Here is a 60,948-nt window from a genome sequence, read left to right as displayed (position 1 = left end):
CGTGCTTAACTACATGCATTGCATCGCTAGACGATAAACGGTTCGATTGAATCATGGGCAACTTGGCTAGCTGGTGGACCGAGTAGCGAGATGAGCTGAGGCTGACCCGAAGGATTCAAAAACAATTCAACCGAGATGCATATGAAAGTCAAGATAAGTAAAGTACCTAGGTAGGTAGTAGGTAAGTAAACACTGATTTATTGGTATAAATGTGGTGAGATTCCGAGAATACGTCGAAGCGAAGCGAAGCCTGGCCTCTGCGGGCCTATTTTCTGCCTTCTTCTTTCGATACATGTCCATGTTAATACAGACGTGGACGTGCATGGTCAGCTCCACTGAAGATAAGACAGTTGCACAAGTAAACTACCAGTTTTAATATCTTCGACTTCAACCGTTTTTGCAAGTTTAACTAGTCCTCTACCTTTTCTGCTCGAGAGTTATTATATATCGCTAACAAAACGCGCTTTAGTTCCTTCCAACCCCCAGCTGGTCGGAACTCCCAAAAATGACTATATCCTCCATCTTCCAACCACGTCCTTCAAACCCCTCCGTCGGCCTCTGGGGTCTCCCAACCTCATCCGTAAACTGGTGTGAATCAGATTACACCATAACCTTCTACATCGCCGAATTCTTCAACTCCTGCAGTTCATTATGCATGGTATCATTCGGTCTACTAGGCCAATGGTCACTTTCCTATCTTTCCAAAAACGTCAATAGCACGCCAAGACCCCGTAGACCGGACCCAGAGATCTATGATCCTTTACAAGAACATCCCAGGTTGATCGGTGTGAATAGGATATGGTTGACATGGTTTGCCTTGCAAATCGTCGGATGGGGCTCTGTGGCGTTTCATGGAAGTCTTCAGTGGTGGTCTCAGGCGTTCGATGAGGTACCAATGGTTTGGACAGCAATATTACATTTATCGACTGGTCTGGTGGGGAGATATGATCCATTTCCTTTAGCGACTTCATCCTCATCGTCATCTCAAACCGAATCCAAAGGGTGGGTTGCTAGTTATTTGGTTCCACAGCTTCGCCATAGTACCGGTATACGTAGTAATGGAGAACCATATACACCGATTATCACAGCCACCTTTTTAGCACATGCGGTAACCTGCAGTTTATTACTAACTTTATTCCGCGGACCGAGTCAATTCGTCATCTTTCACATCCTCTTCGGATCCGTGGAACTAGCTGGGTTCTTCCTAACCTACACGATCTCAAAGGAGGCTTCTGACCCTGATCATCCACGTGGTGTTGGGTATATAAAAGGATGTCATTCAGATGCAGTTTATAAATCACTGCTGCAAAGACACCAAAAAGACGTTAAAACGCTTCACAAACGGGGGCTTTGGTTCTATTGTATCGCAATCGGTATCTGGAGTACCGATCTCAATTTCTGTGAATATATCAGTCGGATTCCATTTATTTACCCCTCGCTCAATTTAGAAGGGTTTGAATGGGTTTATACGACGTTCAACCCGCAAGGACACGCATGGTGGCATTTACTCGTCAGCATTGGGTTCTACCATCTTGGCATTTTGGTTACATATGACCGTATGTTGGCAGGATACAGAACCTTTTGGGGGGGAGTGGAGAGGAAGGAACCTGGCTGTTTGGAGTTATTGAAGGAGGAGAAGGTCAAGGGAAGAATAGTGGGACGGAAAGGAGATGTTCCTGTTATTGAATGGATTTATGGATTGATCCCTGTGGTTGCAATGTGGAGGCCACATGTCTATCGGTGAAAAGATCGCGAATTCATGAAGTTCGGAATTGACTATAATGCACGGGAGCTGCCATTACAGAATATATAATATACTTTAGGTAGTTCTTGTATCGTACATACATACTTTCAGACTAAATTACCAAGTCACACGACGATTTCAATCCACCCCGCCTCAAAATTAAATTATAAAATATCCCCAGAACCAATCCACCGATAGGTGATCATAAACACTACCCCACTATCCACATCCCACTATCCACATCCTACTATCCACATCCCACCCCTTATAACCACGCTCACACGCACATATACATATAAAAAACGAAGAAGAGCCCATTCACTCAATAAGTCGGCGCACCAGCTACGCCCACAGTCAGCACCATCGGAACACGTTGTTTCACACGATAAGTCATCAACCTACTATTCCTCGCCCAATCCAACCAACTGCCCTCATAACTAGCCACATTCTCATACCCCGCCGATTTCGCAATCCTAGCCGCCGAATTACCCCTAATCCCGGCTTTACAACTAAACACCAACTCGGTATCTTCCGAAGGTTTTGAAAATCCAAATCTATCTTCGAAGGAGTCTGCGGAGAGGAACCATGCGTCCGGAGCTGTGCTGAAGGGCACGTTGATACTGTTTGGGATTATTCCCGATTTTTGGAGTTCGTGTGGTTCACGGACGTCTGTATATGTTAAAAAAAATGTTCAGTATAAGATACAATATAATAAATACTCTAGAGAGGATTTATACATACCGACAATCAATCTTTTAGGATCCGGATTATCAGAAAGCTTCTTGACCTAACGGATTACAACAGGTATCAGTAAACCAACCCACCCCAATCACAAACTTATATAAAGTACTTAAATATAAAGTAGAATAGAATAAAGCATACCTCTTCAAACGTAACAACCTTAAGAGGCTCCACCTCATCCGCCTTCTTAATATACGTCCTTACACCCATCGACTTCGCTACCACCGGTGTAACAACAGCATTCGCACGAACCGGAGGCCTATAAACCGACAATCCCCGTCGAGCCGTCATACACGTACATAACCGTACAGCAGTCGTCTGCGACGGTCTAGACGCAACAGCAACCAAGGATCGAGAAAGCGGTGAACGGATTGGAAGCATGGCTAATGCTTTATATATAAGGTTGGTGATATATGTATATGTATATGCGGTATGTTCGGATTCTTTATGGTAAGTTAATTGAGCCAATGGTCTGTTAAGGCTATACGTATACTGGCTATAGGAGGATGTGGGGTGGGTGATATATCGATAGAAAAGGCGACAAAAGAGTCTAAGAGGCAGTGGAAGAACAATAAGTTTTCTTTTTAGTTATTCGAGGATAATACCTATTACCAGAAAGGCGCAGCTAAAGCGCTCGAGAAATGGTCGACTTCTTATGTACTTTGGCTCCGAGCTTGCGAAACGAAACTTGAGGTCATCGAACGTTGAGAGCGACAACGCAGGTCAAAACGGTCGTTAATTACCAGCTGATAATTTGCTTGGCTTACATGCGCTAGGCTGGCTATGGCGGTGCAGGCTCGAACGTTCCTGTACAAAACGGAGAAATATTGTACTACAGGCCTTTGTCTTCCATGTTATTTCAGGGGTGTTTGGATAACGGTCAGTCCGGGGAAACCAATGACTGAGAGTTTTAAAATATGCACGCCAGATATGGCTTTTTTTTCTCCTCGTCGAGTCGTATGTTAGCATACTAACCAGTACTACTTACTCATAGTACGATACGTATACCTTCGAGAACGGCATAGTATGCTACGTTGTACTTACCAATTGGAAAAGAAATTATCCCGCTGGAAAAGACAAGATAGGTGAAAAAAAAAGAAACCGTTTCTTTGGACAAGTGAAAGCGCAAAAATATGTACATTACAATATACAAAAATAGTTCAAGGTACTATTTCATGGGTGGGCGCGCGAAGCAGCTAGCTGGTCGATAGTACTCTTGGTTCGTAAGAGGCGTATATACTGCTACTGTTCCATGCAGACAGAGAAAAAAATGTACAAGTTTTCAGCACAGTCTGCAGCAAACTGTCCTGAAACCACCTCTCTCCACTTCTATCCGATGATATCCTTCTTCTTAGATATTTTTTTTTTTTAGGAGACGATATCACCGACATCAATCACCGCTGGCGTAAACGGCAAACCGGGGCCCCCGTCCGTCTTGCTTGGCAAATCAGCCCCGGAAGCCGGACTATACAAGTACCACCCTTTCAAAGCACTGATAGCAGCCTTAATCTTAGCCTCCGGCAAGCTACTACCCTGACCTTCACCTAGCTTTTCTTCTCCAGAGTAAACCCCGACAATGAACACCGCATGTCTGGAGTACCGACCGGTTTCCTTTTCCAATCTTGCGATTGGCTGCTGGAACCCTTCCCTAACACACAATCTCGACAACTCTCTGGTAGGCTGCTCGAACTGGAATAATTTATCAACATCCAACTTCCTGCTCAAGACATGAGCATGCACAAATTCCTTCGTAGACGGTAATCCACCACTGTGCAAGTATACGCCAGCAACCGCAGCCCTAACAAAGCTAGCCATGGCGAGTTGAAGAGTCGTAGCATCCTGTCCGGGTCTCTGAGATTCCCTCGCAGCTTTCATCTCCGGGGTTTCAGCCGCAAGTTCTGCATTAACGGATGGGTTATTTTCGAAATTTGGTACCATTCTATTCCTTTTACGTGGGATATTGAACCCGACTCCACCCTGGACTTTATATAACGGTGTTCCTGGTGCTACTCTGTTGAATTGAAGTAATCCCGGATCAACAGTTTCACCTGGTGCGAATGCTGCTTCAACACCCCATCCCGTACCGACTGCAGCGAGCGCTCTAGGTCCGATATAACCATCCATAGCAGTCTTGAGAATTTCGTAAGGTAGACGAGGATATTGAACCATCAAGTATTCGGAGGCGTAGTAGCCCAGCAAGACGTTTCCGAGATTAGAAAGGCCGTCATTGTTGAGATGATGTTCTGATTCTGCAGTTGGGTCTATTAATGCCCTGCCGAGAGTTGTGAGAGGGTATCCATTCGGTAGACCGAGACGACCGTGGAGAGCAGCTAGTTTAGCTGATTGTGTCGGAAGGAGACTAGGGATGACGGCTAGAGATGATGTTGTAGAGAATGGTCGTGAGGTTCTCGGCTTTAATGATGATGATGAAGATCGGATAGTGGGTATCGATGAAGGACGAGAAGTGGCACTAGAAGAAATCGATGTTGATAAAGACGATGATGAGGAAGAAGATGAAGGTGAGGAGAAAGAGGAAGAAGAGGTGGTGGTGGAGAAAGAGGAAGACAGAAGGTCGTTAAGGCGGATTGGGTTGCCGCAGACGCATCGTCGAGGGACGGCGAGGGAGTCCCATGTCGACCGCGAGACTCTCCTCATCGATATATGTGAAGCTCCAACGGATGATATAACAAATGAATGAATGACTGACAAAAAGAGGATCCCGTCTTATTTGTCCCCTTCGCTGACGATTACTTTGACCTTTTCCGATAAATCATACCAATTGGGTCAGTACATATCAATTTAGGCGGGGGAGTCGGATTGAATATATCCCACCTGGATTGTACCAAGTAGATATGTGAAGCCAATTTCATCCGCCAATGTTCACTCACAATTTGACAGAAAAAGAAGAAGAAAAGGCACTCGTCAGTTCATCAGGCGACCAGCGACATACGACAGTCTCCAGCAATATTACAAAAGAAAAGATGCCGGGAACTGGTCGACGGGGTGGGGTTCTCTTTCGTATAGTCCGATGGGAGGAGGTTAACGTTCGAGGTTAGAAGTTAGAAGTTAACAATTTTGTGTCGAGTGCAGTGTCCCGCCGCAAGCAATTTTTTTTCGCTGCCAAAAATTCAACACGGCGCTTTTCCCTTTCCGTCCAAGTTCCGAATCCCTGCACACGATCAAACTGGTCTGTTAAGACTTAGACGCCTTTGAACAGGAACTGGAACACCCGCGCCATTGGCTGACAAGACCTCCGATTGGATGTGCTCTTTGCCTGTTGTTTGTCTGTAACCGATAAGTTGATGTCAACGGCTTCGAATTCAACATCAAGACAGAAGTAGTCCTCCAGTCCACCTTTCTCCAATACACACCCACACCACCCAGAAATCCCTTCTCACAATGGTACGAACCCGATAAAAACCTCCGAGACGTATATACGATTTACTCACATTCTCCGTGCGAACTCTAGGGCGGCGGCGGCAAGATCCCTTACCCAAAACACGTCTGGTCTCCGGCCGGAGGCTGGTACGGTCAACCTAAGAATTGGCGGACAAATACCATTACAATGGGTGCCCTGTTACTAGGTGTATGCACCATGGCCTTCCACTTGAGCTCGAGGATCGAGCATCGAGAACATATGCCTGAGAAAGGGAGGTTTTATCCTAGTCGTTGGGTAGGTTTTTTTGTATCCTATCCGGGCGCTGTGAGGGGTTGGGGTATATGCTGACCAAAACTTGTGAATGCAATAGTGGTCGAGAGAGATCAGAGAATATGAAGCGAATCAGAGAGCGAGAGAATCGTCGTAAATCGGGAACGTGGGGTATCAGGCAATTGGTTTGTTTGGTTGTACAGAGAGGGTATCCTGGCGATGCTATTCAACTGATCTTACGAAGAGATCAGATGGCATGTATCGTCGAGGTTATGTCCGAGCGATGACTACTAGGAAGTCATACGATATTTGTATATATTAGTACATCGACAAATGAAATTTCGTTCGGCGGCGGCGACGGCGACTACCTTATCTCGAATTAAAGAATAGTAGCTCTTCCATGTCTCCAGATCGGGACTATATCAAAGTCGAACATGAACAGTCGCTGCAGAACAATATGATGTCGTCAATTCTCGCAATGCAATGCACGTGTATCTATTGTACATGGTCGGATTATAACTCCTTAAACTCCAATGACAGTTATATATCGTCTCGAAATGAAGCAAAACCCCATCCAGTTATCCAAAGATGTCAATTCAAAATCGTCAAGGTATCGGCACCACCGGTTTATCCACCCAGATAGATACCCGCTGCTACAGTTCCCCCCTCTCAACTGCCTTATTAATAGCCTTCCACTCTTCATCTTCCCTCTTCTTACTCAAAGTAAACCTCACACTACCGTGTAAACTTCTATCAGTCAACTGCTGTCCCTTAGCCCCCCCTCTGATCTTATCGCCAGCAGTAACGACAATTTCCTCCTCGTCCCTCTCCCTTCTACCCCTCTCCCGGTCGGCCCTTCCGTTCACATTTCCATTAGAATCACTATATGGAGCTCCGTACCCATAATTCCCCGGTGTTACGGGACTAGCCGGCGGCATTCCCGCGCCAAGATTATTATTATTCGGCGATATACCCTCATTCTTGGCTTCACGATTCAGTTCAATACGAACCCTTATGAACGCATCTGCTCCGTTTCTGGGTCCTACGAACGTATGGTGTAGGTGGTCGGTATATAGATCCAATATGTCGTGACAAGTCTCCAATACCGCCGCGAAATTTGTCTTCCATTTGTCGTAGACAACCGGCACAGCCGGACCAGTCGACGGAGCGAAATTCCCAGGTGACATCGTTGCCGACGGATCGATTGGTGAATTTGTAGCCGAGGATGGCGTGGTCGTGCTTGATTGAATAACTCCTAGGCGAATCCCACGTAATCTGGCCGCGATAATTAAGGAAGCCAATGCAAGTTCTTGTGGTGTAGCCTTCAAACAGGCCAATGTCTTATGCGCGTCGATAGCAATCAACCACGCCAACGCCGTTATGGGTTTCGAAACATTATAAAACTTCGAGAATTTAATCAAAAAAGGTTGGTGGTGTCGTGTTCGGAAATCGAAGCTGCAGGCTTCGAGGATTTGTCGCTCGATACCAATTATACGCCGATGTTGTTCTTCTAATACCGGGGAGTCGGAGTTTATGGGATCATCACCGGAGTATCGGATGTTGTAAGCAACAGCTTGGATTTCTAGCGACTTTTTTAGGGTATCTTCGAATTTAGAGGCGGTAAAGAGGGACGCTAGGCCGACGTCCTAGATACTATGTTAGACTCCATCCATATTTTTTAATGGATCAGTAATTTTGATGAGGTTACTTACGGCAATATTATAGTCGATGTCGGGGTAGTATAGGCGCACTCGATGATACAATGCCATCGCCGTACACCGCGTTCGATTTGGGCTACCACCAACCTATTAGCCCTCCATCTCGACTACCGAACCAGCAAAAAGAGGGTGTATAACCGGAGAAACATACAATCCCAAGACATCCGAAACCGCCCAGACCATATTAAAAACGTGAATAGCACCTTGCTGATCGCGCGACTGTGTCAACACCCGATTCGGCTTTAGATCCGTAATCATCTGTTCGTTCAGGTACGGCCGAGAACGTTGAAGAACCCTTGGCCTAGGTTCTCCGCTTTCGTCATCGCTGGCTGGTGCCATCGTGGGGCCTCTGTAATGTTGGTGATTGGATAAATATGTGGGCTTGAGATTGAGGTGTGTGAATCTCGAGGGGGGTAGTAGTGACGGTAATAACAAGTAGAAGTGAGATTTAATGGCTGTTGATCATAATTTATATCATGAGACGTTGTGCGATAAGGAACGGCCTTAATAAGAACGTAAAGTACTCGTGGTCGTTATAGATTTCCGCGACGGACATAAAACGTGAAGATCTAGAACCGCACAGCACCCCAATAAGATAAGCACTTGTTTCACATACACTTTCAGTAAAGTGAATTGGGGGATCTCACGGACTATTTCGATATAACGGCTTATATAAGTATTTATATAGCAGTTAGATGCTATTAGAGCGAACTACTGAAGCTCCGCCTGGTAAGAAGTCGAAGAAGGGATATATCGAAAGAGACCTTACTTTGGGAGGGTTATGTCGCGCGAGAAATCGAGGCTCCTAATCCTTGCTCGATGCCAAGTTCCGCTAGTCCTAAAGTGGAGCTACAAAATACAACGGCAACACAGTGATTACCTCGAATAGGCTGTCGACATGTCCATTCGTCGTGAATTTATATTATCACTCCTAGAAACAATTAAGATGAGTACTGCTCTCTAAGCTTCTCACATGATACATATTATCTCAAAGACCGAATACTTTAGAAGAGCCCCGTGTTGCGAGTAGGGGGGTAATATTTGCATGAAAATATACAAAAGATACTATTTATAAGTACTAATACCTCTAATTCTGCCGCCAGAACTCGTGGGCTCATTTATAAATGCCATCTCCGAACCCTCGCGGGGGCTGGCTCCTTACCAAAATACTTCCTCTGATATTCTGGGAAATATGTCACATCTTTCTCCAGGTCGTCTGTCGTGCATTTAAGGCCCGAAATCTTGCTCCACTTTCGTAAAACGTTCAATACGCAAGCATCATTTTTTTTGTCATTCTTGACAATAACCTGGGCTCGCCATTCCCATGGAGTTTCCGGTCCTAGTGGGCCGCGGACCCACTTCCAGAAGAAGTGAATTATTTGGCAAGCGTCTAAATCCACCCGAAAATCCACATTCCCGTCCGGTTCTTGATGTATGTTAACGGCATCCATCCATCCAAACCCCCAAACGACAAACTCGACGCCATCTTGCCACTTTTCAAAATCGAACCACTTCTCGTTAATATAACATGCTCCCCATACCTTTCTTGGAGGCTTCCTTGAATTGAGTGTATTGATCCGATATATTGCAGCATTGCCCCCTTTTACTTCTCTCGTGCCACCGCCTTTCCAATTCTCCGGGTTTTCTTTTTTATCGTTGTCGCAACCGTCCAATACATGGAAGAAGTTATCAAGGCATTCTACATCCGTTGGATATTTATCAAACCAGATCAAGTCCAATTCAAATTCTTCGGGGCTCCCATCATAAAATAATTGTATCCAGCTCCCTCCCCCATTCTTCAATTCCAGTCCAGGCCTCCTGGCACAGACTTGATGAATACCTTGAGCAATAAGCTCCCGGTTAGCGTAGTGATATATAACTTTGAAGTTTTTGTCTGGGCTGCCGCTATCCGTATTGGCCAACTTAAGGCCATTACAGTGGTTTACCGTGGAATCCTTTGGGGCCGCCGCTGTCAACGTCACAGTGGATTTGTGAAATGTTGATGGGAATTTTATTGGGGGATTTGCCACAGCTGTTGACCATGATAGAGGGGGTTTGGCGATAGGGTGAGTTGCAGTAGATGTCCACCCAGGGGCGGTTATAATGATGTTCGTAGGCGTCGGTTGGCTGGTAGTGAATGCCCTCGTAGACCACGGGATCGAAAAATCCTTGTCCGTAGTTTTCGCAATATTCGTTGGAACTGTCATTGCCGGGTGAGTTTTCACATCGAGAGATGAAGGTATCAGAGTTGCTAATTCCACCCTCTGTCCTGATGTTAATCCCGTCAGGCTAGTCGTAATTGTGGCAGATGTACCGTTTGATAACTGGACGACGAGGATTAACACCCCACCCAGTACGATCACAGCCTCCGCCGCAAGCCAACCCAAAGGCGACCAGAGAACAACTCCCGCTTCCGAGGGGATTACGGGCTCCACGTCCACCGGAGTCGGTTCAGGTGCCGCCTCACCTTCACCTTCTTCTTCCTCTTCCTCTGCTGGTGCAGACGTTGGAAGTGAAAGAGTCTCCGTCGGAGTCTCTGAAGACACACTTGGGGTTGCCGAAGAAGTAATGCTCGGAGCAGTTGAAGAGTCAGTTGAAGAGTCAGCTTCAGACGAACTCGAACTTGTTGAAAAACTCGAACTCGAACTTGTCGAAAAACTTGAACTCGAGCTTGTCGAAAAACTTGAACTCGAGCTTGTCGAAGTAGATATTGGACAATGTGCCGGATGTATGTAGGCGAGGGTTATCTTGTCACCTGGGCCATGGCGGGGATCACTTATCAGCCCATGTGCTATGTTGTCGTCCCAAGTACCCTTTTCCCAGAAAAACTTATCCCAATCTCTAGGTCCATCCAGAGCCCATTTGCCGCACCATACCCCCCTAGCCCCGTTGTATATTACTTTGGGCACTGGTTTATCTTTATATTTTTCTGGGTTCCTCCGGTCGTACGCATAATCGTACATAGCATGAACCGCTTGTTGTATCGTCATCCCCATTCCCCCAAAATATGCAAGCACGGCTGCAACTGCGGGGGCAGCTATTTATAAATTTAGTTAGTGTCGGGTTTATACACCTAATTTATCCTAAGACTATCAATTAAGTCTCAAGGAGCTTTAAAAGGGGTTATACCGTAAGATGTCCCCTGAACCATCTCTAAAGTGTCATAATCTTCATAACGAGGGGCAATGGTATCCGCGAGCGCCCAAATCTTCATCCAGTCCGCTTGTTGATACTTGTTCCGAAAAGTCCTGGGTTTGACACCTCCCACCGCTATTATAAAATTTTCGAACTCGGCTTCTGCGCCGAGGGTCGCTGGGTAGCAGTTCAATGGATCTTCCTACATATGCATATCCCGAAGATCGCTCATGTATATTAATTAAAATCCCAACCTATTCATCAAGGTATAATCGCTATGGAGGCCTTAATACTTACCGGTTTACCATTTCCCGCACTCACCGTTACCACAACATTACCTAAGTCCTTCAATAAGAGAAAAATTGACCTGATAGCAATATCGGCCCATCGTCGCTTACGCCTTGGGTCGATTTCAAACAGACATAATGAAATGTTGATAATAACTGGATTTTTGGGATGATTTGCGAGAATATCTTTGTAAATTTTGATAAGTGCATCGAGGAAACCCAAGTTTGAGACTACACTGGCAGCACCTAGTGGTTGAACTTTTACAGCCTTAAGGTTTGTCCTTCCGGCGAAATAGCCGTGGAACCCTAAAATTTGAAAAGCGACCCCCGTCCCATGGTTATCCGGGTCCTGATTTCTCCATGGCTCTGCGTAAGGACCTGCCCTGCATGTGTCGAATAATAATATGTTACAAAACCGCCACATCTTTATATAAGGCAGTTATAGAGACTTGAATCAAACCTAGTTAAGGGATATCAAGTGGTGTTAACTTACCACATATATGGGCCGCTCCGCTCTTTCCTGTGGTATGATTGAAATCCCTATATATATGGATGTTGGAACTTGTAAGCACGCAAGCGTATACGCGTATTTGGACAGACCTTCAGTTGAATTAAATTCGGAGCCTCCATCAAACTCTTTACAATACACCATTGTACTTTAGGATAAGTGCATCAGACTTACCATACCGGCCAAATTCAGTCCACTGTCAATCACATAAACAACTGAACCTTCCCCCTGACTATGATGCCAGTAAGTTTTCAGTCCGCTCTCCCAGAACCTAGCGGGTTTCTTATAATTCCATTCATCTGGCGCAGTCCCAGCGACTTTAGGACCCCAGCCATGATCTTTCACCCACAACATCTCGCCATCGGCACCAAAGTCTTGCCCTTCCTTGGCGTTGGGGGGGCGAAGATCTTCCTCGGGTTCTTCCTCAGGATCTTCTACGGGTTCAGCCTTCCTCCTCTCTAAGTTATCATCGGCCCGGGTGCGCGTGGGCATCTCCAACCTAACCACACCCGTATGCACCGTATGACTATGGCCTTCAATTCTAGTGTTAATGTCGGTCTCTCCTCGTTCTCCGAGATCATTTCCGTCGAATCCCGATATTCTCCTCTTCCTTCGAGCTCTTGAGATGCCAACATTCCAATCAGGGCGCTTCCGCAAGATCCGCGTATTCAAATCGGGGCCGTCGATATAACTGCCCAAAATATGCTGCTTCGTTAGAGTGTGGGCCGTAACTCCTATAACAGCTTCGCCAAAATAGTGAAACTTAAAGTATTAAGGCAGAATTAGTAATGATTTCATCTTGAGAGAAAAGCTGCGCTAATACACGGGAGAAACGTCTAAAATAGGTAACAACCAACCCGGAATTCCGTACCGAAGAATATCGCAGCAAGGTATTTTTGTGGATAGATCAAGTCGAAAGATTAAGTAGAAAGGAAGAACAAAAGGTGTTAGCTACTTACTAGATGTTCATACTGAAAATATAGGATCCATGCTTCCGGCTTTGTAGCCGGGAATACTACAAATATCGTTCCAATTGCTTGATGATGGCATATATAAATATGCTTATCAGCGTTCTGATAACTTTTTCGTAGTAATGATACCTGAGACCAAAACGAGCCGGCATCCTCGTGAAGCCACATATCTTGCCATAGTATGGCTATCCAAGCTGTAGGTACCTCTCGGAAATGACCCGCATCTGGTAGAATGCAAAATGCTGCCAGGAAAAGGTTAAAGAAAAATACCAACAGAGTTTTGATGAATAATCGATTTGCCATGGTGAATTTATGGTGAAGTAAGATCTCCCCTAGTGGGCATTTCAAGCTTTGAAGCAGAAAAGGGCTGCCTATAGGGGTACCAGACCTTCCAGATATATCGATAAGCAAGATACCTAAGTAGATTATGGAAATAGAACAATCAAAGTAAAATCGATATCAAATTTGAACTCTTGTTTGGTCTCGAGACTAATAATTACAGCATTATATATGTATATACAATTGAGACCCAAATCGAATATAAGTCTAAAAAACCCCTACTTCTGACGAGAAAGAAAACAAAAATCTAATCATCGACAATTAACTACCAACCGTCTAGGCAAAACATGAACCTAAATTTAATTCCCACCGCACTTGAAATTCTAGGTCTTGTCACAGGCATGTACAAAGATCCAATTGGTATAGATCTAGATCTATCGCTACTTCGCTGTCCTGGCCAATTTGCAATGTTTGTTGGAAACTTGTATGTCGCAAGTGCATACGTGTTCGATTCCAAGCACTCTAGACATACACGATCATAATGTGTGACTAAATTTATAGAACTTATTCGATCCGGTAGATATAAATAGATAGGCTAGTATAGGGTTCCTTTCCCTTGGTACTTTTGTAAAAAAAAAAAAAGAAACCCCGAACTACAGTATATCAATAGTTTCCCGGAAGTGCTTGACGGCCACCGTGCACCTTAATCGACGAGACACCTTTCGAAGTATACTTAGGTTCGGATAACCCAAAATCTCGGTCTCAATATACCACCGATATATAGATAAAGGAATATATAGCTGGGTAGATATTTATCATGATATAACATTCCGCTTTTTGAAGATGGCCTTTGCACAATCATTCTATCAAGTTAAAACGTTAAACGGCAACTAATAGAATACGTAATACGTAATATTATGCATCGGCGGACTAATCTAAACCCCACTTACAACAACTTATTATGGTCAGTGAGCGTCTAGATAAGAGAAGAATATAAATTTATGAACCAGTTAGTTGGATATTTAGACTCAACGAGTTTAGACTAGTTGGATTTGGAGTTACAATGGTCTCATTGCATTGCATTGAGAGTTCCGTGAGTTGCAATAGATGTTCTTGAAGGCAAGTCCGGCAGCAACACAACATTTCCAACATTCCAACATTTCGATAGCAACTACACCCAGCCTCTTACACAACAGCATATGGTGGGCGGCTGGATTCCATACATGCATATATATCCTTCTCAGACCTTGAAGAAGTAGTTGTTTGGCTTGGAACTACTATAATAGTATCTAGTACACTTTTGATATCGGTGTTTATCTAGCTATATAACCCAGTTTTTAGAATCTTGTTGCAGGTTGCAATGTCTTAGTCTCAGCTCGGAACGTTACCATAACGTAACGTAATGTAATGTCTATAGCTATTTTTCAGATATAAAGATAACAGGCACATGTACATGAGCACTTAATTTACCCTAAATATCCAAATATATCCCACACGGCGTACGTAGTTTTGATGTGACATCATAATTCTAGACCCCGGTATCGATCGCCTTCGAGGCTTTCGATCGAGGCTAAGCCAACATGTAGATATATATATTTTTCGATATCTAACAAAGCCTTCCACGCTCTTGGACTCCCTAAATTAATGTTATATATATCTACGCATTACCGAGAAATTTTTGAAGTCAAATTAATGCAGATGCAGTACCTGAAATTCCATGGACCTAGCATCACTTTCTTTTTACTACCCATATCTTTGATCAAGATGTTCGCATTTACCCCCTCAGTATACATATCTTTCCTTCTTGTTGTTCTATCTGTATTTCTCCCTAATCAGTGCGAGTCAAAACAAGTACCTAGCCATCAAAGAGGGATAGAAGAATATGGGAATAACGTTCGGCTTTGGTGGTTTATTTTCAAGGTAAAATATTGGAGACAACTTTATGAAATCAGCTCCATTGTGGACGATTTATTGCCGTGCGGAATGACTCAAGACAAGGTTTCAATCGGTGGCCATAACAGTCAGTATCTGGGTATACCTTTCATCACTGTTAAAACAGATAAAAACATGGCCTGTAGCGAGGAGGAATTGAGCAAAATCTATAAAAGACATGAAAGAATTGTAAGTTTCTACATTAATGGATCTTTTGGACATTCTAGCAATCATTCCAAGGCACTAGTGGTAGTTGCTTGATAGGATGTAAAATCAATATATATACATATATAAACTCTGTCCCTAACTCCTATTATAGCTGGCTGGGTGGGGAGAGGTACCATTCGCCACCCCCCCCAACCGAATAACTGAGCATGCAGACGCCATTATAAAACCTGGCGTTGTGGATCCGGATCCAGACGAAACAGTGCCAGAAATTAAAAACAAGCCTAATTCTAAACACGCCGGAAAACTTAAATTCGGTTCAATGGCCAACCGTCTTCCGAACCAACCCAAGCCCAGCCGGCCCAAATCGAAGCCCGAAAAACCGGACTATAGGTGGGAGTTAGGTTATGACAACCCAATTATCCATGATGGGAGGGTTCGAAAGCACAAAGATGCCAGCTCAGGCTCAAATCTCAGACCGCGGGATCCAGCCCCCAAGCCCCCATCGTGCCCTACCGCTGACCATAATATCACCATAACAGTAGAGAGTTTTTATGAGAGACGAAAGATATGTCAATCACCAAACACTAGTTTAGAGGAGATTGGCGGTCGGTGCTACACCAGAAGTACAACCGGGTGCTCACAGGGTGAGGGCGTCACTATCTATCTTATCGAGACGGGGGTAGACATGGATACTATTGTAAGTTCTGCTCCCGCCTTTAAATCATCATACACAGCTATTTATCTAACTCAATACTCGGAACTAAATAGGGAAATTTTCGTCCACTAATAGAGAATATGTCAATTGGACCGGTATGGCAAACCCTTAGGCCTTCCAAATACTCGAATGTGCCGCAGAAAACCTCTGTGATCAAAAAGATATATAATCATATAGATTAATCGACAAGAACTATCTTACTGATACTCTGAACTCTATTTTCACTCTTACTGACAGGATCATGCCACTGACCTTGGAGACATAACTGCCTTCGGATACCATGGAACGGCTATGCTCAGCCTCATATCGCACAACCGGCTTGGTTACGCACCGAAAGCAGATGTTGTGTTCGTAAAGTATTACAATAAATACGGTTACTATACTACAGCACATCTATTCAATGCGTTGATATCGGTCTTCGATGAAGTAATGGACGGTGGCCTCAAACAGGTTATAGTATCATGCGCTTGGTTTTTCGATCAAGTACAGCCAGACAATCGGCTTTTTGCGGATGTATACGACCCGCCTGATCAAAAAATGAGAACAAATGACCTGATTCGATGGCTTACCGTGCAGTTAATGACGGTTTTTCGGAATCGCAAGGGTATCATTGTTGTTACTAGTACCGGGAATGAGAAACTAATAACAAAAAACAATCCCCACAACCGTAATGCAAAGGTACATAACATTGGCTTCTTTCCAAAATAATCCTAAAAAGTATATAACTAGCACCCGGCCACCACTAACATTACAAAATCACGTTTGTTCCTTTCGGAACCCCAACAGCCCGAGTACTATTTATCCCCAACAAGTGAAAGTGGACAGTTCCCCGACGTCATAGTGCCGGTCGGGGCATCGGACAGACAAGACATGAAAATGTTCGATGATATACCAGGCTCTAATGACGTTAAAATCAGGGCCTGGGCTCCTGGAGAGGGTATTCACGTCGCTGGACCCGACTTCAACGCCGATGCAGGGGTTGAGTTAGCTACAAGTGTGTCGTTTGGTAAGTCATCTATCCAATCCATGAATCAGCTAGCTGCAGGTTCCATCGCGATTTCTTCTATTATTTAGCTAATCCTCCGCACCAAAACGTTGATAGCCGTTGGCATAGTTGTAGGACTGCTTGCGTCCTATATCTCGGAAGGGGTCCCAATGACAAAAGTAATACAGCATTTATATGATTTAGCATGGCCGCGGGTTCCAGGGGGCCCAAATATCGTATGGAATGGTGTTGAGAAGGACGAATGGCCCGGGGGAATTCCACATCTTCCACCACGACGGCCATCTGGGTATTAACCTTGATAGCTGTCGTAGGCATATTAATATATATCATTATAATAAAGTTGTTTTTTTCCCCCTTCAATACCGGTATACCATCCCAGTCTGAACTACGCGGGAGCCTTTGCCAGTAATGCCATTAATTGTTCTTATCTGAATGCAAAATTGTAGTACCGTATCGATATAAGCCCTTCCTAGGATCCTTTGTCACCGTGGCCATTTATCCAACAATGAATAACAATCAATTTGCCAAATCCCGATTTAAATAGCTAATAGATATGCTACGCGGTTACAAATAGTGTCGAATTAATTTACCTAGTATATGATCAAGGCAAGAGTGCTTCGTTATCTCAGGCGATGTAATACAAGTGCAAGGCTGTAACAGACAGACTTAGATATATAGAGTTGGAAAAAAGTGTCAGACCGACTATCACTAACTACCTAAGTATGCATATTTCTAATTCTGTACTCTTAGTAGGGGCTCTTGAGTGTCTGCACCATACTTCCTCTCCCCATCATCATGATGAGGTTCAGCCAAAGTCAGTAGTCCCTCATTAAACTTTTCCCCATCGATCTCTCGTGCCTCAACCCCCTCAGGTTGCCACAAATACTTTGTGTATACCTCTTTCAATAACTCATCCGTAATATGCATCTATCAATCAGCCAATCAATTAGTAACTGTGCGCCCCATCTCTCCGAATCTAGTTCAAAACCAGAGTTATATATGTATACTCACATGTTGCCCTCCTGTCTTCAAAAACTTCAGCTTTCCCGCTGCATCCAACTGTTTCAATCCAATCCAATCCTCCTTATACAAAGTCCTATCCGTCAGCCACGTTATCTCACCATCCTCCACCACTTCAGCAAACCATACGCTCTCCTTTGGAATAATAACCTGATCCTCATCGAATTTATACAACACCAAGCCTCCTTCTAACCCGCCTAGGTTAGACTTATACTTCTCATTCTTAGTATCCCTTTCATTATTGATATCTGCCAAGAACCCCGAAGCCTCCAAATACCTGTCCATCTCATCAGGACTGGGATGTCGATAATACTGTGCAGGAACAACATGAGATTGTACCCAATCACTCCACTTATTCGCATTCAACCATCCGAATGCCGTTCGACACAACCAATCCGTAGGTTTACACTTCACAAACTCGCTGATCCCATTATGAGGGCTACCGAACGTAACCAGCGTATGTACCTTTGGTAAATTACACGCTTCGACGTATCCGCGCATGAATAATCCTCCCTGGGAGAACCCGAGAGCATGGAATCCGTAGGGTGCAAGTGGGGTTGTAAGATTTGGATTAGAGGCTAGTTGGTCGCAGACTTGGCCCATTTGGTCGTGAAGGGATCCGAAATAACTGGCCTTACGGTCACCACCGGCATCGTCGGCGAGATGGATGATGTGTGTGGCCGCGCCGGGGTATATGGAGGTGTAAAGATCAGCGACGGATTGTAAACCCGGATTGTCGAAGGTATCGCCTGGTGTTTAAGTCATGGTCAATCAATTGCGGTCTTCTCTTAATAATTTCATAATAATTCGCAATATATAGCCGGCTTAGTTACATACCTAGTCCGTGCCAGATGACCAGCGGGAGAGGCGATACAGCCCCGGCAAGCGATGCCAATGTGCCGCCGAGGAGTACATACAAAGAAGCTGTCCCGCGAACCATTGTGAGAGTTTTTGTTTATCTGTATGATACAGAAAACTATAGATTATGGATTACAATTAATTGGCGAATCCGCGAAGGGGCTGACTTGCTGTCGCGTAAGACCAGGGAATCTATCGGCACATAACCAACTCGAAACCCTTGATAGAAAAAAAAGCGACCGCAATTCTTCCGAGAAAGCTTTTATAGATCTATCCGAATCCACATATATGTCAAGTGGGGTCTTAGAAGTTCGGAGGGGAGGATTACGAATGCGCTTGCGACAGCGCCGGAAGACGTGTGGTGCTTTTGTAGGGTGCGATTGGCGAGCCACTAATTTACTTACTGTAAAACGAACGCGCCCGTCGCCCGATTCAATGGCATGCGCATGCGCATGCACTGTCAGCATAAAAAAACGTTATCGTTCCTCGTATAACTGCAAGATACATGGAGATCACCATTATAAAACTGCAATTTCGGCATGTTCCCGCAGATAATAGCCATGCATACGTATATGAGGTTCGAGACCCTGCAAAGACCCCAAGAGCAGTGAAACGACGGGCCTGGTGACGATCTCAAGGAGTCCTTAGCCCGGTTGTTAGGTCGCACCTGCAGGGATCATCGTCTACGGATTTGGGTGTGTTATACACGTGACCTTGAGATTGATGAAAAGTCACCAAACCGATTAAACTGTGGAATTTCAAGCAATTGATAGTCACCCGGAGTATATTCTATTCGGGCCTGAGAAAGCAGCGCGCGGGGAGAGGAGAAATACAGAAAATATATATAGAAAATGAAGGAAATGATATTTACACCACCAAATCTACGTATGTAATTTTATTGCTAATTTAGAAGGTACTTTAGAGTTGATTGATACCATTTCTCTGATATCTATGATTTATATACCCTCTTGCCTATCCAGCCCCTCCATCACACGAGAAAAATCTCAACCTTCAAAGGCGCTAGTGGTTTAGTGGTAAAATCCATCGTTGCCATCGATGGGCCCTGGGTTCGATTCCCAGCTAGCGCATAAGCGTTTCCATTGCCTTCGAGGTCCAAGGATCTATCTTGTGAATCTTTTTTTTTCTTTTTTACTTTTTCATCTATTCAATCATGATCTCCACTCATTTTTTTTTCTATTTTACTGCGATACATCATGAACATATATGATGGTACTCTCTAGTGTTGATAGGAGAAAGAGGTGGAAGGTTCGGGGTGGTAAGTAACCACAGTCATTCAGTATATATCCAGAACAGCAGACAGCGATATATATAAGGCTATTATACATGTAAACTAGATACCACTTTTCTCTAAAACTCCAAGCAAAGCAGAAAGAGGAACAACCCGTCAGAAACCGCAATATCAATTGAAGTGACATTCATACTAAACTAAATGGATCAATCACTGGTACGCCTTCGTCTTTTTCCCCTTTGCCGCAGCAGCAGTAGCAGCAGCATTCGTTTTCGCCTTCCTCTTCAATTGCTCTCTAATCCCAACTTTACCACTGTCAGGCTTTGATTTAGTTTCCTTTTTGTCCTTCTTTTCTTTTAGGGCTAGTGCTGGTGGTGCAATCCTCTTGTCTCCAATTTTCAATTTTTTGGCTTGTTCCGATAGGTCGACGGTTTTAGGTAGCTTGACTCCTCCATCTTCCTCTTCAGCATTGTCGCTATCATCCTTTTCAGCTGTAGCGGCTTTCTCATCAACTTTCGATTTCTTCGCACTTCCTGGCGCCTCGACTTCACCATCAGCCTTTCTCTTCTTGTTCTTCTCCTCTCCGGCAGGCTTAATTTTCCTGACAAAATACTGGTCCTCCCCATCCTCTGCGTCACTATCCCAATTCCTCTTGGTCTTCTGTCTCTCATCCCTACCCTTCTTATTCTCAGACTTCTTCTCCTTCAACTCCTTATTTCTTTCTTCCCTACCCTCCTTAGTTTTCAAGTGTGCAATACGCTTGATCTCCTCCTCGGTCAACACATCTTCATCGTCATATATACGCTCAGTTAAGTATACTGGAAGCGCAACAGTCTCTGCAGCCTTCAAATGAACAGCCCTAATACCATTCCACCCAGATTTCAAGACGTTGGTAGTCAAATGTGTCATAACGGTTGTAACATTCTGTGCAACCTCTTCTGGCGATTGAGCCCTAATTCCAACCTTGATAGTCTGAGAAGCTGAAGCAGCAAGAACGAAGTAAGTAGCTTTTATAGCCTTTTCAATTTCCTTTTGCAACTTCTCTGCGTCGGCTTGTTGTTTCGATTTTGGAGCTTCGACATCCTTGGCTGGTGGCTCAATTTTAGAAAGTTTGATGGGAATTGGGACTTTTGCCGAACGTCGGTAGATGGATTTTCCGAGCAAGGAAGGGAGGAGTGGGATTACACGATCATCAGCGAGGAAGATATCATGAGATCGCTCGAGTTGTCTGCGAGATTCGAAGGTTTTGTAGTTGGTTTTTAACTTGGAAGGAGCGATTATGGTGAGGGAGGAGGGGTGGTATGGAAGGTGTGAGACAAGGGAGCGGTAGTAGGTCGATGGATCTTTAGTGATCAAACAAACTGTAAATGTAGGAGATGGAGAAGTGAGGTAAGGGTTTGGAAGGACACTATCGAATGATATCGATATTAGTGGCGATGGTGACAACAGGATGAGGAAGTGAGGATTGTATCATACATTCGCTCCTGCTTAGTCTTCTTATCTTGAGTGAAGAATTTCTTCGCTGTAACAATCAACCACAGAGCAAGATCCGGGTCGGCGACTCCGACGGTGCCATCCTCTAGGTCGGATTCGTCGGCGTCATCGAATAAAGCGGCTTTTGGAGCAGCTGTTTTCTTTGTCGCGAGATGGGCTTTGAGGGCAGCGACGGCTTTGGCAGCCTAGAAATGAAAGGTCAATTAGCAATTGGGGTCAATAGTACCATTCAAAGAATATGGATTATTATACCTGAGCCTCGCTATATGCAGTGGATGCCGACGTTGTCATTTTATTGGTGGTCAGTTTGTGCAGACTGTTGAGGCGTCGATGTCGGGATGTGGTTGTCCTGAGAGCGAACAAAAAAATTTTTGGATGTTCTTTTTTTGCGACAGGCCTTGGCGCGAGAGCCACACGACCTCAACCCATGTTAGTCCCGTTTAGCTTAGTCATCCACCGTCCATATAGTGCTAGTACCTGCGATGTTTCAACATTCAAATCATGATCAGTGCACAATACTTCACAACAGCTATCAATATCATTATCAATATCAAAACTGATATCTCTCAAGACCCGATGAGAACCGATTTGATACTATTATTATATCACCTTGCATGTAACCACGTCGACTCCAACATGATAGAACAGTTCGGAATATCAACGCCGATGCATATGATATGTGCTTGAATTCGAATGCATCTACCAAAGCAACCTTCCAAGGATTATACTCGGAATTTAATCCCTGTGATTCGCCCGGGTCCCTTAATCCATTCACTAGTTAATCCTTCAGTTGATATGTTGCTACCAACAGGTATCTTCCAACATCTTCACGAGATCAACATTGATGCAGTAGGGTTACCTTGGGCTTTTGGCCAAGAACAAGACGGAACATGCCTCCCACTTTTACAAGGAGAACATGCATTCCACCCAAATGCATCCCTCGTTATACATACCGATGTATTATCAGATGCACAAGAGCTAAAGATTAAAAAGAGATATCACGTAACACGGAGTCCACTCCCGGGAAAAATAGACGAGAATTTGTCTTGGCCCTAGCGAAAGCAGGGTTGAGCGAACGAACAAAAACCAACGAACGACAGGTATCCTTCGCTAGACGGGATGCAGAATTCAAAGAAAAAGTCCATTTTTTATTATATGCCTGCTCGCGGCTGAGAATATTGGCATTATGCCGTGTTTCGACTTCGGATGCATCAAGCGGTCTATCAAAGAATTGAGAAATCTGCGAATGACTGTGCGCTGGGCCCACCTTGGACTTTTACAATCTTCCAACGTTTTTACAATATATAATCCCTCGATGTCGCCGGCCATGATGTTACAGGATGCCCATACAATCGACTCTCATAGGTCTTGTCCACCTTCGTTCCTATTCATTCGCTTGAAAGATCTCTACATTCGTTTTCATATTAGCCATACTTCAATTGATCATTGCAATTTTATACAGTCGATGTGAAAGCAGAAGACTTTCAATTGCATGACCAAAAATGAATAGCGGCTGGAAATTCAAGCTGGTGTCACTCGTTACGACACTGGCCTGCCAAATTGTTCCTGTCTCTGCCGGAATCAACTATCATCACCTCCAAGAGAGAGGAGTAGCACCCACTACCACTACGGCCCCTCGGACTACAACTTCACCATGCCCAACTGTATGTCTAGATTTCATGACAAACAGTTGTGGAGGACTTTGGGGAACATGTGTACCACATTGCCCTGGAAAGCCCTTTCCTAACCCGACTCCACCGCCATGTACTTCAACTCGAAGAACACTTTCCCCACCAAATACAAATTGCAATCTTATATGCGTAGACAATTTTACACCTGACAGCTGTGGCAACGCCGGGGGCACATGTTTTCCACATTGCCCCGGTCAACCTATAACTGAACCACCCCTACCGTCATGTACTTCAACTCCTGCTACAACTTCAAGTTGCCCTACCTTATGTCTGGATTTCATGACAAATAGTTGCGGAGGTCTATGGGGAACTTGTTTACAACATTGCCCTGGACAACCGTTTCCTAACCCGACTCCCCCACCATGTACCACTTCTTCACGAGCTACCGTTACTACAACATCGAAGACGACCTCCACAACTTCAAAGCCAAATTGTTCAGCCGTCGCAAGAGGCGAAACGCCATACTACTTAGATCAATTTAAACATCAAGGTCTATGGCACTTAAACTCCTCCTACCCCGTATACAGAAATGTAAAGTGCTGGGGCGCCAAAGGCGACGGTGTAACAGATGACACAGAAGCCATCATCAGAGCTTTATCCGAAGGAAAAACTTGCAAAGGCTCTAACTGCCAAAACTCCTATATTCCTCCTTCTCTGATATATTTTCCCAAGGGTGATTATATCATCAGCAAAACTCTACCTATATACCGTAATACTCAAATTCTTGGAAATCGAAGACAAAGGCCTATTATCAGAGCTAACGGGAGGAATTTCGCTGGTTCGGCAATTCTCGAGACGAAAGTGAAAGAGAACATTGGCGCTGGGGCTGGAGATTTCATAACACTCAAATCCCTTATCCTCATTGGTGGGACGGTCCCTCCTGAACGGGATTTCGCTGGAATAAGATGGAATGCCGGATATGCTAGTGGTCTCTACGAATTAGAGACCTTAATGAGTTCTGTAAAAGGCACTAAGCATCGTGGTATAGTGGTCTCAAATAGTAAGTTTTCGGTTTCTATATGCATTTTATCACAATAAGTCACCTAATCATACTTCTATCTATAACAGCCCCCCATATCTGGATGTCAGATGTCTCCACGAACTGGGGCGAGATAGGTATCGACCTATCAGTCCAATCCGGAACCCTCAGGGATGTTGCAATTCTTGAGAGTGGGAGCATCGGCATCAGAATAACTTCATCCTACTCTCTGACCCTCAAAAACCTCTTTATCTACAACACTCCAATCGGAATCGACGCCTCGAAGACAAACCCTGGCCCCCCGGTCTCCCAAGCCGTCAATTCCCTTGTCGTATTAGAAGGTGAAATCATCTCCGCCAAAGTCTTCATAAAAACCGCGAGGGGCGGAAGTTCAACATACCCCAATGGCGCAGGTTCAATAGTTATAGAACGCTTCACTGTTGCCTCCGGTATCACCGTTGTTCAGAGGGACAATGGAGTAAACATCTACAACCCTTCCCCTGTAAACACCTACCGATTCATAACTTTATGGGCCCAAGGTCGAAGATATACACCACCAACCTACGAAGTCGCAACGATGCAAAACCCAATAACGAACCCCAAATCCTCCCAACCCAGATTACGAGTCGGACAGGAAAAAGGAGTCTATTATCCCAAAAATCAACCATCCCCAGCTTATGAAGCCTTCAAACCCAACGACTTTATCAGCCTAAGGTCCCAAGGTATCAAAGGCGACGGAATCTCAGACGATACTGCTAAAATCCAACGAGCGTTCAACTTGGCAGCATCAACTAACCGTCCCATTTTCGTCGACTATGGTATCTACATCGTTACCAGGACTCTATTAATCCACCCAGGAACCCGAATCGTCGGTGAAGTCTGGCCCAAATTCCTAGCCGCGGGCTCTTACTTCAGCAACGTCAAAAACCCACATCCAGTCTTGCAAATCGGGAAACCCGGCCAAACCGGTCGTGTAGAAATCCAAGATATCCTAGTTACAGCCAAATCCGGTTCAGCAGGTGCAATATCCTTCCAATGGAACCTCAAAGGTCCCGACCTTTCTAACGACGTCGGAGGGATGTGGAGTTCTCATTCCGTCATTGGCGCACAACCCTTCAGCGGTCTCGAAGCTGCTCAATGCAGCCACGGCGCCAGACCTTTGAGTAAATGTACCGGCGGATTCATGCATCTACATATAACCCGCCACGCTTCTAATATCTACCTCGAAAACAACTATTACGCCGCAGCAGCTTACCAATCCATCCAACCGTCCCCATCCGGACCTCTAGACGTCTACGTAGGTCGCGGGGTCCTCATAGACAGCAGTCCCGGCAGTATCTGGCTGTACTCAATCGCATCTCAAAACAGCGTATTATACCAATATCAAATCCAAAACTCAGCCGATATTTTCGCTTCAAGTTTAGAATCCACAAACCCTTCTTTCCAACCAAACCCCATGGCACCGACACCGTTCGGCGTCATCAACACCACGTTATCAGATCCAAACTTCGCTACGATATGTAAATCCCACACTGGCGCCGCATACGCCAAATGCGCTAAAGCGTTCGGGTTGAGGATTATCAACTCGGATAACGTGGTAATATATTCTACGTCTTTATTAAGCGGACAAAATAACTTTGCTCCTAATTGTCCCGGTGGACACTTTAATTGTCAGTTGGCTATGGTTAGTGTTGAGAAACAGGCTAGGAGTCCTGTTAATAAGCTTGTGAGTATACATGGGTTTACGGTCAGAGGGGCGAGGTATGCGCTTTTGATGGATGGGAAGATTATTATTGATTCGCAGAAGAATGCGGGGACGTCGTTGGCGTTGCCTGTGGTTGCTTGGTTCCTTGTTGGTGGAGGGTTGCCGTCTTAGTCTTTCTTTTTCTCGTATGATGTTAATCACAGGTTAACGTTGATTACGAAGCTAGTTATGAACAGTAGCTTCGGTACTTTATGAATGAATGATTTAAGGGAATTGGTTGACTTCATGTATTGTTTAATGAAGCGTGTTGAGGTGTGGTATTTCCTTGCTAGTCGAGCAGGAAGTTTATATTTACAGGCCATCTTGAATAGGAAGTTAAATCAATATCGTTGACGTTGACTCAATTCTCATGGGAAAAAAAACATAAAATATAAATTCCAAAAGAAATTTAATTCTCAAAAAACGCCCATCCATGCATATTCTAGTGATATAAATACCCAAACCTTAATATATCATCAATATCATGATTCAAAAAAAGAAACCGCTCTTCAAAGCCCCGCCATAAGTTCATCCCAAGTAATCGGCTTCTTAACCGCATTACTAAACCCTTCTCTAAAACTACACCAAATCTTCGCCCCTTCACCAACGCCCACAACCTTCCTCTTCTTACTTCTCCCCGAATCCCCTCCATCTTCACCATCACCACCATCATCTTGGGCTATAATCCTACCAAAGAAATCTCGTTTAACACCGCTACTACCACCACCAGCATTCTTTTTCAATTCTTTTTCCTTTTCTTTTTCCTTTTGTCTTGTAGATGCTGATAATCCTATATCCACACCTGGATTTGCAGCTGCGAACCTTTCTTGACGAATTCGTTCTTGTTGGAGAACTGTGAATTTTCTTAGTTCTTGATCGAGGACCTGACGGACTGCGAATCGGGTGGTCATGGTTGGTGTGTCTTGTGTGAATGTTTTGTAATTCGATAGAGCGTCGAATGGTCTTCATAAGAGGTATCCCGCCGTTAGTAAACCGCCATAAACCTCAGATTAAAAAATTTCAGGTTATAGATAAAAAAGAAATAAGGAATATACTCACGGTTCCATCCTAAACACCCACCCGCCACCTCTCCCCATACTATCCCCCTCAACCCTCAATTTTTCAAACCCAACATTACACTCCGCCAAAACCTCCACCGCCCTTCCCACCATTTTCTTCTCAACCTCTCTTCTCACACTTGCCACACCGGGACCATCTTTTCCGCCGACTAATACGGGGTTGACTTTTGGTTGAATGATTTGGATCAGGAATGGTGCTAGTTCGTATGCCACCGTTTCCACGGGTTTAAATCCTCTGATGAGATTATAAGGAAGTATACCGATTAATTGGCTCAAGGTACTCATTGTGGCCTTTTGCGCTTCTCTCATTTCGAAATCGGCTTTTGCACCGGAGAAGGGGGGTATGATTTCTTCTTCTTCCCCTGCGTTATTATTATTGCCTCCTTTCTTCCCGAAGGCTCTTCGGCCTTTTAATGTTGTTGCAGCGGGTGTGGCGAATAACGTATGTAATCCTAACAATGGGGTGCTGAGATAAGGCGTAAGTTCATAATCTTGGCTTCCGCCGAAGACTTTGGCGTTTAATAGATCGTGCATGAATATCCATTCGTATGCTTTGTTGGGTTTTGTGAGGGTTGGGTCGTCGTGGAACGGGTGGGTTGGGTATTTTGCAAAACAGTCGGTCATGATTTTGTCGAATTCGCCGGAGGATTCGATTAGGTTTCTGAGTTTTTGGATGGTTCGGGATTTTGAGGATGTTGAAGGGAGGGTTTGTTGGGTGGTGGTGGTGGTTTTGTTTGTGGATTTTGAGACGAAGCTGGAGGAAGCAGATGGGTCTTCTTCGAGGAAGACTCGTTCTACGACTTCTCTGACGCCGTTGCCGCGGCCGCCGCTTGAGGCCCCGTCGTTGGCACCTAGTCCGCCGCCGTTTGAGAATTCTTCTTCCACCCATTTTTTGGTCATTCGGATCTTTGGTATTTCTTTTCCTTTGCCTTTTCCTATCGTGGATGTCTTTGCTGGTTCTTTGAGGTTTTCCTTTGCTGCTGCGCTCAATAGTCTTCCGCAGGCCCATTCTCCAGCGACCATAACTCCTCTAACGTCACCAGACCACTCTGCCATGAAATCTGCTGAGCTAATATTTCCATTCCCACCTTCTAACTCCACAAGTCTTCTGATAGCATCAGAGTCCCCCTCTACCCCTTCCCTCTCGAAGATTTCTTTCAGCCTCCCGAGTACCAATCCTAACGGTGGCCTTTTGGTATAAACAATCTCACACAACGGTCTCAAAGACTTCAAACTAGGGGCGTAAAGATCATTACAAACAGCAATAATCGGCCTCAAAAACCTAAATTTCTCTCCTTTCTTCCCCCCTTTCCTCTTCATAACCTGAGCATCCGGGTCTCCCGAATTCCGTTTATCTTGCTCGATTAAATCTACCAATGCTTTAATAAATCCACCCTCGCCAGCCCCGTCTCCGGTAACACCATCGATTTCGTCGATGACCACACAGATGGGTTTCCCGCGTTTGGCGTCCCCCATGTGTACCGTATTCGTCCCGACAACGTCTTTGATTCTGTTTTTTACCACACTGGCCGTTCGGTCATCTGATGCATTGATTTCGAGGGGTTCGTACCCTGCTTGTTTTGCAAGTACATGTGCCATTGTTGTCTTTCCGAGTCCAGGTGGTCCAGTAACGAGTAATATTCTCCTACTTCTCTGTTCCTCGCTCAACATTGACTTATCGTTCTTCTTCCCTGCCGCAGCTCCAAAAACAATAGAATCCCATCCTTTAAGCCATCGTAATATGTGACGATGGGTTCTTTCGTCACCCAAAAGATCTGTAAATCTCTTGGCACGGTATTTTTCCGTCCATAGTAATTTCCTATTCTTTTTATCAGAACTACTGACTGTGGACTTTGTAGTGGTGCTATTGGTTATTGCCAACGATTGGACTTTATTGGCTAATTCGCGAGCGGCAGCGTCGGCTTCGGCTTGCAGTCTTGCGGTTTCGGCTTCGGATTTTATACGTTCTTTTAGGTTGTAGATGTCTATACCGTAGAATCTTCGTTCGGAGCGTGGGAGGGGGTCGTTTCTTTCTTTTTCTGATCGGTGGGAGTTTACGAGGGAGTTCCGGTAGATTTTTAGACGGTTCGGAGGGTGTTGGAGGATGTGGATTGTTTCGCCGGTGGAGGAGACTACTTTTGTGCGGGTGTAGGCGTTTGGTTTTGGTTGTGATTGTGTAGGTTGCAGGAGGGATGTGGGTGGAGCTGTGTAGATTGAAGGAGTGGTTGGATCTGCTTCTTCCAGAGTGAAGGGAGTATCTTCCGGGTTCTGGTTTTCTTTGTCGATTGGTTTAGAAGATATGTTGGTTTGAGGAGGGAGACGTGGGGTGGTTATGTCGTCTAGGTTTTCTTCTATGTCGAAGGGATGGCTGTATGCTCTGTCGTAGATGTTTTCCTCCGCAGGTGTTTTGTAACTTTTATTATTACCATTATTATTATTATTCGCATCGTTTTGTATTATTGTAAATGGGTTATTAGCTTTTTCGTCCTCTGCTGCTTCCATGCTAAACGGATTACTCAATTGACTATCACCGTTTGATTTTGAAGCTGTAGAGTCGTCTTGCATGTTGAATGGGTTACTTTCTTCGATGTCCATAGGAGGCTCGGCCTCTTCTATAGAAAATGGATTATCTTCCATTTCTTCGATCTCTTCCCCCTGTTTAGGTGGTGGCGACGAAGCTGTTACTAATGGTGGCGACGAAGGCAGTATATGTGCTACTTGCGAGCTCGGGCAGAATGTTATATCTGTAAATTGGGAGCGGTCGATTGGTAATTCTTGAGCGTATCTCTTAGATGGCGACTCTAATACAATCCAAATTCGAAACTCCAAATTATTAGCATTAACCTTCATTAAATAACTTTTTGAAGTATATATTTCCAAAGGTGTATATGTACTTATGTATATGTACATAGAATAACATACCAGGATACTCAAAATCGCTTCTAAACCCCAAACTAACCCCCTTGGGCACAGTATGCTGAATAACCACCCCTTCCTTCCTCAACCGCTCCTGTCGCTCTCTAGCTGTATCCTCAATAGCCTCACGTGTATCTTCACTATGTTGGAAGTCTAGTTGGATATCTTCAGCTGTCTGCTGTGCTTCTAGAACGTGGAGTTCGTCGTCTTCAGGTATATCGTCTAGTTCGTCTAGCTCTGGTAGGATCTGGGGTTCGGAATCGATGTTGTAGGAGGAGAATGATAGGTCTGATGGGATGTTCATTGCTCCATTTGCAATTAAATATAATATTTTGGTTATGCTGTTCGAGCTTGAGGTATAGATTGTGGCATTGTTGGTAGCTGATGTCGATGTTGATAGCTACTTTGGGTGCTTAGCTTGGTGGTTGTAGATATTGGCAGCAGTATTTGTCCGGGATGTTTGGAGGGGGTTACTTTACGCGCATTGGCGAAAACACCAACACGAAACGGCGCGACTTCATCTTGATAACTTCAACCACATCCATTCTTCGGCTAGAAGATACATTTTAAAAATCAAAAAAAAATTAATTTATGAAATTGAAAAGAGATATTCTTAATACAACTATTCTATAATCCCTACAAGTTTCTAGTAATATTTTCCATCAATAACAATCGACAATCAACAATTGGCAAATTTAACCGCGGTGCACCCAAAAAGGGACCCTGCCAAATCTGCAACAAGGGGCATCGACTTCCAACACAAACCGTTCAAAGCTCGCCTCCTTGGAACCGGTTCGAACCGACGCCCCACTTTTTACCACTCTCCCATCTCTATTCTTACTTCACCGTTTAAACCTTTCCAATCCTCTAGAATTCCGTTTCAAAAAAAACAATAAATACCAGATGATACACTAAAAACCGTGGTCCGGCGCTAGTAAAATAGGTAGTATCCTGTCAAACTGTAACATGTTTCGAAAGTTTTGGTGGATTTTCACAGAAGGATCAGACGAATGTTTCGACAGAACCTTCTTACTATACGTTGGAATAGAACGCTTAATACAGATGGTTGAAACTGATGCCTGATGATATCAATTTGTGCTTCTTTTTTATTTTATATGTATGAGATCGCTTTTTGAGAAATATATAAGTAGAGTACTTTGCCGTTTGAGTTACAATAGCTTCTCTTTCCTCTTCAGCGCGAGTCGCCAGGACGGTTTTTGATATCTTCATTTTTGACATTCACTTCACTTCTTTGCTGTTGAGCAGCTTTTTCTTTCATTCACTATTCCTATTCACTATTCCTATTCCCATTCACTTCTACCTTCACTTCCTATTCCCTTCCTTCCTCTCCATCGATCACCTTCATCCCCAAATACCCCTCCCAAATCCATAATCCATAATCCATCCCTCCCTCAAAATGCACATCCCAACCCTCCTCACAGCTCTAACCCTCCTCCCCTCCTCCCTCTCCCTCTCCATCCCATTCATCTCCCGTCGTCAATCCCCATGTTTCATAATAGGATCCACCCCACTCCCCGCCGAAACCCTCAAAATCGCCAACGACTTAGCATCAACCGTCACCTGCGACGTCTCCGTTCGACCGTTACAGAACATCCCGGACACGATATCCGGAGGAGTTAAATTTTCCTCTATAAACTTCGAGAATAGTGATTTGTTACCTTTGGATTGTTCGTTTAACATTCCCCCTCCCCTTCTCTCTCTTTGATTCTTTAGTTCTAAATATATAGGTACCTACTTAAAAATAAACAAGTAAACCTCAAACTAACCCCAGTATAATAAATATCTACAATAGTCGCCCTAACAACCTTCTCAACCCCCTCCCCCCCATCCTCAGCTTCACTAACCCTCTTCACCAACCGTCTAAACACCTACCTATCCCAAGAAGCCGCAGTGCGCAGCATAGGCGGCTCATTATCCATCAAAGCTCCAAAATTCTTTCTAGCCTTTCAAGTAGCTAGGATTAAAACATCTAGGGGGATAGCGATTACCGATCCGGGACAGACTGTGGAGCATTTATTGGAGAAGTACGTAATAATATCCCCTTTTTATTATTTTTATTATTATTATTTTTATTATTATTATTATTTTGTTTATTTAAGTATTTAAGACTAACATCTTTTTGATATGAAAATATATAGAGTAATCAAAAACGCCGGAAGGGTTAGTCAGGTCACCAAAGATGAGATTACGAGGTTAGCAAAGGATTTATAAAATCTCTCTCTCAAAAAAGATAGATCTATATATACCTACCTACTACATCAAAAACCTAAATTGTATATATTTAACTATATCATACAAATACCCAGAACGGGGATTAGGTTAATTACTTTAATACATTAGATATTTAAAATGTATGAGCAATTAACAAGAATTTTCTACGTTGTACCATCTTGACTAAGTAAGTATCAAGATAGATATACATACTACTCATAATAAACCCCACCCCCCTTCAATAACAAAATCAACCAACCAATTAATTATACTCAAACATCGATCCAATAATCAACTCCACAAGCTTCCATCCCGCAGTAATATCTTACGAAATTAAACATGTCCAACGTCAACAAAAACAGAGTACTGGCACCTCCATCCCAATGTAACTTTAAAAAAGCCGTCTATATATCTGTCTACGTAAATATCAAAAACCAAAACTCATCAATTTCATGGCTAATTAATTTAAGCCTCCAATCAATTATAAGCTAACCAAAATAACATAAGGGCTGCTGCTGCCGGATAGATCATCTAGACAATACTGCGAGACCGGCCGAGGAAACAAAATTTCACCTTAGGGCTAAATTATAAAAGGGACAATTAAACAGCGATTGATCACGACATTAATATATCAAAATCCAGGAGCTTAAGATTGGAAAAAAAAGACCCATTATCCGCCAACCATGTTAAGATACACGCAAGTGAATGAACAAAAAGAGAGAAAAAAAAAGGGGGGGAGAAGGGAGCGAGAGTACTAATAATATAATATAATAATAAGTTAAGTATATAAAAAAAAAAGAAAACTCCCAACAATATGCAAATTCACAAGCTCTTTTTTTTGTTCCAAGCACAAAGGTAAAGTCAACGAGAGAGAGAAAAAAAAAAAGTCACACAAAACAAAAACTACAGAACAAAAAAATACTATGTATATATATCACAACCTCGCGCGCTTACATTTGCGATAGTTGTATATCAATCTGTGAATCCAAGAACTTCCTTCTGTCCCCTGTCAACTCAGTCTGCAATCTCTGCTCGACGAGTGCCCTGACCTGCTTCTTCGTTACTGTATCCAAATCAACCGCATTTAGACAATCCCTCACGACGGCCGTGATGGTGGCATCGTCTGGTCCCTGAAGACCCCTCTGGAAATCAAGCACGCTACTTGCCGGCCTCGACCCAGCATAGCCGCTAAGTGCTCTCTGGAATCCAGGACTTGGTGACGGCGAAAGCAAGTTACCCTCGCTGCGTCCGTTACCACCGTGTGTCTCTGCCCAGTAATCACCAGCCTGGCTCATCGCCCGGCTCGGACTCGCGCTTCTATTAAAATTCGAGTAAGAGCTCTGGCGAACCGAGTTTCGACCAAGGGGTGATGGGCTGTGTGGGTGTGGTGCCAAGTATGGGTTTCCTCCAAAGTGAAGGGTGCTAGCGGGCTTAACAGAAGAGTAAACGCTCTGCATGTCATCCATCTCGTATCCGTGGCCGTGACCACCAGCGTCGTCATAGTACTTTTCAACATGGGTGGCGACTCTTCGGCCAGGGAGACTATTCTGAGCGGCATAGTCATCCCATGTTTGAAGTGGGATGGAAGCAGGATCGAACTCTTCCTCTTCGACAGCAACGATCTTCTTGTCACCAGCCTCGCCAACAACGATACGGGTGGAACCCCATGAGAAATCGTCTTGCTTCCAGAAAGAGTACATTGGAAGGATGAAGGAGTAAACCGGGTAGGCTAGAATGTAGATAATCATCCATCCGATGTGCTGCCATTGACGTTTGATCAAGAAAATGAGAGCTTGAAGACCGTAGACAACAGCAATCATGATAAGCGAGATCTGGGGGAATTGACCGGTAGGATTGGCAGCCTGGTAGATAAGATAGACAATGTAGGCACAAGTAGACGGAAGCATAATGGTACCTATGGTTTACGTTAGTTTATGCCACTCTTGGACCAGAGGAGATGGGATGGGGGTAGCTTACCAGCAAGATCGATGAAGACAATGAATCTCATGGAGAACAAACAGAAACCACACATATCCTTCAGCCACATCAATTCAACCAAGTTGTGGATTGTAGAATTGATCCAACGACGTCTCTGGGAAAGCAAGACGCTCCAGGTTTCGGGGGCAGCGGTAAGAGCATATGCGTCGGGAATAAATTTGAAGCTCATATGTGGGAAATGCTTGGTCATCAAAGTAGTCAAGAAACGATCCTCACCAAGGGACAACAGATTTTTCTTGTGGAGAGTGTCAACATTGCCATCGGAGTATTCGTCAATGACCTTGCTAGAGATGATCAATGGGCGGCCCTTGTCGGCAGTTCTAAGACGGTACATGCAGAAACTATTATTTTGTTAGCAGAGAGTAACATCATTTACTGAAATTGAGCTTTGACTTACCATCCGGGAAGACAGGTGACGGATCCGAAGAGAGATTCGAAGGATTTGGCAAGATGATGGGAGATATAGTATTCGTAAACCTGGATCATAGTCCACCAACTCTGCTCTTCGTTTTCCAAAGAGGTTTCACCACAAATACCAGCAATCTTTGCGTTATTGGCACAAGCAGAAATCAAACGGTTCAACGAGTCCTCGCGGACGCAAGTATCGGCATCAACCATGAGCAAGTACTCGTAAAGTTCAGGATCCACACCGATGACATTGTTGATTTGGTGGAAGAGTTCGAGCTGAAGTGGAGACATGGGAGTGCGGTGGTGAACCTTGTTCAAGAAGTCCATGAGAAGAACCTGCGAGTCACGCTTACCACGATTGCCGGGTTTGGAGGTCTCTGATTCCTTGCCGACTTTAACGACGACGATATAAGGAACAACCCGACCTTCGTATTCATACAAACCAGAGTAAACCTTGCCATAATTGAGTTGCTTAGAACCTTCGCCAACACTCTTGAAAGGGAGAGCTGGAGGGTTAACGCTAGGATCAACGCCGAGGATGTCAAGGATGATTTGGGGTGTAGCCTGGTCGTTTCCGCCACCGATAACCATTCCGTCGCAAATGATGAACATGAGCTTACGTTTGTTTTCATAGTTCAGAGCGGTTAGGGAGTCGATGGCTTTCCGCAGGGAGTCTTCACCTTCGGTATACGCGGGAACTTGGCAGATAACGAACTTGTCTTGCATAGATGGGGACTTCTTTCCTCCAAGTTGGAGAGCAGCAAGAAACTTGATACCAATGACGGAACAGAGAACAACGGCCAAGGAGAGCAGAATGTAACCTTGGACCTTGCATCGAGCGGAGTCCCTGACGTCGAGAGTACCAATGTGGAAAGCATTGTCCAAGCAATTGCGGTAGTTGCGCTGACGGTTTGGTCCGAGGTTATCTCGGAACTGGGTAGAAATATCGCCACCGGGGTTGGATTGAACAATATCAGTGAATGATTCGTTGAAGAAATTGAAGTAACGGTCACCGATCAATTTTTGGGAGTAGAAGTAGTTTGTAAGATCGTAGATGTGGCCATCGAGAATGAACCAGTTGCGAGAGTATCTCAAACCCTCGCTGGCAACATCTTCCTTTTTATAGACAACACGTCCCTTGTAGTATTCCTTGATCTTGGGCTTGAAGCGGTCTTGGTACCAGTTCTTGTTGAAAAGGACAGAACGTCGATCAGGCTGTCTGTTTCCGATGAGATGCTCGACGGTAGGTTGCTCAATGGCGTTAGTGTTATTGAATCGGAGGTAGACAGTGTCATCATCCACCACCCCTGGACAGGCAACGGTAAGAGGCATTTGGAAGTAGGCAGTAAGGTCCATTCCGGCGACCGCTTTCATTGTCGCGCCGAGGACAGGGGTGTCAGTATCGCTATGGTCGATACGCCAAAATTTCGTGATATCGTAAGCCGTTCCGTTGATCGCAACCCAAAAGTCGTTTTCATCTGTATGGTATCCAACTTCTTTAACACTGAATGTGTTTTTCGATTCCGGACAGACGACATCAGCGAGACCAACAATGTAGAAGACGAGAGCACCGTTTGCAACCAAGATCCAGAAGAAAAGAACAACTTTTTCTCTCCAGGCAAATCGGACGTCTGGTCTTCGCATACGGCCGACATATCGGAGTAAGATAGAGGGAATCCAGAAAGTCATAGCCCAGACGAAAGCAACCCAGACACGGCGACCAATGGTTCGTGGTGCCTTTTGAATCTTGACCTTTTTGGCGATTTCTTCGTCCTTGAGAGTCTCTGGATTGTATCCAGAATCGATCTCCTTTTCACCTTTATCGGCGACACCAAGAGCGCGAGGAGGAGCCATGGACATGGGTCTATTAATGAGGCCGGTTGCGGGATTGTCACCACTTTGCGAGGCAACACTGTTGAGCAAGTTGTCACGGCTCTCGCCTTGTGCCATGAGGCCGTTAGATCCCATGGGTGGGAAGAAACCGCTATTGTTGCGAGAAAGGGCGTTAAAAGATCCTGGGGTTTCAGCGTACCCAGGGCCCATCGTACCCATTCCCATCCCGGGTCTAATGTCAAGCATCGACTCCACTTGCCACCAGGCGGATTCGCTCATCCAAACCCTCTCCTTACCGACAACGGCTTCCCCGTTGCTCCACCCTTTCTCAATAACCCAGGTCTCAACACCATCACGGCCAGAGAGGCAGCCGAGCATGTTGTATCTCTGGTAGATTTCGTCAAAATCAAAGTCGGCTGTGAAGTCAAGACGCTTGTTCCTGCGGTTGGACCACTCTACCAATCTCCAAGCTCTGATTTGTCGGGAGACGGTAGCTGCAGACCAGCCGGCTTGGGTGGAAAGGGACATGGCACGGGAATCTGGAGCAGATGTTCCATCGCTTGGGCTTAGAGAAAGGTGGAACCAGGTTCGGCTGGTGGAAAGAACGGACATAACGTCCAACTTTTCAAACTTGATGCCGTTTTCTTCGGGGAGAAGGACTTGTTTCAAGAAGCCCTCGGATTCGACTTCCCGTCCGATCTTCTCCATCAAGCCCTCCTTTCTGTCTTTTTCGTAGTCCTTCTCGCGTTGCTTAGAGGAGTCTCCTTCGAAATCAAGGATAGCCTGCTTCATCTCACGGAGAACCGCGCTGTTGGCAGGAGTAACTTCGAGCCCATCATCTTTCATTTCGGCATTGATTCCCATTTCGTCATCAAAAACAATTCTCATTGATAGGGCCTTGGCTTGAGCTTCGTTGGGGATCTCGACGAGAGAGATAGCAACAGTGTCTCCATTGCTGCTGTCACCGGATTCCTTTTTGGCGTTGAATTGAGCTTCCATGGCAGCGTTGGCCTTGGTGATGATCCAATTGACGAGGTTCTCATAAGCGGTACCGATGAATCTTTCACGGTCTTCAGCACCCATATCGACGAAGACCTGAGGATCGATGCCCAAGAGACCGGCAACATCCTCGCAGACTTCCTCTACTTCATCATCTGGTGTCAAAACGCTAATAGTGTTTCCTAGCTTGAGGATACCGGCAAGAACCGAGAGAACACCTCTGAGCAGACTACCCTTGATACCAATGTCCCTAAGACCTTGTCGGAAGTCCTCAGCACCGGCAGCGTCGTCGGCAGTTGGATGCCATGCTGGTGGGAAATAAGTGCCGGATCGTCGAAGGAGGGCATATTTGTCGGGTGATTGGAGGGAGAGGTATTCACGTTCTTGGGGAGAAGAGGCAGATGAAAGTAGATAGTAGAAAACGTCGAAACCACGATAGCCAACCTGAGCTGGAATGTGTGTAAGACCTCTGGCTGTATCAATGCCTTCAGGGGTAAGGGCAATAGAACACGAGACTGGCTCTCCGTCGAGGGAAATGTGATGAGTAACAACGAGACCATTATGGAGTGGAGTCTGGGGAGCCAACGGGGAGAGAGCAGTAAGGAATGGACGGATAGTGTTCAAAGTAGAAGCTAGAATTGTCGGAGGACGAGGGAAGCTATCTAGGAGAGGAGTAAGAGCAGGAGTTGTCGATGCCGGTGTGAGAGAACTATTTTTTTTTTGTGGAGAGTTAGTCAAATCAAGATTATTCATCGATTGAAGGTTATAAAAGCAAGTAGTAGGTTGGTTGGTGTACTCACGCAAGAACGACACACTGATCCTCAGCACGTCGACGAGCGTGTTCCCATACTCGCGAAGTGAGAGAAGTATCGATGGTATCCGCACCGGAAGCACCAACGTTGGTACCCATGGTACCATTTGAACCACTAGAGGCAAGAGCACTAGTCACGACAAGACTAGTGCTGGCATCCAGCTGGAAGGACGAGCCAGCCCCGAATGCATTGTGAAGAGAGGCAATCAAAGAAGAAGTATTGATGTTGCCTGATGCCTGTTGATTGGAGGGCATTGCCCCCGAGGCAGTAGAATAGACAGAATGGCGGTGGCCGTGAGCCATCTCGTCGACTAAGATGTCGGACATTGTCACGTTAGTGTCTTTGTTCCTTTAATTCAATTTGAAATGAATTGATTGCTACACAAAGGGGGTTGAGGAATATTTGGTTTGGTCGGGTCGGGCCACTACCACCATCAAAGGGGGGGGAGGTTGGCCGTTGACACGATGGGAATGATGAACAACGTGATCGAAGGCATGATGATAATAATAATACTAATATATTCACGGTGGATACACCAGAGGTGAGCGAGCGAGTGAGTGAGTACATACCTGTTTGCAAGTCTAGCACAAACGGCTAGAATTCACGAGAGTCGCGGTCTGTTTGTCTGAGATGCTATCCGTCTAAAAAAAAGGTATACGATACCTTTGATGAATTAAAGGAACATACGGGCCCAACCGAATGGACTGGGAGGTCGTCAAGGAGCCGCAACTCGAAGGAGGTCGTTGAGTTGAGTTGAGAAAGGGATGAAACCGAAGAAGCTATGAAGAACAAAAACACTTTTTCTTTCTCTTCTCGTCTCTTTCTTCTCAAATCGTGATATAAATTATTAGTAGTAGTGGTAGTAGTAATATGTAGCAGTAGTAATAACAGTAGTGATTGTGTATATATTTTTTGTCGTTTTCGTGAGCTGGAATTAGATGGTTTATTTGCTTGGGAAGCAAAGAATAAGAAGCGGAAGAACACCCAAAGGGGGTCTTGTTATTATTATCGAGGCGTAGTGGTAGTGGTTAGTGGTTGTTTGTGTGTATCAGAGTGGTAATGGTAAATGGTCTAAGCATCAAAGCAAGGCGGTTGCCATGCGTCGGTCGGTTGGTCGGTCGGTTTAGCTGAAGACAGACAGACACCCCCAAAAATAGCCGACAGGAGCAGAAGAGCTGAAGGCGGATGTCGACGCTGAAGAACGAGCGGAAATAGAACTAAAATAAAATAGAATAAAATAAACAACCTCGAACCGGATTAACGAATGGGAGGTTCTTGACGTAACGACCGTCTACAAAAGGGTCAAAGAACGAACGAGTGTGAAGAATAGCACAACCAAAAAAAAAAAAAAGGCTTGGGGGATGGAAGAAAGATGAAGTGAAGAGAAATGAAGTGAGGTGAGGGTGGAGTGAAGAAGTTCAGGTCACAGAAAAGGGAGAGAGAGAGAGAAGGCCACCCCGTTCGGCCAGGATGCATGAATCGGGGCTAAGAATTAGAATGGGTTGCAATTGGTTTGTCCGGGCAAGCAAGGCAAAGGCACATACATACTACATGTGCAGACAGAGCAGGGAAGGTGACCGAGAAGAGAAGAAAAAAAAAAAAAAAAAAAAAAAAAGGAGACACGCTAAAACGGGCTAACCAAACGGTGTACATGCTACATGCTAAAAGTACCTACATACTTCTTACTAGTACATACAAACATCATCTATAGGACGGATATGCCTGGGATTTCGTTAGTCGAAAAGATGGGCTTCGCTTTTGGGACACTAGGAATCGAGAACGGCTCAACTTGATACCTCCTTACATACGGTACAAGCATACTACACAATATACTTCATAACACACACATAGCATAGCATATGTAGCATACTCTGCACTTTGAGCACATATGTAAGTAAGTATCATATACGATGCGATATTATAAATTGGAGGAAGGAAGAATAGTCCAAGCCCTGCGAGGAACGGACCATTCGAGAAATGCCAGACAAATTTCTTCTCGCTTGTAATTCAATTCAATTCAATTCAATTCAATTCAAAACCCCCCTTGCTCAGCTTACAGCCTGGAATAATCATACTCGACATTTCCTTCCGGCTAGCAGGACCCTTCCACGGATTTTGCATATGCAGATGATATGATATGATGGACTGGAATTCCGTCATATAATGATATACTTGTGTAAATAGGTATACCGTTACCAGACCATACCATATACATACCATACCAGGAGAGGTCATAGTACATTATTATAGTATTAAATATTATTATTATTATTATTATCATCATCATGCCATGCCGTACCGTGCCATGTCGACATTGGTGTCTCATTGTCTCATTGCATTTTTAGTGGGACAAAAACAACGCGTTGATCGTCCCGATAGACGCTCTTTTGTCGACACTCAAACAAACCTCACTTCTGCTCTCACTCTCTCTCACTCTCACTCTCTTTCTCCCTCTCTTTCTCCTCTCGAAACTTAACTCAATTCGAGACTTCGAAACCCAAAAACACTAATTCCTTTTTTTTCTCTTTCGTGTGTGTACCCGAGAATAAAGTACCTGTACCTGGAACAAGGTCCGGTACCTGAGGCGTCCACAGGCCAATGAGGCGCCACCAATTTGTACCCGGAACTAGTCCGGTGTGTTCCTGCGAAGGGGACACTAACCTTAAAGAAGCGAACCCCTGAAAACTGCCATTTGCTGCCAGTTGCTGCCAATTGCCCTTTGCAGGTGGGGCGCTGCCGATTTGTTCATTTTTTCTGGCCCGCTATTTTTGGACGATCCCACCCTGAACACCCCTGACCCCGGCCGGGAAGGACGCTACCCAGCGGACAATTTGATTGAAAAGTCTTGTTTTTTTATTTTTATTTTTTTTTATTACAGATCTTTTCTCAGCCCGGTTTTAATTAGGAAGATGCCATTAGTATCATTACAAACATAGTACGGAGTAGTAGTAGTAGAATATACTATGTATGCCAGGTGGTGAGGCTAACGGTACCGGGTATGTTGTAATAGACAACGGGTAATGGGTTACATCGAGTACATGGCACCTGTCGATAAACTATTCAAAATGGAGAGACCGATTGGGCGGGGAGGGGGGTTGTTTCTTTATTTATAACACTTGGGTTACCTCCGACCATCAAACATCAACCACATGCTCTCCCGGACAAGCTTCCCTTTTCCTCGCAAGATGTAAACAAATTAGGAGTGAAATCAAAAAAAAAAATAGCCTGTGCGGCTGGTGGGAAAGTCTGAGTGAGAGGGTGTGTGTGTGAGAATGAGTGAGAGTGGATGAGAAGAGAAGAGGGAAGGGGAAGGGGAAGAGAGAGAGGCAAAGGAAAAGGCTTGTCTTGCATCGTATTGACGATACTACATACATATCATACGAACAGGAACAGGATTCTCTCATTCAATAAACACCACACCAACTACCAGACTCGTCAAATGTTCCGAGGCAGGGGGGGGTGGTTGAAAAATAGATTTGACAAGCTATGGATGCAAAAGTTAGGGGCGACCAGAAAAAAAATATTTTTTGTTCTGTATGGAGGCCCAGGGGCGTGCCGGGACGGGCTGGATCGATCGAGCTGCCGAATGTTTACGGATCAATCACAAATCTCCCATTAACATTATATTGCTATCTGCTTACGGTGCAGACCGTTGAAGCATCCCATATCATATCGTATCGTATCATATGAGTTTGAAGCTTTGGTATATACCATATGTACTATGTAAGATATCGTCTAGCATATACACCGTTGGAACATTGCATCGGTGATAGAACGTACTTAGGTATCTACTACTTCAAGTATATACCTCCTGGCTTGCTTCTATGCCAGTGTAATGAAGTGAATTACTCCTCCTCCTCCCCTGGACATACGTACATGACATCCCATCCCATCCCGTCCTTTCGGTTGTGCTATTCTGTTGGCAATTGACCTGGTCGATTCCAAACACCACCACGCTACTATACTATACCACATACGTTACGCTCCTTTTTTTTTTTTTTTTTTTTCGTGTCCCGGTCCTTCCTATCCCATAGCTCATCCCCATTCCACACACACAGGCACACAAAGTGCACAGCTTGAACCCAGTCCGGTAACTTGTCTATACTTACTACTTTTACTTTTACTGTTCGTTCGTTCGTTCCACAATTAATTCCGTCACTCATCCCATTAGTCTTGAGCACGGGAATTATTTCTCTTCTTCAATTATTCTTCTTCGTTTCTACCGACATCTGTTGACCTTCAACTTTGACATCTTTCCCTTCGTTCTTTCGTTTCCATTCGTTAACCTTTTCATCTATCTATCTATCTATCTCTCTCTCTCGCTTTGTCTCCCCTTCGGTATAGACGCGTTTAATGTTAATGATTAGCTGAAGATCTCACCACTCTCTCTGACAGAGAACCACCACTTCTTCCCCCCCCCCTTCCCCTTCTACCTCACCTTCCTTTAGGCCAGCATACCCACGAGCATTCCGACGATTTCCATAGAGGCCAAAATCTTTCTCTCTCTTCTTTTTTTTTTTTCTTCCTCGAAGCATTAGCATATAGTTATAGCGAACAAAAAACATTCGTTCGGAAGGGGTAGGATTTCTTTTCGCCTTTTTGTGCTCAACCCCTGAAGTCGTTGTTGGTTGTAGGCGACGGACCATAACTTCCCCAAATTTTCAGACCTTCAACACCGGAATCATCATCATCATTAGTAGACGACGACCTTTCGAGCCTCTTCTCTCCGAATAACGCGAGCCATTCAATATGGCCGCCCAGGGCAATCAGCCTCAGGCTTCATTGCCGTCGTTGCCTGCCCATGTCCAATCCGACACCCATCTCACGGCCCACCTTGCTTCTCGTTTCCATCTGTCTCTACCAACTGCCTCTATCTCCTCCCATGCCATCATCAGCTTGAATACGTATACCAGTGCCACCGTAGCCGGTGTCGAATGTGAAAAGCTCGCCGAACGTCTTTACAACAGATTGGCACACCGGGCAGAGAATCAGGCCGTCTTGTTTCTGTATGTCCTTTTTCTATTTTTAGATACAACTCCTAATTATATCCTCTAAAGATACTTGAACTAACAAGAAATAATCGTACAGTGGAGAATCTGGTTCCGGAAAGACTACACTCCGATCTCATCTTTTAGCCTCATTGCTCAGCTTCTCTTCAACTCCTTTGTCGAACAAGATTTCTTTTGCCGCGTTTTTGTTCGATACTTTGACAACAACCAAGTCATCTACCACCCCAACTGCATCCAAAGCCGGTCTCTTCCTCGAGCTTCAATACGATAATACCTCTTCGACACTCATTGGTGGAAAGTTGCTGGATCATAGACTTGAAAGGTCCAGAATCTCACATGTCCCGACTGGTGAACGTAACTTTCACGTTCTGTACTACCTCCTTTCTGGAACTTCCCAAGCTGAAAAGGAGCATTTGGGGCTCAATGTTGTTGGAGGTGCCACTCACGGCCCCGGGAACCGAGGTTCCGTCAACATTGGAAAAAGATGGAGATATCTCGGTCATCCAAGCCAGTTGAAAGTCGGAATCAATGATTCTGATGGCTTCGATCACTTCAAGACCGCTCTTCGTAAATTAGAATTCCCGAGGGGCGAGATTGCTGAGATTTGTCAAATTTTGGCCACAATTTTGCACATTGGCCAACTTGAGTTCTTGACCTCCCACACTTCGAGAGGTGCTGGTGATGACAGTGGTCCTCAAGATGCAGGCGAGGATACCATTGTTGTCAAGAACAAGGACTCCCTCAATATCGTTGCTGCTTTCCTTGGTGTATCAAGCGATGCACTCGAAACAAGCTTTGGATATAAAACTAAGACTATCCAAAAGGAGCGAGTCACTGTTATGCTTGACGCTAAGGGCGCCAGAGCTAACGCTGATGATCTCGCTCGTACCCTTTATTCCCTTTTGGTTGCCTGGATCGTCGAATCTGCCAACGAGAGACTATGTGCTGTTGAAGACACTGTCGCGAATACTATTTCCGTCGTTGACTTCCCCGGTTTCGCTCAGGCTACCGCTCCTAACGGAGCGTCGCACCTGGACCAGTTGCTTAATAATGCAGCTACGGAAGCTCTCTATGGATTCACTCTTCAACATTTCTTCGAGAGGAGCGCAGAATTGCTCGAATCCGAGGAAGTCAGTGTTCCCGCAACTAGCTACTTCGACAACGGAGATGCCGTCAAGGCGTTGCTCAAGCAAGGCAACGGTCTTCTCGCTATCCTCGATGATCAAACTAGACGCGGACGCAGCGATGCCCAGTTTTTCGAGAGCATGAAGAAGAGATTCGAGGGCAAGAATCCTGCCGTCGAGCCTGTCCCTATCAGCAACGCCACCCTCCCAATTGCTGCTACTTCTACCTCCTTCCGCGGTGCTTTCACAATCAGGCACTTTGCCGGTGAAGTTGAGTATCCAGTTTATGGCTTGCTCGAGGACAACGGTGAAGTCATTAGCGGTGATATCATGCAGTTGATCCAAACTACCACCAGTAACTTCGTCGCGGAGCTCTTTTCATCCAAGGCTCTCAATACCCAACACCACCCACAGGAGAAGTCCGCAATCATGCAAGCTCAGCTCTCCTCGAAGCCTTTGAGACAGCCCAGCGTAGTCCGTAAGAAGGGCACACGGCCTGTTCTCAAGGGTAAGGAGTCACCGCCACCGGCGGAGGAGCTCGAGATTGAAACGACATCTAAACATGGCCAACAAGGTGCTGCCGGTCAGTTTTTGGCTGGTCTAGACACAATCACCAAGGCGCTTAACAATCTCAACACCAACCCGTATTTCGTGTTCTGCTTGAAACCAAACGACAGGAGGATAGCAAACCAATTTGACTCGAAGTGTGTCAGAACACAGGTGCGAGTTTTGGGTATCGCGGAAATTACTCAGAGAATCAAGAACGCAGACTTCTCAATCTTTATGCCGTTCGGAGAGTTCCTCGGTTTGACATCGACCGACAATTCCATTGTCGGAAGCGAAAGGGAGAAGGCAGAGGCTGTGCTCGATGAGAAGAGGTGGCCGGCGAATGAAGCAAGATGCGGTTCAACCGGTGTCTTCCTCAGCGAAGCCTGCTGGGCTGAAGTTGCCGATGTTGGATCTGGCACATTTATGCATGCCGGCGTGGCTGGCGACCGCAAACTGAGTACCCCTGGTGATGAAGGGAGCCCGTTCGGCGACTCCAAATCGCACCTCATCGAAGGAGGCATTGGTTCCCATATTTATGGCAAAGGAGGTTACCTCGGAGTCAATAGGGACGCCGACGGTCGATCGGATGCCGGCGCTTCCGCCTTTAATCAGGGCGATATGTTCAGGCACTTCGACACCCGTGAACAAATGGCTGAAAAGGGTGCAGCAGCCCGTGAGGAGGAGATTGACGAAGTTGTCGTATCTGGTTCTCGAAAGAGATGGCTCTTCCTGGTTTACATGCTTACGTTCTGGCTTCCCGACTTCTTCCTCAGCTGGCTCGGCCGCATGAAGCGCAAGGACATCCGTGTCGCATGGCGTGAAAAGTTGGCTATCAACATTCTTATCTGGCTCAGCTGTGGTTTCGTCATCTTCTTCATCGTCTGGTTTCCCAACTTGATCTGTCCTAAGCAAAACGTCTTCACACTTGATGAGTTGAAAGCCTACAGCTTTGATAAGACGAAAAAGTCTAGTAACGTCCTGACCGCGATTCGTGGTGAGGTTTTCGACCTTTCATCCTTCTCTAATACTCATTACCCCTCAATCGTTCCACAAGACGATGTTCTCGCATACGGTGGTCGAGACGCTTCCGCTCTATTCCCCGTCCAAGTTTCAGCTCTGTGCAGAGGACGTGATGGCAAAGGTGTCAATCCCTATATCGCGATCAACTATGTCAACCCCAACTCTACTAGCTTCGAACGTAACTCCGTCTACCATGACTTCCGCAGCTCTTATACCGCTGATCAACGTCCCGATTGGTACTACGAACTTTTGATCCGGATGAGGGCGAATTACAAGAGGGGCTATGTTGGCTGGTCACCCCAAACTGTTAAGGACATGGGCAAAGCGCAGAAGCAAATTGCCATCATCGGAAAGGATGTCTTTGATCTTACCGGATACCTGTCAGGTGGTCGCCCTTACCTTGCTTATCCTCCAGACGTTGATCCACCAGCAACTGGAGATGTGGACCTTGACATCCTTGATTCCAACGTTGTCGCTCTTTTCCAAAACGGTGCCGGTCAAGATGTCACCAAGTACTGGGATGCCCTCAAGCTTGACCCTGCTTCCCGAGTCTCGCAGAGATCCTGTCTGAGATACCTTTACTTCATCGGTAGAGTGGATTCCCGTAACTCCACCGTGTGTCAGTTTGCAAATAACATCATTCTTGCGATTACCATCGCCTTGGTCTCCGTCATTGGTTTCAAATTCTTGGCTGCCCTCCAGTTCACCAGAACCAATATTCCTGAAGCCCTGGATAAGTTCGTTATTTGCCAAGTTCCCGCATATACGGAAGATGAGGACTCACTTCGTCGTGCTATTGATTCGTTGGCCCGTATGAAGTACGATGATAAGAGGAAATTGCTTGTTATTGTCTGTGATGGTATGATTATTGGTCAAGGTAACGATAGGCCTACACCGAGAATTGTGCTCGATATTCTAGGATGGACTGGACAAGAACCCGAGGCTCTTAGCTTCGAGAGTTTGGGTGAAGGTCTCAAGCAGCACAACATGGGCAAGATTTATGCAGGTCTTTATGACACGCTCGGTCACATCGTTCCATTCATGGTTGTCGTAAAGGTCGGAAAGCCATCTGAAGTTTCTAAGTGAGTATATATTCCTAGTATCTTAACCAAAAAAAAACATCTACTAACCAATACTAGGCCTGGTAATCGTGGAAAGCGAGACTCTCAGATGATCATTATGCGCTTCTTGAATCGTGTGCACTATAATTTGCCAATGAGCCCTCTTGAACTCGAGATGTACCATCAGATCAGAAACATTATCGGTGTTAATCCCACTTTTTACGAATACCTACTGGGTATTGACGCTGGTGAGTTTGCTCTTTTCATGCTGTATGGTTTCGAACTCAAGCAACTAACAAGGTGACAGATACTGAGGTCGCACCGGACTCTTGCACTCGTTTTGTTTCCACATTCATCAACGATACAAAGGTCATCGCTGTCTGCGGTGAAACCGGTCTTACCAACGCGAAGGCTACATTTATTACTATGATGCAGGTCTACGAGTAAGTTTTTCTGATATGTATAATTCTTTGGAAGGATATGCGCCCTAATCGGAATTTAATCTAGATACTTCATTTCCCATAATCTGTCCAAGGCATTCGAAAGTTTGTTCGGCAGTGTTACTTGTCTTCCAGGTTGTTTCTCCATGTACCGCATCCGAACAGCAGAAACCGGAAAACCTCTATTCGTCAGCAAGGAAATTGTGGAAACATACGCAAACATTCGTGTCGACACTCTGCATCTCAAGAATTTGTTGCATCTTGGTGAAGATCGTTACCTCACAACCCTGCTTCTCAAGTTCCACCCAAGATTCAAGACCAAGTTCATTATGAGCGCCCACGCATGGACTATTGCACCAGACAGCTGGAAGGTTTTCTTGTCTCAGCGTCGTCGTTGGATTAACTCTACTGTCCACAATCTTGTCGAACTTATCCCCTTGTCCCAGCTTTGCGGTTTCTGCTGCTTCAGTATGAGATTTGTGGTGTTCATCGATTTGCTCTCCACTATCATCGGTCCTGCCACTGTTGGTTACTTGGTTTTCTTGATTTATACCGCCGCAACAGCAACAGATATCAACAAGTACGTCATGGCTTTCATTCTATTAGCCGCGGTTTATGGTCTTCAGGCTATCATCTTCATCTTGAGGAGGAAATGGGAAATGGTAAGTTCTACGCTCTCGCCTAGATGTGCATTACGCACGAAATCACTGCAAATAGTATCAGGTAGCTAACTTTCTATCTACAGATCGGTTGGATGGTTGTTTACATCTTGGCTATCCCCATCTTCAGTTTTGCACTCCCATTGTACTCCTTCTGGCACATGGACGACTTCTCGTGGGGTAACACTCGTGTGGTCACCGGTGATCATGGTAAGCAGGTCGTCATCTCCGACGAAGGTAAATTCGACCCGGCTATGATTCCCCGCAAGAAGTGGGACGAATACCAGGCCGAGCTATGGGAATCCCACACTTCGCAAGGCGACGCACGATCCGAATACTCTGGTATTTCGTACGGTACCAAGCCTGCTGGAAGTGAATACGGTGGTGTACCACCAAGTCATTATGAAGTCCCATTACCCAGGTATACGAGCAATGGAAGCAGGTTCAGCCTTGCACCCAGTGAGATGCTTGGTGGACAGGGGATGAGGGAGACAAGAGAAGGGGTTGAGTTGATTAGTATGGAGTTGCCGAGTGACGACGCCATACTAGCGGAGATCAGGGATATTCTTAAGACGGCGGATTTGATGACGGTGACGAAGAAGAGTATCAAGGTTGAGTTGGAGAGAAGGTTTGGATTGAGCTTGGATGCGAAGAAGGCGTATATCAATTCTGGTATGTTATACACTCACTACCCTTTTTTTTTTTTCCATAGGGCAAACAGGTTTACTAACTAATTGTTTTTTTCTCTCTAATAGCTACGGAAGCTATCCTTTCTGGAAATCTGTAAATGTCTTGTTTTTTTGGTCTTAAAAAAACAGAAGGATTAATGACCGGAGCAGTATATATGCATGCAGTAATGTGGAGGAAATTGGGATGAAACATTCAAAATAACAAAAAGCGGTAGTTGCGAATTTGGATTCATAGTTTAGGGTTTTCGTTTTTCTTTTTAGATATCATTTTTTAATCTTTACCAGACACCTAAAAGAAGTTTTTTTTTTCTTGTTTATTTTATTTTTATTTATTTTTTCTTTTCAAATTCCTTCGATGGATATTGAGAAGAGAGGGTGAGAGTGAGCGGAGGACGAGAGAAAAGGATGGGGCATCCTTTTTTGCATTTTTTGGTAGTGAAAGCGGTTGGAAATTCCTTCTTTTTTTTTTCAGTTAACTTGCATTGCGGTTTCTCTTTTTTTTCCCTTTCCACTCACTCGAGGGGAGGGGGGAGAATGTAATTAATGTCCATTATATGCATTATAAGGCCTCCTTCTGATCTGATACTTTTTTGGATAAACCCTTTTTTTTTTTCTCTTTCCCTTTAAATTTCCGGTATACATAGATTTGAGTTAGTTATATACATATGATATACACATATACACATATTTTATAGTAAAGACTTTGAAGTATGGATTATGATGAAGCTTTTTTTTGATTCTTTACGATCATTTGATGGTTTTAGGCTTCGGATGCGTTGATTAATTATAGACTTGGGGTTTGGGGTTTGGGGGTTTGGATGAGAGTTATGTATGTAAGGCCGTAGATATTGTTTGGAGGGCCTTTTTGTTATTTGGACTTTTGGCTTCGGATTTGGCTTTTTGCCGCTGGAGTGTGTGCGTGCATGCATGCATGGTATTGTTTGTTCTTCGTGCGATTGTGGGGTTTCGCGCTTTGGAGTTTGGTGGGGGGGGGGGGGTTGACGTTTGAGAATTATATTAATGGGTGGATGGATGTTAATGATAGTCTATTTTAGAAAAGATACTTGGATCTTTTGAGGAACCTGAAATAGCTAGTAGTATACGCGGTTGGTATCTCAACGACGGTGATGATCCAAAAAATATATATATAAAGAAAAAAATAAAGTATTGAGACAAAGTTAAATGTTCAAAAAAATGAAAAAGCAAAAGAGGGGAGAAGGGAAACAGAGGGACTCTGGATCCCCATCTCGAGGCTATTAGATTGCCCTCTGTATAGTTAGTTACTTAAGTAGTTAATATTAGCTGCATGAATTTGAATCGATGGATCTACATACTTAGTAGTTATGCATATATGAAAAAGTTGGGCCTGTGTGTACCTACCAGCCTTGCTGTGCCGTTTAGCTTAATGCCCTTGTTTACATGCTCGCTTAGAAGGAGAGGATTGTTGTATTTTTGGGAACGATGCATGTCGAATCGTGTGTTCGGGGTTTTGGTAGACGAGATGGGGGGGGTAATGGTTAATGCCTTTGATTGAATTGAATTCTCTTGAAGTAAATTCGAGTGATTTATCATATCATAGAAGAAAGAATAAATATAGTTTTAGATGTGGTTATTACCGATAGATCTTCGTCATATCAAACTAGATACGTAATGGAAAGTCGATATTGAAATGTTAGCTTTTGAATCTCTTTTTTTTGGCTGTTTTGTTGGGTATTAGAGAACAAAGAGCTTGTAAGGTCTCTAGCGTGTGAATTGCAGGGGGTTAATTTGTTTGATTAATCTTAGTTTTCAAGGGTTATCGGATTGGGTCATGCAGGTTTGGGTCAGAGCTTAGGTACTTACTTAAGTACTTGGGTAGCACAAGCTCGCAAGGCGTTGCAAGGCGCTCGTGGAACGTGAAATAGTGGGTCGGTAGCTAAGCTAAGGAAAACTATTGTCATTGGATTTGAGATCTTGGGAGATAGATAGAATCCTAAGATGCAATCGATGAAATTTTTATCAATTATTAATGCTAATATCCGGAGATTCGGGGATTTTAATGCAGGTAGAGGTTTGGTGGGTGATAGGATTCTATGCGGGATCCCATATACTTAAGTACATGTATGCATATGGAACATATATATATGCAAATACGTAATGGCAATGGAAGTTATATATTTCGGGGTAACTTTGAAAGCTTGGATAAGGGATTATACGGCTTCTATGACGTTAGGTAGGGCGCAGATATATATCAGTCCGGTTGGGCTGAATCTCGGATTTTGGAGAAAGGCAGTGAGATGAATGCGCCGGTTGGTCCGACTTTGAATAGAGACTTTTTAGTTCCGGTGGGTGCTTGGACGGGTAGATGCCTACATGCAGGTATGGAAATATTCCAGGTGGAATTATGTCATTAGCCTTGAGACCATGCGCAGAACGGAGGAAATCGAGCTTGAAGGTTCGAACGGCAAAGCAGTGGTGGGGCCTTAATTAAGGCCTTAAGAATTTAAGGGTGCCTGGAATTTCGTACGAGAGCAAGGCTTGATTAGTAGTGTAGTTTTTCATCCATTCAAAAATCGGATTCGAATATTCTCGAATTCTAGCTCTCCTTTTTCGTGTCCCTTAGACTCTCGATCCTTCAACTCCAGTGGGTTTAATTTGTCGACAGTTTATAAGTTCTAGCCATAGACGAAGTACTATAGACTAACGGGTCCTCCGTCGACGCTATCTTCGCCGCGCTATATTATGCAAATATCTACTACCTACTGCTAGAGTTACAGAGATGGTGTACTTAAATCCATAAGGATTGAAAGATTAGACCGACCCGGTATTCCCGTACCGACGGATTCTATGCTTTGGAAACTTTTCTTATTCCATCGGGACTTATAACTCCGAAACTTCGAAGCTGATCGTGAGAGCGATACTAAGGCGTTGAGTGTAAACTAGAGTCTATGATATCATACCGGTCCGATCCATGCATCGATGTTGGTAATGAAAGTTTGATTATGTAGTACAGCTCCAGAGGCGGGCATACGTATGCACATATAGCTAGGCGCATTTGGTCTCCTTCCTAGGCGCTAGGCGTCGTGGGTGAAGTTAACGCGGCCAGGCGCATTGCAGCATTCTTGATACTGCTTGGCAACGTTGTGCTGCAGATTTTGGATTTTATTCAACGTTTGTGCAAGGGTGGCCGGTGGACTGGGAGATAGTGATAGTTGGGTTACCAGCTTAAGATCCTGCATCATTAATGCATTGTCAGATTTTTGTCTGCTCTAGACATCGGACGAAGATCGATTTGGTATGTACTATCCGCTCGTACTGTTAAGGGTTGTATGCATATATCTACTGCAGGTACGAGATACAGCTATTGTTTTTGACAGGGGATATTTTACACATAATATGCCAACAGACAGTAACAATATCAAATGCAGATATATCCCTGCAATGATAATAGTCGGTATCGCTAATACCGGAATCTAGACATGACTTCAAGGCACAAATTGCTATCAACCGACCAATTGACTGGTTGTGTCTACTAGCGTTGTTTTACCGCATATGCATGCAGTTGCATTGATGCGTCTGTGTATACCCGTGGTTTTGGGCCCACCTTACCACACCCATTCGCTCGCCCTGGAAGTGTAGATCCAGGCCTGCAGGCGCGCCGGCGCGCCGCCTCACGCTAGCGCTCTAACCTACATGGAATGCTACCCCGGACTAACACGCACGATCATGTGAAGGTACTACGATTGCCTGATGCCGAGCTGGGTTTCCTCATGGATCAACCCGAGTATCCAGAATGCATTACCAAAGTTGGCCAATAGGTTGTCCCGAATCTCGCGGATAGTAGCAGCCTACCCCCCTACTAGCATCTCTGGGCGCATACGCCCATCAGGCGCAAATATTATCTCTTCCTTTGCATATTGGTTTCAAGGCACCCCTGCAGCGCCGCTCGAGATCCCTCTCTTCGGTTGAAGAGAATGTTTCGAAATAGGATAGGCGGTGATGACGGGGTCGTGGGAGACTGGAGTTGATTTTGTGAAGTGAGAGGTTTGTTGGTGTCGTTGACTTTGCGAGATCTTTGGAACGATGGGGTTAACTTTTGCTAGCAATGATATGTTTATAAATTGAGGGGGTCTGACCCCTCCTGAGGCTTGAAAGTCTATCCTCCACATCAGAATTAGCACAGACACTTAGAGACTTACTCCAAGAATTCAATCGATTCATCGTAACAGGTTCACAACTTAAACAAATGTTAGACTTCTTCTCCTTTCCTAGCTTGCTGATCGATCTACTAACTTCAGATATAGTTTTCTTTTAAGATTTACCTCATACCTTTATAACAACCTCAATTTTCTACCCAAATCATGTGTCTATATCGGTCCAATTTCTACACAGCATGTTGCTGTTACGTTCTCCTCAACTTACGGTCCCCAGCACATCGATGCCAGGGTCCCCGTGACAGTCGCGGTGTTTGCCCGGTGCAAAACCATCACCCCCTCGAGGTCACAAATGTAGAGAGACTTTGTGGACGATGCGATAGGATTAGGATCGAAAAAGGAAAAATCTGGAAGCTTACGAATGAGACACTTCCGGCTGCTGAAGCTGCTGGACAGAAGGCAAACTATGTTAAGTTCATGGGGGATCTGGCGGAAGCCCACGAGAAGCTATCGAAAGCGATTGCTAGTGGGCCGTATAATTGAGTCTACTTGCATGGAAGTACTATGCTTTTATCATTGTAGGATGCCCCGTATAGCTGCATGAAATGGTCCCTAAATTTGCAAACTGGTGTGTAGTACTAACCGTTTTGACGTTTAGACAGTCAACATGGCTCGATGGGCCTTTTGAACAGCCCTCGCGCCGAGTGGCGTGGCGTGGGGAATATCCTTCCTGCTTTTACAGCGATAGACAGTGGAGGTCGGGCTCAAAGCCGATATTCTTTGGGGTCAATTGAGGAATTCGAATGGAGTATGCATATGAAGAGTTCAAATATGGGAGAGCCTTAGTCTCGTTCCCACCTATCATTTGGAGATCGAATAATTTCCTGTAGGACTATAAAGTCGAGGCAAGAAACTTATTCTACATCCCGTATTATGGGGTCTTGAAGGCCGCAATCGGGAGGTTTGGGGTGGAGGTTCAAATTGCAGGTTCAGGAGCTTCAATATCAACTGGGTCAAGAAGAGCCGCCGAGACAAAACTGGGTCTACATGGATATCATATCATTTTGTGTTATTTGTGTCTACATTAAAGCTTGTATTGCGAGAATTGGAGGAATTGAGGAAGAATAAATAAATTTAGTTATTTAACATTCACGTATACGGACTGATCGATCTGTTGATTCCTGTTGACATCTTCGGCGTAACGCATGAGTAAAATGTCTACTGTTGAGCAATGTGTTGTTGTTGTTGGAGTTTTTATCGTGTCATTCCTGCTATTTCGCGAGATGATTCCGAGTACCGATTCAGGTTCTATGTGGTCTCGTTGGTACCAGACAACACGAAGTACAGTTCTATGTACGTATATGCGTGGAGTATTGGTTAACCGGTAGCTCTAGTTTAACTCTTATAAATTGCTTATCCATAAACTTCATCTTTTACAAAATATCCTTCTTGTATGGAATATACAAACCATTACTTTCGCACTCTGTCGATTGGAGGGATGATCAACACATGGAAGAGAAGAATACAACAATGCCCAGTTCATAGCTATGGTAAGTACATACAGTTTCGAATACCGATATCACAATCACGAGCTTTCTCACGGGTAGATCTTCTTCCGACGATAAAACGCTGATATTGAGACCACAAGGGAGGAGCGCCATTGTAACCCTGAAATGCACGCAGCCGTCATGCAATTAAGCTTGAAGTTTCCGCGACATCATTCAGCCTCAACGCTTTTCGTCTGCAGCTTTCATACATACCTGGTTACACACTTGCATGCGTAAAATAAAAAAGTATTATAAACCAATATTGCAATTATCGCGCCTGGCCCTTTTGGGTACAGCGAACAGGTCGGTTGACTTGATTGAATTTCCTAATCGAGAAGTGTCAAAGGATCTCGTGGTCAGGAACTCGGATCTACGGTCCAATGGTGAGGGTTGTAGACGCAAGGCCCTGCAGGTTTGCAGCACGTTGCTTGGGTGGATTACTAGAATAGGTAATACGCTAGAACGACAACTTGCAAATTCGATGCACCTCGTATTTTTGGCTGCCCCTTGGTTATCGATCTATTCCGCGCTTGCATGAAGAGAGAAAAAGTGTATGGATGTTTTTTTTCGTAGATCGTTATCTGGGCCAATTAGATTTATAAAGGGAGTTCGCCTAGACGGGTAGAGGCATTAGAGACATGGTATACGACGAGGCGCCTTGCTTCGCATGCACTGTAAGAATGTACATGGAGCCAGCTGCAGCGTAAACCTGGTTATCTAGCTATCTGACTTTAAAGACGTGATATCACAGTGGGACCCAGCGGGGCTCTTGCGCGATCGGCTACATGAAAAATATGGGCACGCGGAGCTTTGGTATTTCCATTTTGGGAATTTGGCTCGATTGGATCCATGGAACCAGTACTTGGACTTCGCGGGAGCTCGAGGACTGCATGATGTGAGACCATAGACGATTTCGGCTGCCTCGCTGTTAAAATTTGAGTACGGTAGATACTATAGTTTCGATAGAGTACAAATTAGTGTATGTTAACTGGTTGACTATTGCTCTATTTGAGGTAGTCTTGTGGATATATCTTAGTCTTGGATATATCTATAAATCAAAGATGATTTCCACGATGTATCCGACTCCTCAATCAAGCATCGAGCATTTCAGATCAGTCTGATATCTATCTCTTCAGAAAGCGAATATCCAGAAACTTCATGTTTCTTTTTGAACCCCTATCTATCTTAAACTTTATTACATTTTTCATACTCGATCCTCGTCTTTGTACTGAGGATTCAGCTAAAAGATTCGTATAGACCCAGTCTAAAGCTACTATAAGGTATATTCGCTCTGAAATAGAATTTTCAGAATCTAGCATAGTAGAAGTACCCTGATAATGAGACTAATACATAGTCTTCTGCAGAATCCATTGCCTATTATGTGTCACTGGCGTACCCGTCAGCATACCGTCTGCGGTTGCAGAGTCCGCAAGGACTCAAGGACACCAGGGAACAGATGTGGAACTCCAAGGGAGCCTGGTAACTCATGGTGCCCTAATTTCAACCTGCCATTTAACTTGGACATCGAAATGGAGGATACCGAGTGTCAATGGCATCGGGATATCGCTGTATTGCGAAGACACATCGCCACGGAAAATGCAGCAATTCCACGATATACAAACCTTCCAACGACTCTCGAAGCGGCCCAGGCTAGGCTTGTGGAGTGGAATAGGAGGCTTAGTGCTAAACTGGCGGAGCCTATCCCCTGGTCTGATGGTGCTCGATAAATATATATACGATCGTTTGAGCTTAAGATGTTGGTATGTAATAGTGGTTTATGCGATGTCTAAAGTTTCTTCAAAAATTTGTCGTAATTTTGAAACTAACAAGTGATCGAATAGAGATAGATACAGCGGCACTGATCCCATAGATTGCATGCATATCGGTTACAACTTTTACGACAACATCTAGCCTCGAGACCAGGCGCAGCCGTACAATTTGACTGTTCTATATCTACGAGATTACTTTCTTAGGTTTTCTAAGGGCCGGAACAACTTGCAAAAATGGAGCAAACGAAATGGCGACTTGAAGTTAGAGCTAAAGGGTTTCCGGAATTCCGCAATTGTCTTGTTTATTGGTTTGTTATCTTATCCTTTAAACCTCATGTAGCCAGAAATGAAAATTGCTAGCCGCGCAACGGCTAGCTACCCTTGACGCAGTACTTTTTTTTTTGAAAACCTCGAACAAATGTAGTGAACTCGATTTTAACTTTCGTATTGATTAAATGAGGATTCTAAGCTGGTGCAGAGTATATACAGAGCCGCATAGACCAAGGACCCGATGTTCAGCTAGTACCTGACCATAAACGGAAATCCCATCGGCCTAGATCATTTTATTTCCGCGAACGGCTGAACTCAAAGCTGAAAATCCTTTTTGCAATTTTGGTGTGGGGGTTGCAATGTTGTATGTTGGAGGCGTTACACAAGAAAATGCTTTCTGCCAACATGCAACATGTCAAAAGTGGACCTGACTTTGGGGACTTTTGTATCCAAAAATTTAAAATATATCAACTTGAAACTGGGATACTGCTGATATATTTGGCTAGCTAGCTTGTGCTAGATTGATTTCTCGTCGACGGAACCTCCCAGATGTGATTCTAACATTTCAAAAGCTTGGAAAGGGAATTTGCCCGCCTTATGCAGGAACTCGTACCGCAAGGAGGCGCACCCAGGACATTAGCGACCAGCCCAAATTGGACCTGCTAATTTCCACGTTCCTGGGCGCCATTTTGGTCGAGACAGGTCCCTTTTATCTGCATGCTGGTGCAGAAACCACCGAGGCTTGGCCAGTTAACGTTGATGCGTCGATGTCATTGTGGACCCCGGGCTTCTATTTTTCCGCTTCAGCCTCCAAGACCGCCGCTCCTTTCCACCTTCTCCTAGGGTTTTCTCCCTTGATCCTGCAATCCGTCGTATTCTTTTCTCACCGTAGTCACTCTTTACATTTTCTTTGAATGGTTCGATCTTGTATGTTTTCTTCGCACGGTTATATTTTATTTCATTGTGGATAGCTGTAGACCCGTTCCCCTTCGCAAAGTCGTCGAATTTCCAATCCCGATCTCTCCGACATCCCTGAAATTAGATATATTGATTGGGCCGCCAACGAAAAGAAATCACCAGCCATGCATATATCTCCATTCTCGATCCTCTTATCTCTTCCCCACCTCTTAACTCTCGTCTCTGCCGCCGCAAACCCCATAGGCCCGAATCCAAATTCCAAACGCGGTCTTGTCTACGTCCCCAGCAAAGACCACCCAGAGGACGATAATATCTGGATACAATCCGGGTCTCCGCTAACATGGTACTACAACTATGAAAGCAAACCCTCGCCGCGTCTTGAAGGTGGGCCCACAAAACTCCAGTTCGTACCCATGTTATGGGGCGATTACGACAACACTTTTGTTCAAGATGTGAAGGGCCTTGTGGATCAAGGGTATGATATCGAGTATGTGTTGGGTTTCAACGAGCCGGATATTTCTGCGAATGAGGGAACTGGAGGCAGTGGTATCGCCCCGGAGGCTGCGGCCGCGAGGTGGAAGGAGTCGATAGAACCTTTGGCGGAAATGGGTATCAAACTCGGTGCGCCATCTGTAACTGGGGCACCGAGTGGATTGGAATGGTTGAAAGCGTGCGTTCTAGATCAATTTTTATATTCAAAGTATCCGAGGAGGCGAGGCTAATTAATATATCGATATAGGTTCTTTGCTGCCTGCGAAAGCTGTACTTTCGACTTCGTCCCGCTCCACTGGTACGGAAACTTCGATGGTGTAGCTAGTCATTTGGGAACATACTCCGCAGCCTTTCCGAACATGACATTCTGGCTCACCGAATTCGCACTCGCCCATGAAGATGTCGCACCCTCGCAAGAGTTCTTCAACTTAACAATGGAATACTTCGACAGACTGGATAATGTTGGACGGTATTCGTGGTTCGGATCATTCCGAAGTGACGTTAGCAATGTCGGACCAAATTCGGCGTTGCTTAATCAAGATGGCGGATTGACATATATTGGTGCCTGGTATCTGAACAAAAATGAAAATGAAGCCGCGTCGATAACTGGAAAAGGGAGCAGTGATGCCTCTGTATTGGGTGTGAGCGCCATCAAGTCTTTTGGTGTAACCGTCTTTGTCGCGGTGCTTGTTTCTTGGATTTTGTGAGGATTGGTGCCACATGCCATGGTCCGGTTGATATGGGTAGTTATGGTTTTTTTGTATAATATCTTGGTCTATGATATTTTGGCGTTCGATTGGGTTATAAATGATACGTTATCTGCTTTGGAATCCTGTAGATGGGAGTTTGAGTCGATATGGTCCTGCCAGTACATAGAACCTTGAGTGTGGATAGAGGCTCCATTTGTAATTATAATGCGGTGGAAAACATACAAGCTCCTTGATAGTCCTTTATAAACAAAAATCCAATTCAATACCGAAACTGTCATAAAGATTACTGAACATTATTGTCTTGATTGATTGTTTTGCTGACATCAGATTACCTGTGATATCGTTAGCGCCGACCGCGCGTAACCGAATACGTATAAAAGTTAGGGAGGTAGATATGTGAGCGAGATTGAAAAAAACCCAAGACTCCATTGCTTCACCGAGTACATGATTCTATCGAACGAAGGACTGGAGACTTCATAATCATGAACCTAGCTGACCAAAAACGCCATCCTAAAATAAACCAAAAAGAAAAGAGTGTCATGTCGTTAGACCCAAATCGTTGAATTGATAAGCTGCCCCAACCAAACGCCAAAAAGAACCATCCCAAAACTCCAGAACCCAATTAAACTCCAGAATCAATTGAAAACATTTGCATGTAACAAAATCGAACGCTTCTTTGATCAATATCCCTGTTCATCCCCGTATGTTGTTGATTGGCCACCACCGCCGAGTCCAGCAGCAAAGACCAAGTACCAAGTTCTAGACGCACCATCATCGAGCCAACTAGCCTGGAAACCCTGACCAGCGAAGAAATTAAATGCCGCATTAGGTGCAAATATTGCGGCGTTGGCCCACAATACTCCCTTCCAACCACTGTTCATAGTCTCAGTTCGGCCATCAAAAAATCTTTGCCATTCTTCGTAGCAGAATGTCTTGGATCTGATGTATGGGGATATGGGAGTCAGGGGCAACATATGAATGCTATAGTTGTCTTGTTAGCTTCTACCTAAAAATCTGAAATATTTCCTGGCTTGGCTTACCCTTGAATGTACTCGATTTGGTTTCCGAAATATGTAGTGTGATCGACTTTGTTTTCGAAGAGCTATTGCAACGTTTAGTAAAGTTGTTTTAAGAGGGACTATCTTGAATTGAGATACTCACAATACCAGTGACTTTGTTCTGAATAAAGTTGGCTGGTTGGTGTCTATTATCGCTAGACAACAAGAAGTAGCTGTTGAAACTTCTTTTTAAGATGGCTAGTTGAAGATTGGCTCTAGCTTCCATGTTCTTATCCCCGATGACATTTCCCCACAGCTTCATGGCGTAGGAGAAATTATAATCTTCAGAAGTTGACTCTTCATCCTTCCCATCAGCACGGGCGTACAGTCCTGTTGCCCAGCTATGTCCGTTAAAGAAATCAAAAGATCTCGAGACGGGGAAGTATTTGTCTTTTGGTGTTGGGTTAGCAACGTCTCGAACCAAGGTATTGACATAGGCGCTGTTCTGAGCGAGCCATGGGCTGGACCCTGTATGAGTCCTTTCAACGTGAACTAGGACGGCAGCGGCATAGATGAAATATCCCTAATCGAAATTAGAATAACCAGGCCCAGACGGATAGTTCAGAGACTTACATAGTGAAAATGATGGTCATTGTACCAGGCGTTTCCGAAATCCTCATCAGGGTTCCTTGTAACCCACCAAGATGACGATGGAAGTCCTCCCCATTTAGCTAGAAAGAGAATGATTAGTGAGTATTCATACCCCTCGCACAATCAAATGGCTATAGACTCACAGTCATAGACAAGAGGGAATTTCTGTTTGTTCGTAGCAAATCGGTTTATGGCAGTCCTGAGGTTAAGAAGGCCCCGTTCCACGAGAGCTTTATCCTTCAGCACATCACTGGCCACAAGTAAGATTTGCGCATATTTGGCAAGAGCCTATGATAACTCAGTTAGAAATTTTCTCGAATTATGGTGGTGAGTACTCCTGAATTCATGACATACCTTTCCAGAGAAGTATTGACTTGGCAGGTTTGAGCCATTAATAACATCGAATCCAATCTCTGAAACAGTTGCGGCCCTGATTACAGCCAACTGCCTCGCATTCCATTTTCTAAATGATCCCGGAAGCCAGCCAACACTAACCGGCATGTTCGGTTCCAAAAGTGTCCACGAATTGCTGGCAATTGCGGTCATGAGCCCTTTTGTGGTAGATTTGAGCTGAAGACCTGCTTGGAGCTTTGATCTTGTTACGCCATCGAACGAACTTACTTGATGCGGGAAAGCATACATGAAGGCCGCGTTAGAAACACTCCCGCCCTGTTTAACGAAAGTGAAGGTATAGGTTCCAACAGCGGCAGATACGCTAGCAGAAACGACAGCATCGGTGACGAC

General features: G+C 44.7%; 18 protein-coding genes across 18 annotated transcripts in view; 9 read left to right on the top strand and 9 right to left on the bottom strand.

The window, feature by feature from the left end:
* Nucleotides 1–505: 505 nt before the first annotated feature.
* AOL_s00210g50 (uncharacterized protein) lies at nt 506–1,744 on the top strand (the record flags this gene model as incomplete). Its single annotated transcript, XM_011128852.1, has 1 exon — nt 506–1,744. One exon carries the CDS (start codon nt 506–508, stop codon nt 1,742–1,744), a length of 1,239 nt encoding a protein of 412 aa, XP_011127154.1.
* Nucleotides 1,745–2,066: 322 nt separating this feature from the next.
* AOL_s00210g49 (uncharacterized protein) lies at nt 2,067–2,866 on the bottom strand (the record flags this gene model as incomplete). Its single annotated transcript, XM_011128851.1, has 4 exons — nt 2,067–2,086; nt 2,147–2,413; nt 2,486–2,531; nt 2,627–2,866. The coding sequence occupies 4 exons, from the start codon at nt 2,864–2,866 to the stop codon at nt 2,067–2,069; spliced, it is 573 nt and encodes a 190-aa protein (XP_011127153.1).
* Nucleotides 2,867–3,853: 987 nt separating this feature from the next.
* AOL_s00210g48 (uncharacterized protein) lies at nt 3,854–5,140 on the bottom strand (the record flags this gene model as incomplete). Its single annotated transcript, XM_011128850.1, has 1 exon — nt 3,854–5,140. The coding sequence occupies one exon, from the start codon at nt 5,138–5,140 to the stop codon at nt 3,854–3,856; it is 1,287 nt and encodes a 428-aa protein (XP_011127152.1).
* Nucleotides 5,141–5,884: 744 nt separating this feature from the next.
* On the top strand, nt 5,885–6,291 carry AOL_s00210g47 (uncharacterized protein; the record flags this gene model as incomplete). The annotated part of the gene is made up of 3 exons (XM_011128849.1): nt 5,885–5,887; nt 5,955–6,158; nt 6,235–6,291. 3 exons carry the CDS (start codon nt 5,885–5,887, stop codon nt 6,289–6,291), a joined length of 264 nt encoding a protein of 87 aa, XP_011127151.1.
* Nucleotides 6,292–6,787: 496 nt separating this feature from the next.
* On the bottom strand, nt 6,788–8,191 carry AOL_s00210g46 (uncharacterized protein; the record flags this gene model as incomplete). The annotated part of the gene is made up of 3 exons (XM_011128848.1): nt 6,788–7,780; nt 7,847–7,928; nt 8,004–8,191. 3 exons carry the CDS (start codon nt 8,189–8,191, stop codon nt 6,788–6,790), a joined length of 1,263 nt encoding a protein of 420 aa, XP_011127150.1.
* Nucleotides 8,192–8,970: 779 nt separating this feature from the next.
* AOL_s00210g45 (uncharacterized protein) lies at nt 8,971–12,832 on the bottom strand (the record flags this gene model as incomplete). The annotated part of the gene is made up of 6 exons (XM_011128847.1): nt 8,971–10,889; nt 10,982–11,189; nt 11,285–11,657; nt 11,768–11,814; nt 11,957–12,544; nt 12,755–12,832. 6 exons carry the CDS (start codon nt 12,830–12,832, stop codon nt 8,971–8,973), a joined length of 3,213 nt encoding a protein of 1,070 aa, XP_011127149.1.
* Nucleotides 12,833–15,015: 2,183 nt separating this feature from the next.
* AOL_s00210g44 (uncharacterized protein) lies at nt 15,016–17,146 on the top strand (the record flags this gene model as incomplete). The annotated part of the gene is made up of 6 exons (XM_011128846.1): nt 15,016–15,153; nt 15,284–15,829; nt 15,901–15,996; nt 16,085–16,525; nt 16,577–16,853; nt 16,950–17,146. 6 exons carry the CDS (start codon nt 15,016–15,018, stop codon nt 17,144–17,146), a joined length of 1,695 nt encoding a protein of 564 aa, XP_011127148.1.
* Nucleotides 17,147–17,585: 439 nt separating this feature from the next.
* On the bottom strand, nt 17,586–18,813 carry AOL_s00210g43 (uncharacterized protein; the record flags this gene model as incomplete). The annotated part of the gene is made up of 3 exons (XM_011128845.1): nt 17,586–17,780; nt 17,865–18,622; nt 18,711–18,813. 3 exons carry the CDS (start codon nt 18,811–18,813, stop codon nt 17,586–17,588), a joined length of 1,056 nt encoding a protein of 351 aa, XP_011127147.1.
* Nucleotides 18,814–20,190: 1,377 nt separating this feature from the next.
* AOL_s00210g42 (uncharacterized protein) lies at nt 20,191–21,765 on the bottom strand (the record flags this gene model as incomplete). Its single annotated transcript, XM_011128844.1, has 3 exons — nt 20,191–21,388; nt 21,457–21,659; nt 21,727–21,765. The coding sequence occupies 3 exons, from the start codon at nt 21,763–21,765 to the stop codon at nt 20,191–20,193; spliced, it is 1,440 nt and encodes a 479-aa protein (XP_011127146.1).
* Nucleotides 21,766–22,976: 1,211 nt separating this feature from the next.
* On the top strand, nt 22,977–26,020 carry AOL_s00210g41 (uncharacterized protein; the record flags this gene model as incomplete). The annotated part of the gene is made up of 2 exons (XM_011128843.1): nt 22,977–24,165; nt 24,234–26,020. The coding sequence occupies 2 exons, from the start codon at nt 22,977–22,979 to the stop codon at nt 26,018–26,020; spliced, it is 2,976 nt and encodes a 991-aa protein (XP_011127145.1).
* Nucleotides 26,021–26,397: 377 nt separating this feature from the next.
* On the bottom strand, nt 26,398–30,187 carry AOL_s00210g40 (uncharacterized protein; the record flags this gene model as incomplete). Its single annotated transcript, XM_011128842.1, has 3 exons — nt 26,398–26,851; nt 26,948–29,768; nt 29,890–30,187. 3 exons carry the CDS (start codon nt 30,185–30,187, stop codon nt 26,398–26,400), a joined length of 3,573 nt encoding a protein of 1,190 aa, XP_011127144.1.
* Nucleotides 30,188–31,300: 1,113 nt separating this feature from the next.
* AOL_s00210g39 (uncharacterized protein) lies at nt 31,301–32,115 on the top strand (the record flags this gene model as incomplete). Its single annotated transcript, XM_011128841.1, has 3 exons — nt 31,301–31,571; nt 31,697–31,928; nt 32,043–32,115. 3 exons carry the CDS (start codon nt 31,301–31,303, stop codon nt 32,113–32,115), a joined length of 576 nt encoding a protein of 191 aa, XP_011127143.1.
* A 950-nt stretch (nt 32,116–33,065) lies between these two features.
* AOL_s00210g38 (uncharacterized protein) lies at nt 33,066–38,467 on the bottom strand (the record flags this gene model as incomplete). Its single annotated transcript, XM_011128840.1, has 4 exons — nt 33,066–34,030; nt 34,093–34,454; nt 34,511–38,062; nt 38,154–38,467. 4 exons carry the CDS (start codon nt 38,465–38,467, stop codon nt 33,066–33,068), a joined length of 5,193 nt encoding a protein of 1,730 aa, XP_011127142.1.
* Nucleotides 38,468–42,914: 4,447 nt separating this feature from the next.
* Nucleotides 42,915–48,814, top strand: AOL_s00210g37 (uncharacterized protein; the record flags this gene model as incomplete). The annotated part of the gene is made up of 7 exons (XM_011128839.1): nt 42,915–43,171; nt 43,254–46,949; nt 47,007–47,176; nt 47,236–47,371; nt 47,436–48,030; nt 48,114–48,699; nt 48,783–48,814. 7 exons carry the CDS (start codon nt 42,915–42,917, stop codon nt 48,812–48,814), a joined length of 5,472 nt encoding a protein of 1,823 aa, XP_011127141.1.
* A 4,242-nt stretch (nt 48,815–53,056) lies between these two features.
* AOL_s00210g36 (uncharacterized protein) lies at nt 53,057–53,392 on the top strand (the record flags this gene model as incomplete). Its single annotated transcript, XM_011128838.1, has 1 exon — nt 53,057–53,392. One exon carries the CDS (start codon nt 53,057–53,059, stop codon nt 53,390–53,392), a length of 336 nt encoding a protein of 111 aa, XP_011127140.1.
* Nucleotides 53,393–55,775: 2,383 nt separating this feature from the next.
* AOL_s00210g35 (uncharacterized protein) lies at nt 55,776–56,123 on the top strand (the record flags this gene model as incomplete). Its single annotated transcript, XM_011128837.1, has 1 exon — nt 55,776–56,123. The coding sequence occupies one exon, from the start codon at nt 55,776–55,778 to the stop codon at nt 56,121–56,123; it is 348 nt and encodes a 115-aa protein (XP_011127139.1).
* Nucleotides 56,124–57,517: 1,394 nt separating this feature from the next.
* Nucleotides 57,518–58,552, top strand: AOL_s00210g34 (uncharacterized protein; the record flags this gene model as incomplete). The annotated part of the gene is made up of 2 exons (XM_011128836.1): nt 57,518–58,023; nt 58,093–58,552. The coding sequence occupies 2 exons, from the start codon at nt 57,518–57,520 to the stop codon at nt 58,550–58,552; spliced, it is 966 nt and encodes a 321-aa protein (XP_011127138.1).
* A 683-nt stretch (nt 58,553–59,235) lies between these two features.
* Nucleotides 59,236–60,948, bottom strand: part of AOL_s00210g33 (uncharacterized protein) — a gene marked incomplete at both ends in the record, with an annotated part of 2,811 nt that continues 1,098 nt past the window's right edge. The window contains 6 exons of the mRNA XM_011128835.1: nt 59,236–59,536; nt 59,596–59,657; nt 59,717–60,136; nt 60,187–60,284; nt 60,348–60,492; nt 60,559–60,948. The exon at nt 60,559–60,948 is cut by the window's right edge and continues 522 nt beyond it. Coding sequence (XP_011127137.1) covers nt 59,236–59,536; nt 59,596–59,657; nt 59,717–60,136; nt 60,187–60,284; nt 60,348–60,492; nt 60,559–60,948 — 1,416 coding nt within the window. The remainder of the gene's footprint in view (nt 59,537–59,595; nt 59,658–59,716; nt 60,137–60,186; nt 60,285–60,347; nt 60,493–60,558) is intronic.

Source organism: Orbilia oligospora, assembly GCF_000225545.1.
Source record: "Orbilia oligospora ATCC 24927 unplaced genomic scaffold scaffold00210, whole genome shotgun sequence".
Classification (NCBI taxonomy): Eukaryota; Fungi; Ascomycota; class Orbiliomycetes; order Orbiliales; family Orbiliaceae; genus Orbilia; species Orbilia oligospora.
Note: the sequence above shows the minus strand (reverse complement) of the source record. Positions and strands in the feature narration are given on the sequence as shown.